The sequence below is a fragment of the Staurois parvus genome, unplaced genomic scaffold (genome assembly GCF_062004578.1).
Source record: "Staurois parvus isolate SC_StPar_1 unplaced genomic scaffold, SC_StPar_1.0 ptg000818l, whole genome shotgun sequence".
Taxonomy (NCBI): Eukaryota; Metazoa; Chordata; class Amphibia; order Anura; family Ranidae; genus Staurois; species Staurois parvus.
In genome coordinates, this window is record NW_028318614.1 from 10,492,198 (window position 1) to 10,564,286 (window position 72,089).

The window sequence follows — 72,089 nt, forward strand, 5'->3', positions numbered from 1 at the left end:
ATTTGTCCTCCCAATGGACCCACGGTCCCTCCTACTGGTCTGGGGGTGGCGATTGCAAGTCTGCAGGGGTAGCGGTTCTTATCAGGGGAGGACGTTTCACTGTTGACTCCGTCCATGAGCTCGTCTGTGGCCGCCTTTTGGTCATAGACGGCTCGTGGGCGGGGGAGCCCGTTAGGCTCATCAATGTGTACGCCTCCCCGGAGAAGAACGTGCGGCTGGAGCTTTTCCAAACCCTGCGGACGCAACTCGTCACAACGAGAACAGTAGTGATCGGCGGTGATTTTAATTGTCCGATAGAGGAGGACGGGCGCAGCTCCAGCATGTACGCAAAACTCGACACCACCTCGAAAGCTGCTCCGGGAGGTGATTGCGGAGGCTTCCCTGCAGGACGCCGTGGGATCCGTGGGGCGCGGCTCCGTGAACTACTCATGGAGCTGTCCCGACGGATCTGTGCGTTCCAGGATTGACTTTGTGCTCACCTCCAGGGCAGTCAGGCACCGCGGGTTCTCCATGGTTCCCTGCTTTTTCTCTGACCACAGGGCCATTCAGTTTCGGGGTGACCTGGGAGAGGGCTTTGCCCCAGGCCCAGGCTCCTGGAAGCTGAATTGCACCCTGCTGGACGATAAGGAGATGCTAGAGGAGCTCAGGGAAACCTACGGTGCCTGGAAGGAGGAGAAGTCTTTCTTTCCCATGGGAAGCGACTGGTGGGAGTTCGTGAAAGTCAAGCTGCGCAGCTTCTTTCAGGCCAGGGGACGCCAGCAAGTGTGTGCCAGGAGGAGGGAACTCAGGAGACTGCAGCGTCAGCTGCAGTCCCTGCAGGACCTTTATCTCTGTGGCTGGGACATGAGGCAAGACCTGGAGGACACCAAGAAGAGCTTGAAAAAGCACTTTGAGGAAGAATCCAGGCACATTGTCTTCCGTGCCAAGGTGGAGCATCTAGAGAAAGGTGAGAAGTGTAACTCTTTCTTTTTCAGGAAACTCCACTCAGGACACACACCCCTGTCGGAGCTGCGCGACAAGACTGGAACACTCCAGAAGGGGAAGGAGGCCGTGATGGAAGTGGTCAGCGACTACTACACAGACCTCTACTCCCCCAAAGAAACAAACACGGCAGCAGCCGACAGATTCTTGTCAGGTATCTCTAACGCTATCGATCCTGCAGGTTTGTCGGCCACCAACGCCCCCTTGACATTGGAGGAGCTGCACTCTGCCGCTAAATCCTTTAGGCGAGGCAGGACCCCGGGCTGCGACGGTCTCCCAGCGGAGCTCTATGTAGCGCTGTGGGACCTCGTGGGCCCGGACCTGCTCGAGCTGTACGAGGTGATGGTGGTGGAGGGCAAGATGCCTCCTTCGTTGAGGGAGGGGATGATCACGATCCTGTACAAGCGTAAGGGGGAGAGATGTGACTTGAAAAATTGGCGTCCCATCTCTCTCCTGAACGTGGACTACAAGATCCTCGCCAAAGTCATGGCGAACAGGCTGAAGGCTGTCATCGGACAGATCATCCACCCGGATCAGACTTGTGGCATTCCTGGCCGCAGGATTGCGGACAGCCTAGCGCTTGTCCGGGACACGGTCCAATACATCAAGGACCGCCGTGTGCACGCGGCCCTGGTCAGTCTTGATCAGGTAAAGGCCTTTGACCGTGTCTCCCATGGGTTTATGTGCAGAGCCCTGCGCAGGTTTGGTTGGATCCATTTATGGAAACAAATACATACAATGTTTCAACCGCTGTATGGAAGGACAGTCCCAGAACTGTCATAAATAGTCTATTTCTGACAGTTCTATGACATTCCCTCCATACAGCGGTTGAAACAGCTGTATGGAGTGAATGTCCCAGAACTGTCAGAAATAGACTATTTCTGACAGTTCTGGGACATTCACTCCATACAGCGGTTGAAACATTGTATCTATTTTTTTCCATAAATGACATTCTGCAGATACACTTAGAGGAGCGCTGCAGATACACTTTTTGCCGGCTTGGAATTATTCTTATTTTCATCCTACTTCTTCTTTTTCTTCTTATGAGGATGAGGATGAAGAAGAAGAAGTAGGATGAAAATAAGATTAATTCCAAGCCGGCAAAAAGTGTATCTGCAGCGCTCCTCTAAGTGTATCTGCAGAATGTCATTTATGGAAAAAAATAGATACAATGTTTCAACCGCTGTATGGAGTGAATGTCCCAGAACTGTCATAAATAGTCTATTTCTGACAGTTCTGGGACATTCACTCCATACAGCTGTTTCAACCGCTGTATGGAGGGAATGTCATAGAACTGTCAGAAATAGACTATTAATGACAGTTCTGGGACTGTCCTTCCATACAGCGGTTGAAACATTGTATGTATTTGTTTCCATAAATGGATCCATTTATGGAAACAAATACATACAATGTTTCAACCGCTGCATGGAAGGACAGTCCCAGAACTGTCATTAATAGTCTATTTCTGACAGTTCCATGACATTCCCTCCATACAGCGGTTGAAACAGCTGTATGGAGTGAATGTCCCAGAACTGTCAGAAATAGACAGAAACTGTCACAGAACTGTCCTTCTTCTCATCCTTCTTCTTCTCATCCTTCTTCTCATCCTTCTCCTTCTTCTCATCCTTCTCCTTCTTCTCATCCTTCTCCTTCTCCTTCTTCTCATCCTTCTTCTCCTTCTTCTCATCCTTCTCCTTCTTCTCATCCTTCTCCTTCTCCTTCTTCTCATCCTTCTCCTTCTCCTTCTTCTCATCCTTCTCCTTCTCCTTCTTCTCATCCTTCTCCTTCTCCTCATCCTTCTCCTTCTCCTTCTCCTCATCCTTCTCCTTCTCCTTCTTCTCATCCTTCTCCTTCTCCTTCTTCTCATCCTTCTCCTTCTCCATCTTCTCATCCTTCTCCTTTTCCTTCTTCTCATCCTTCTCCTTCTCCTTCTCCTTCTTCTCATCCTTCTCCTTCTTCTCATCCTTCTCCTTCTTCTCATCCTTCTCCTTCTTCTCATCCTTCTCCTTCTCCTTCTTCTCATCCTTCTCCTTCTTCTCATCCTTCTCCTTCTTCTCATCCTTCTTCTTCTCATCCTTCTCCTTCTCCTCATCCTTCTCCTTCTCCTCATCCTTCTCCTTCTTCTCATCCTTCTCCTTCTCCTTCTTCTCATCCTTCTCCTTCTCCTTCTTCTCATCCTTCTCCTTCTCCATCTTCTCATCCTTCTCCTTCTTCTCATCCTTCTCCTTCTTCTCATCCTTCTCCTTCTCCTTCTTCTCATCCTTCTCCTTCTTCTCATCCTTCTCCTTCTCCTTCTTCTCATCCTTCTCCTTCTTCTCATCCTTCTCCTTCTTCTCATCCTTCTCCTTCTCCTTCTCTTTCCTCATCTCCAAGGGCATTTAAATTAAAGGTACAGTGTTCTGCACTAATTTAAAGGCTCTCTGAAGCCTAGAAACCCTTTTTATAAGTCATCTTCGTAGCGAAGAAATTCGCATCGAATCGAATTTCACACTGGAATTCGCCGAATCAGCCGAATCGAATTTTTGAGAAATTCGCTCATCTCTAATTCTCACCAACAGGCACAAAGACCTGGCATGGATGGCAATCCAAGGGGGGTTGCCTCTCAGGACATTTATGCATGCCAGGAACCTGAGCAGATACAGACACTGCCCCTTCTGCATCATCCATGAGGAAACGTCTCACCACGTTTTCTGGGAGTGCTCTTTTGCTCAGGCCCTGTTGGGGGCCCTGGAACCTGAACTCAAGGACTTTGTACCACAGACAGCCATCACTAACTTTGGGGTGTTGAATGGACTATTCTGTGGGACTTTTTCTCTGGAGGACATTGACGGCGCCTGGCGGGTGCTGTGTTGTTTTAAGGACGCTTTATGGTGCGCCAGGAAGCGCCTCATCCACCAGCGGGAGAGGATGTCCATTGAGGACTGCCGCAGACTGATCCTCAGTCTGCTCAGAGACTATACCTCGATGGACTTTAAGGAGGAAGAGGACGTCTGAAGATCTCCCCTTCCCCCTACTCCCCCTTGCGTGTCTTTGTCGCTTCAATAAAGCTTCGGGTCTGTGTTTTCCCCCTTCCCCCCCCCCCACACTCCCGATGCCTATTGTAGATTGTAATATTCGGCTTTTGTTTTTTTTTTGCATGACTTAGTGATATTAGGAAATGTACTGTGTATTAGGATGCTATGGTTTCGGGGTAAGCGACGTTAAGCATGACGTGTTGGTCTGGGGGATCCATCCTCCACGCACATCACGTCAGGCATCATACCGCTGAGCGAATGTATTTATTTCTGAATGTATTTATAGTATGCTTGGAACTATATTGCAATGTGGTGCGCTGCGTCGCAGTATAGGGTGAGATGTACCCCGATTACAAGTATCATGTTGTTTTTTATACTTCTGTAATAAAAGTATCTTTTCAATCAAAAAAAATAAAAAATAGTGGAGTTTGGAGTGTGACTGTTTGAGGTTGTGGACATGTGTCTTTTATACTGATAACAAGTTCAAACAGTTGCCATTGATACAGGTAATGAGTGCAGGACAGAGGAGCCTCTTAAAGAAGAAGGTACAGATCTGTGAGAGCCAGAAATCTTGCTTGTTTGTAGGTAACCAAATACTTATTTTCCACCATAATTTGCAAATAAATTCTTTCCAAATCAGCCAATGTGATTGTCTGGATTTTTTTTCTCATTTTGTCTCTCATAGTTGAGGTCTACCTATGATGCCAATTGCAGGCCTCTCTCATCTTTTTAAGTGGGAGAACTTGCACAATTGGTGGCTGACTAAATACTTTTTTGCTCCACTGTGTGTGTGTATATATATATATATATATATATATATATATATATATATTGTTTGTAAAAACTTTGTATAATGAGTTGTTATATAGTTTCACAACTATATCATTATTTGTTTTTTTCCACACAGTTTTTGGCTGTTAATGATAAATTGCTAGCACATATTTTGGCACTCCCAAGTTAATGTGGATTTAAACTCAAAAGAAAACATCTAATATATTACAGCTTACCAGTTCTTACATGTGGTGGCTGCATTAGTTCCCTTTTTTAAGCTTTCTTTCCTTTTGACCTGGAGATCCAAGCAGTAAGTCTGTTGTTTTTCAAGCTGTCCTGCAGATGTAGCAGTAGTGTTGAGACAGATGTGCTTATAATGATCAGCTTTTATTTATGTAAAACCTTTTTCCTAAAGGGAAAAAAAACTGTTGCTATAGTTTCTTATAAAGTGTTAGCTAGAGTTTGGCTTCAATTTGTTAGTATATCTAAATCTGCTACCAATTAGTATTCTTTTTCCTGATTTAAAGTGATATTAATTGATAGTTTTTTAAACATTTTTAAATAAATGTTATACTTACCTGCTCTGTGCAATGCTTTAGCACAGAGCAACCCCAATCCTCCTCTTCTGGGGTCTCCCGCCAGCGCTGCAAGCCCTTCCTTTTCGGCGGTTTCCATGGGGGCACCCATGTGGGCTCACTCCCAAGCTGCCCTGTTTGCATCAATTGACACAGAGTGGGTGGCTCGGGCCTGCCCCCTGCTCCCTTGTCACAGTATTTGATTGAAAGCAGCGGGAGACAAAGGAGCCATCTTCCTGCTATCAATTTGCCCAATGAGGAGGGAGACAGTGTCTTGAGCCGCTGCTCTTATGCACATCGCTGGATCAGGTCGGGCTCGGGTAAGAAAAGGAGGGGGAGCTGAAGCACAGAAGGTTTTTCACATTACTTCATAGAGTGTATTAAGGTAAAGAAAACCTAAAGTGATTCATAGAATGCATGAAGGTAAAAAACCTTGAGCCTTTACAACCACTTTAAGGATTTAGAACCACTTTGACTTTTTGTTAATTCATATCTTCTAAATATTGTTCATGGTTCAAAGATCATTTCTGTTCCTCTTTGGTTTGATATGGCACATAACAGTACTTGGCAAAAAATGTTTATATTTTGGGATAATCTCCCAATTTTTATTTTTTAAGCATGCTTGTCTTGAAAATATTACAAAATTACAGTCATAAAAGAAAGCAGTTTTAACAAATAAAGTGTTGCCAGAGAAAACAAATTGCACACAACTGTTACAATGGGATATAAAAAAAACAACTTTTTCCATATTGAATCAAAGACCAAAGCTAGAATTACAGAGAAAAAAGGGCAGTGGCATACCAACCAACCAGAACAAACAGATTTCTGATTGTCATGATTTACTATACACAGCAGCCTTCTTACTGAATAAGCAATATTACAAGAGTGGACATTGTGTGCAAAATACAATAGCATTTGTATCAAAAATTAAACTTAGACAAGCTACAAAATCTAAATAAAAGTATAATGCATCTGTGATGCCCCCTTCTCACTTTGCAATTTGGAATAGCGGGCAGAATCGTTTCCAAATCACATGGCAACCGCAGGAAAATATAGGATACACGTTTTGGTACCAATTTCCTTCAATGACACCCCATTCAATGAGATTCTGTTGTGATTGCCGCATAGCAGGATCACATGGCAATTGCAGCACATCGTGTCTTTAAAAATTGTGAAAAGCTTGTAGCCTGAAAAGGAGCAGAAGCTTCTCTTGAGGTGACAAACACACATAGGACAGACCATTCAAGTTGGCTGGTCCTATGTGACACGCAGACGTACTTGATAACTGCACTTTGAAAATCGCTATGCAACATGTGAACGGGGCCTGAAACAAATAGCACTATCAAGGTACAAGGGGATTAAAAACAGTTTCATAATTAAGTAAATAGAAAAACGTGGTACATTGAGCTCTTTATGTATTGAAACAGTGATGACTAACAGCCATTATACTTTGGTTAATAAGAAAGATAAAATAATGCAAAAACCTTTTTACAAAAAGCTTGATTAGAACATTTTTTTAGGCGAGTGGGTATCTATATTTTTCAACCTTAACAGAACAATTGTACCAATTGTTACTCTTTAAAACATCTTAAAGTGGAACTTTAGTCAGAAAATTAAGTCTTGCTAGATGACTTCAGGCTGGCCCCTTTTGCAGGTATAGCTATGTAAAACATAAGACGCAATAAGTGGCTATACTGTTTAAAATCCAGTAATATACTCTCACCCTGCTCTGCACATGTTAAGTTGCTCTCTATTCTCAACACTGTAATAATCAGTGAGTTACTAGAGACTAATCTGTTGACAGCCTAAAAATTTACTGCTGCTGAGGTGGAAGCAACTTTATGTCTTGGCTCAGCCTTCCCCTCTAGCTGAGCCAAGACATAAAATCAAGACTGGAAATGCACACGTTTTAACTGCAGAAAGTGACAAATAGTTTTTGAGACTAAGGAGAAGGGGAGCATATTTAATAATGGCATGACTGTTCCTGGCTTCAACAAAATGGCGGCCTCTGGCAAGAAAAGACAGGAGCACTGCTAGAGACAATTTACAGCATGCACTTATTTTGGGAGCAAAATTATTAAAGATGAATGTATGTTCCTTGCTAAAGATCATCTTGTTTTATCAAGTTGTTTTGGGTATTGTTCTGCTTTAAAGTGTATCTATAGCTAATTTGTTTAGTTTTGAGTGTTGAAATATTACAACTCCTGTCAGGTTTTACCACAGTTGAAGGCTCCATTAGAGAGAATTCTTCATTTCCTATCTGGTAAAGAGGTTGTCCCCATGACAGGAAGAGAGGTTAAATCTCCCCAATAGCAACAAAGACAGAATGTAAATCAGCAGTGAATTTCAATGCAATAAGTAAGCATTTTACTGAATAAAATCTATTCATTCATTCATTTTGTTTTGTTGTGATTTGCTGTGATTGGCCACAGCTAATCACATGGTACGGATGGGCTGTTATTGGCCCTGTCTGTACCATGTAACCACTGTGACCAATCACAGCTAACAACACAATTGTAACAATGAATTGTCGGATCAAAGCCATTCCTTGTTTACATTTGTTATGTGATCTGCTGTGATTGGTCACAGCGATCACATGGTACAGTCAGCGGGCCGGGAAACTGATCAGTCATCGGATGTGTCCGGTGAACACGGCCGGTGTCAGATATCGGCCCCAAGGAACCCGGAATGACAAAAGTCTTGCCTGGCTGTCAAATTGCTATAGGTCGGGTGTGAAGTGGTTCAATTAATCCCTAATGTGCCTGAATGATTTCTCCAGTCAGTCACAGAAATGAATGAAAACTCTCACAGCTGCTTTGAAGCTTGTTCAACTGCATGTTCAGACCACCTCATGTGAATGGACCCTAAGGAGCCAAGAAGAGAGAACAACCTATTCATTGTTATCACATTTGTCACCTGTTCCTTGATAAAGTGAAGGCCGGACTACCTTTACACCTTTTTACAAATTGGGAACCTAGCAGTCAGTGTAGTAACATTTTAGTCCAAAATTCTGAGATTTAAAAAGAGGAGTTAAAATTGAAAGGAATGAGAAGGCAAAAGACACTCAAGAATTACAGCCCTGGAGCTGCTATCACTTTCCATATCCGTTTCCGTATCCATGTCCAAAATTAAATTCATTTTGTTGTTTATTCGTCATATCTTTATGGAACGCTTCCATTATGGTTTTCATCTGCACAATAAAGGTGGCCAATATGATGATAGTAAACACAACAGAGAGCGCAGTGGCGGCAATGTTTAAAGAACGGGCTGTGGAACTATAGCTGGTTGCACCATGCTTGTCTTTCAGCAGCTTCCTGTCCCGGGACTACAAGACAAAAAAAAAGTTCTAGTTATAATAAAGCAGGAGTCAAGTTAATGTCATATTAGAATAATCCGCAGTAGGGATCTTCCTTGAAAATGCACACAAAAGTGAGAAGTAATATAAAAATGCAACACTGGCAACAGGCACTGCCGTCTACAGGGAATTGTTCAATATGTTGTAATAAAGTTTTGACAAATACATACAAAGTAAGTAATGTAGATAAATATATACTGTATACTGGACATAGTCAATACAAGAAAACAATATCAATAAAAGATCCACATATAATTAAGGAAGCATCAAAATAATTCTTGACCTTTTTCTAATGACAGAGAATGGAGTAAGGGCTCATGTACACTGCAGCTCCTAAACTGACGTTCAGGAGCTGTTCAGCATTTTTTCAGCAGCCGCTGAACTCTCCCTAATGTTTTCCTATGTGTCCATGTACACTGTGTCGTTTATAGTCGTTTACAGGCAGTTGAGTTTACAGTCGTTTTTTTGAACGCACCAAACTTGTATTCAGAAGTAGATTTTACCGGCGTTTCAAACGCAAAACGTTTGTAAACACGTGTAAACGCGGCTAACCGCGTTTATAAGCGTTTGCGTTTGGAATTTTTTTTTAACTCTTCCATTTCCAGATGATGTCCAGAAACTTTTTTCATCATGAAAAATGTATGCAAAGCGTTTTCCCATTAAGGAAATGGAGCTGGTACACTGCTGCCAGCCTGATAGCTTCCTCTGCATCCAGAGAGCTTGAGAAGTTTCTAGGTGACAGGTGTGGAGCTATGCAGATGGCACCATGAATATTAATACAGTCCTGGCCGATCCCAGAGATGCAGACTCTGATGGCATCCTGGGATACTGTATATATTCAGTGAGCACACTGAGTTCTGGGTCTTCCCTGTATAGGATTGCTCCAGCCTGGAGGGGGCATGCTGCCCTCCCAGGTAATGCTGCTGCATCTGCTCTTCTGGGCCTCAGGTGGGTGACCTGAGGCCTGAATGCTGAGACCCAGGTTCTGCTAGAATGGACTGAGCGGCCATCTACTGAAGATCTCATCTGGTATAACGGAGGAAGGCAACCAGCAGTCTTTTGGTTCTCTTAGGCTCCATGTACACTGCAGCTGATAAACTCATGTTTAGGAGCTTTTCTGTGTTTTTTTCAGCAGCCCCTGAACTCTCCTTAATGTTTTCCTATGTGTCCATGTACACATAGTCATTTACAGTCATTTACAGGCAGTTGAGTTTACAATCATTTTTTGAACACACCAAACTTGCGTTCAGGAGTAGATTTTACCGGCGTTTCAAATGCCCAATGCTTGTAAACGTGGTTTATAAGCGTTTGCATTTAGAAGTGTTTTTTAACTGTTCCATCTCCAGATGCTGTCCAGAGCCTTTTTTCCTCATCAGAATGCATGGAAAGCGTTTTCCATGTATTCAAATGGATCTAGTACACCAGCGCACTCAGTTCCGGGTTTCGCATGAAGGAAAAAATGGTAGAACGTGCCGCATTATGCTCATGATGGGATCCATAGTGAATACAACCAGAAAAGACAGGCAATCTCAACACATACTGTTGTCTCTACTTCTGTTCTCTCTATTCCTCTCAAAATGTGTGAAATAGTTAATGTTTTCCTATTTTTTCAGTGCATTCTGGGCATTTGGGAAAGTCTCCTGAGGTTATCTTTTAAAAACGCTTCTAAACGCACATGAATACGCCTAAATGTGGTATGCAAATGCAGGTAAACTGACATTTTTTAACCTACGTTTTCCAGCAGTCAGTTTAGATCATTCAGAAGAGTTTTCCAAATGCCCCGTGTACTTGAATCCTTGGGGGAGATATCCAGTGGGGTTTCACTTATGAAAGCTATAACATATGCTGGCCTTATATACTTCTTTACAAATTTAGCACGGTAGGACTTGGGGTAACCTTAAAAAAAGCTTTGAGTATCATTGGTAAGATAATTTTTTGTATCTGTATTTCCTGCAAAAAGTAAAAGGAAAGAACAAAGCAGAAGAGGAATATAGAAGTGTAGCTAGGTTTGCTAGTGGTTGCAAACAATTTTCACTTGTTTGGAAGATTTGCGTCCCACCTGTGACACAAGGAGGGTTTAATGAATTGCCTGCAAAGTTGAGGTGCAGTGACCAATTTAGGGAAGATCGTGAACAATGCTTGGCTATGGAGTGTCTTCAAAACTGGGGGCAGCCATTTTGGGTGAGCCAATATGTATGCAGGACTGTATGCATCCACAGAGAGAACTGGAGGAAAGCCCCAACCATCACCTGAGGAAAACAGAAGCTGAGCTGCTGAGGATTCTGGAAATAACAAAGCCTGCTGTAAGGGGATATGACTTGTGGGGAATGAAGTCCTGAGAGAGACTGAGCCTGTACTACAGGTTCGTCCTGGAACTACAGATCCCAGTATTATAAGGAATCCAGAGAGAGAAAAAGTAAGAAATGTTCCAGGGCTAGAAGCAGTCTCAGGAGGATGTGGTGGGACACACACATGATGCAGTAGGCTGCTGTTGCGCCATTTGCCACAGTGTCAGGGATGCAGAGAGACTGAGCAACGGACATCTCCTGGTTTGTAAGGATGTCATTGTGAAGGCTGGTGTCACTTATTGATTGTGGAGTGGACATCACTGATCTTGCATACCATACATAAATCTTTCTTAAAATACAATTCCTCCCTCCATGCTGCCAAACAAGCCTACTTTGTTACTCTTGTTAATACCTTGTCATCCAGTCCTCATCGTCTCTTCTCTACTTTTAACTCTCTACTATCTCCACCTCCACCCAGTAACTCAAAAACAAGAGTGATGCAATTTGTAGGGGCATCTCCACTGCACAGACATCTATCCCACTTAGCATACCTTATACTAAACAAACCTCAACACTTTCTTGTTTTGACCTTGCTACTACTGAAGAGGTCACTAAAGTCTTCTCAGAAGCCAATCTCACCACCTGCCCCCTGAATCCTGTTCCCTCACAACTACTACGGTCACCTTCTTCTTCTATCCTTTGGTCCCTCACTCACATCTTCAATCTCTCCCTCTCTACTGGCACCTTCCCCTCCCCTCTAAAGCATGCACAGATCACTTCCATACTTAAAAAGCCCTCACTGGACCCCACGAACTTGAACAACTTAAAACCCATCCCCCTGCTCCCGTTTACCTCTAAACTCTTAGAACGCTTAGTCTACAATCGTCTGAGCTCCTACCTCACTGACAACAACCTTCTTGACCTTGTACAGTCTGGCTTTCGCTCACTCCGCTCCACTGAAACTGCCCTACTAAAACTCACTAATGATTTACTAACTGCTAAAACCAATGGCCACTACTCCATACTCTTACTACTTGATCTCTCTGCAGCTTTTGATACTGTTGATCATCCCCTCCTCCTCAAAAAATTCCACTCTCTTGGCTTCCGAGACTCTGCCCTATCCTGGTTCTCCTCCTACCTATCGCAGCGCTCCTTCGGTGTTACCTATAACTCTGTCTCCTCCTCTCCACTTCCTCTTTCTGTAGGGGTCCCTCAAGGTTCTGTCCTTGGACCCCTTCTCTTTTCCATCTACACCTCCTCCCTTGGTCACTTGATAAACTCCCATGGCTTCAAGTACCAGCTGTATGCTGATGACACACAAATCTATCTTTCTACTCTTCACCTCACCCCTTCCGTCTCCTCACGCATTACTATTCCACTAAGTGACATATCAGCATGGATGTCACTCCACTTCCTCAAACGAAATCTCTCTAAAACGGAGCTCATAATATTCCCTCCAGCCCGTGCCCCCTCCCCTGACTTCTCCATCAAGATCAATAAAACCATCAGTCCCTCCTCTCATGCTAGGGTACTAGTGTAATCCTTTACTGCCAACTGTCCTTTCAGCCCCAAATCCAATCACTGTCCAAATCTTGTAGACTTAACCTCTGCAACATCTCCAAGATATGCCCGTTTTTAACCACTGAAACCACAAAGCAACTTATTCATTCCCTTGTTATCTCTCGCCTTGACTATTGTAATTCCCTCCTCAGTGGCCTACCTAATCGCAGGTTAACCCCTCTTCAGTCTATCATGAATACTGCTGCCAGACTCATCCACATTATCAACTGTTCCATATCTGCCATCTGTCTCTGCCAATCCCTCCACTGGCTTCCCATTGCCCAACGAATAAAATTCAAAACATTAACAATAACATATAAAGCCATTTATAACTCCGCCCCAAATTACATCACCAATCCTATCTCCAAATATCACCCAAATAGTCCTCTCTGCTTCTCCCACGACCTCCTGCTCTCTAGCTTCCTTGTCTCCTCCCATGCTCAGGAACTCTACCCCAATTTATCCGACTATTGCCTACTCTGCCCACTTTTAGGTGATCTCTGAAAACCTATCTCTTCAGGGAAGCCTATCCTGCCTTCAGCTAATAATGGAATCTTCTATTTCTCCTATCAGTTCATCCCCTACAGTTATTACCTTTTGTACCACCAGCCCCTCCCTCTCAGATTGTAAACTCCAAGGAGCAGTGCCCTCCTAACCCTCTTGTATTGAACTCTATCGTTGCTGTATTGTCTCCCTTTATATTGTAAAGCGCTGAGCAAACTGTTTTTGCGCAATATAAATCCTGTATAATAATAATAATAGTGAATTATATCAGAAAAGTGCCAAACCAAATAAATACCAAAATAAGCAGCAAACCTAAAACCCCTAAAAAAAGGTATGAATAATATAAATGAATATAGGAATGCGCTAAATCACAAACAGTGTAAAAAATCAATCAACTTAATCGTGCTAAATAATTAAAAAAGTGTCCATATATAAAGTCCAAACACCATATGATTCTGAAAAATATTGTGGAAATAATAACGCCGTGATCAAACTCCACCACCAGATGAAATAAATAAGCTCACCAGAGCTAAATGCTGATCAAATTATAAATCAGCATAAGCGCTGTTGCTCTGGGAGCGATGATTGTAGGGAATATCCAGACTTTAGAAGCAATACTCTGCAGTACACCAGCCAGCATACATGGAAATCTTTTATATGATCGTCGTTTTCACCATGGCTCACCCAAGATGGAAAGTGGCAGGAGACAGGTCATCACCCTGGGAGTTGGTGAGAGACTAATGGCCATACCCTACCACGCTCTCAGGGTCCTGTTCACGGCAGAAGTTCTGAAAGATCTGGCATTTCTGCCAGTACTCTGCATGGCTGCAGAAGGACACATCAGCCTCAGTTTGGTGCCAGACGGTCTTTATAAGGAGGCTCATCACTTTCTTAAGTTGCTGGATGATCTCTAGCTCCCCTTGCCCTGTTCCTGTTTCCTGTGACTTTGACCCGTGATTTCCTGTTACCGACTCGGCTTGCTCTTGGACCTGTCTACTCTGCTTTACCCCTGATCTGACCTCGGCCGGGCTTATGGATACTCTCTCTCTCTTGCTCCCCTGTACATGACCTCGGCTATCCCATCTGACTACGTCTGCTCTGATTCCCACCTGGTACCTGACCTTGGCTTGAACCGACTACCCAGTAAACATCTAAATCCTGGAAGGGCTTGCATACCACGCACAGGCGCCTCCTGTCTGCAGACCTATCTCCGTGCACCAGCTGTGTTTCTGAGTGGACCTCCAACCAACACTCCTACAGGCGACCTGTGCAACTTTGGGCCTGACTCCCGCTGTCCCACTCTCAGGGGAGTCCGGGACTTAGCCGCAAGGGAAGCCCTCTCTCCATTGGCCTCCGTCACCAGGTACATGATACACGCCTTACCTAAATAAACAGTATTGCCTACTGGGGACACAATTCAAGCATATATCCAGGTTTGTACTAACCTAATTTTGAGAGCTGCAATGCTGGATTTTGGCCGCAACACACTGGTCAGTAGAGGAGAGCTTGCCAAAGACCATTGCCCTAGCATTTCCTTTTAAACAGGGCCGCTCATAGTATAGGGATAAGGGTCACTCACTAGTCTGCTTGTTTATACCATCATGTTATTTTGCAACTGTTTCACATACTTGTTGAAGTGTTTCCATTTTCAGATTGTTTCTGCAATAAATGTCCACCCTTCAGCCCTGATGTATTGGAGAGCATGGTGTTGCATGAAGAGTCATGGGCACTGGGAACAGGAGACCCGAGAAAACAGTGGTTCCTTTGGGGGTAAGTACTACAGAAAAATGATGGAAAAAAACTATGGAAAATCCAAAAAGGCTACAGGGTGCAGGGAAAGGGGAGGTAGGAGGGGGCACATTTTGGGGGATAAGAGGAGGAATCCCCTAGCCCTGAGGGCTAGCCTGCCCTCTGGTCATTCTTATAATAAGCCAAATTGAAGATCACATTTTTAGGAATTTCTCATGCATATCTACTGAGATAGCTGCTGAATTTTTGTTGATCATTGTTCTATTTAGTCATGTTTTAACCATTTGGTAACTCGGGTGATTTACATGGTTGGGCTATGGTTTGTTTTGTGGCACTGAATGTAAATCTGTTTATTTTTGCAGTGTTATGTTAGATATCCTGGATTGGTTTATTTAATAGGGCTTTGATAGGGCCTTTGCTCAAGTTACAATTTATACTGTTTATTAAGGGATAAACCCTAATCCAGAGGTTTTGGGACATGACCATCTACTATGAATTATCTCAGCATGAACTGAACAAAATAGTTGCACACCACTGGCGTAACAACAAAGGTCACAGAAGTTGCAGTTGCGACCTAGCCTCTGCTCCAGGGGGCCCTGGGGACTGTCTGTCAACTCCAGTTCTTATGCGCCATTGGCGGCTACAGATGTCGATCACCGGGTCCCGGTTGGAGATTACACTCCAGCACTAGGCGATCAGCGAGTATCACTGACAGGGAAGAGACCTGTGTGTAAACGATATAGGTCTCTCTCCTGCCAGCAGTAACATGCTGCTATGTATTTTTCTGCACAGCAGAGAAATACACAGCAGTATCTTTCCCTAGTAAAACAGCACACAGTTAACCCTTTGATCGCCCCAGATGTTAACCCCTTCCAGTCCAGTGTCAGTAGTACAGTGTCAGTGCTTTTTATTAGCATTGATCACTGTATTAGTGTCATTGGGATGTCAGTGGTAGCTAGTCTGTTCCCCCCAGTGTCAGAATGCCCACCGCAGTCCCGCTATAAGTCGCTGATCGCCGCCATTACTAATATTTAAAAAATGTAAAAAAAAATTCCAGTATATATACCAGCCATTTATAGATGCTATAACTTTCATGTAAACCAAATAATTTACATGTAGTGTGATTTTTTTTTAGCAAAGACATGTAGCAGAAAACATTTTGGGCTAAATTTATGATGAAATTTGATTTTTAAAATTTTTTACTGGATGTGTTTTATAACAAAAAGTCAAATATTGTTTTTTTTTCAAAATCATTGGTATTTTTTTGTTTATAGCACAAAAAAAACAACAACGCACAGGCGATCAAATACCACCAAAAGAAAGCTCTATTTGTGGGGAAAAATGACATAAATTTCATTATTATTATTATCATACAGTATTTATATAGCGCCAACAGTTCGCTCAGCGCTGTACATTACAATGGGGGACAATACATGAGACCAGGGGCGGACTGACCATTTGGAAACTCGGGCACTGCCCGAGGGCCCTGGATCAGTAGGGGGCCCTATGAGATGCCCCTGGTACCTTTTTCATAGGCTTTTTTGAGTTTGGGCAAGGACACAGGGGCCCCATGATGCCCTATTGCCCGGGGGCCCCATGAGTTGTCAGTCCGCCCCTGCGTGAGACAGTACAATAACAATACAGTGCGATACACGAGGGGTTCGAGGGCCCTGCTCCTTGGAGTTTACAATCTATGTACAGTGTTGCATGATCGCGCAATTGTTAAGGTATCGCAAAAGATGGCCTGGTCAGGAAGTTGGGTAAATCCTCAGGAGGGCAAGATTCCTCACGTATATCACAATGTGATATTTTCCTTCTACTTTGCTGAAAGAGTTAACATTAACCCATTAGTCATCATGTCAAGAAGCCTTGTTCTATTAAAGATATTATCTCCCTCTGCCCAGCCTCCTCACATGCCCTGTGATCTCTTATCTGGAACTGGATACAAGATGAAAAGAGAACAGGACAAGTAGCAGCTGTTTGGAGGCTGAGAGCCTGTTTCCCTGTATTAGCTCAGTGTAGGGCAGACAATTTCACATTAGGGATACTACAGTTTTGCCTGCAAAGTGCTCTAGGAATGGTTAGGACATGGACTGCCTGTATTATTTCAGCATGTGTGATGTCCTTCAGCCTGGGTTCACACTGATGCGGTGCGACATATTGCATGTGATTCGCACAGAAACCGCACTGCATTCATGTGCAAATCACATGCAAATTCTGTGCGGTGTGATTTGAGCCATACATTTTGTATGGCTCAAATCGCACCACATCCGCAATAAAAAGGTGCAGGACACTTTTTTTTAGTCCGCACTAGAATCGGATTGCATGGGTATTCACACCCATGCGATCTGATTCTGCACATCGTGCTGCATTTTGTAAACTGATTTCAGGGTGTTGTTAACATACAGAATCGCAGCAATTTGCATGAACAGGATGCGATTGTGATGTGGTGCGGAAGTCGAACCCAGGCTCAGTGTGTAGTAAGCCAAACTTTTATTTATTTTTTTTTGCATACAGACAAAAGAGAGATGAACACCTAAAGAAACCAGGGCTGGTTCACATCATGCCTGCAAAGGAATCGCACAAGAACGTTCTTGTGCAATTCACACTGCATGCAAAACACACTCCATTTACGATCTGCAGTGGGTGTCAGTTAGACGTTAGTGACACCCCAAACACAGGTCACAAGCGCAGTGTGTTTGCCCACACCAGATCACATAGTATTTTTGTTACAGTGCATTTTAAAAAGTAGTGCATGCAATACTTGTGGTGCGGTGCAATTTCTGTCCATCCAAAAAGAATGGGCTGAGATTGTACTGCGCAGAGCTGCATGTGAATTGCACAGGAACTGCAGAATGTCGCTGTGCATATTACATGCGGTTTCTGGTGTGAACGGACACTGAACTAATGGATTGAGATAAAATGAAGATGAAAAAGAGGGAAAGAGAAAAGGGGAGAGAGAAAGTAATGGAAAGAGAAAAAGAGAGAGACGGAAAGACAGAAAGGTAGGCACGGAGAAAAAAAAATTAAAATATAAGCTCAGGGACGACATGACGTGGTGAATAGTGGGACAACCTAGTATGGAAAGTGTAGGAAGTTGGGATAGTTTTGAGCTTACCTGATTGGAGGGTTGTTTGCTGGGAGGGGTCACAGGAAGGTAGGGGAGAGTCTGATCCGCAGAAGTCTGGAATTTTTTGAAGAAGGAAAAGCTTCCCACCCTCCCGCACCCTTCGTTTTTGGGCTTGAATTGTCAAGGCAGCCTTGGCGGTGGTTGGTCTTTGGAGGAGGAAAGAATTCTGTATGTAGAATGGTTTGGGACCCATCGGTGGTATGAGGACCTCGGTACATTCCTGTTAATAAGGGGTTAACTCGGAATAGGTAAAATGGTGGTCACTGCGGATAAGTAGGGTTATCTCCAAGCCGAAGTGTTGTGGCTGGGGGCCTAAGTTTAAGAAAAGCAAAAGATAAGTTGGGTTTGTTGCCCTCAAAAGACCACCACATTTTTCCTCTGTTTCTATTTTAGGAATGTTATGTTATTTATTATGAAATAATTTATTGGTTAATAAATAGCTGCTATGGCCATGTGACTCCAAAACCTGGTTTGTGTTATTTGTGAATATATGGGTTGGTGGAGGGTATGTCCTAGCAGGCCAGGTTTTAGGTTGGAAGGCATATATTCTACCCTTGTCATGATATAGCAGTAAAGTTTGAGAATTTAAGAGACAGAGACAGCAAGAGAGAAGAATGAGAGAGCAATACGGAAAGAGAGAGAGGGGAAAAATACGAGAGAGCAGGAAAGAGAATAGTAGAGGAGAATAGGAAAGGTTGTAATATATTCTTGCAAGCGATTTTACATTCTACACTGGGGTCGGCTTACAAGTATTCAAAATACTTGAGAGAGATATCTAAATGTGGACAGCTTCTCTAAAATCTTTTGATTTACCCTCTTAATATGTAAATAAAGATCTAAAATGACTTTGAGTATGTTGGCGCGCAGTGGAAGCGGTGGGTGGTAGTTGGTGGGGAGAGGAGGCCCTGGTCAAATTTTGCAACAGGACCCAGAAGCTTCAACTTACGCCTCTGAGGGCAAAAAGGTGTTTCTAAGGGTCTAGCCTTTGTTATAAGGTTCCTGTATCCCAGGTTTAATTCAATTATACTAAATCACCTATTTGGCTCTTGGATTTTGGGGAACTCCACTGACAAGATTACCCTTTTGGAACTGCGCTTCCTTTCCCTCCAGGCAATGAAGTTTCTCTCATCCCGTTTGACTAATGCTAAATATACCATGGCCATACCATGATTACACCAAAATGACCTTGGTAGGCGGGAAGCGCTGGGAACAATCTTTTAGGAGAAAATGTTCTAAGAATCAAGTGGGTAATTTATCTTTCTGGTATTTACACAAAAATGAATGTCAGCTAACCTTTTAAAGCTTTAGACTGTTTTCCATTGTTTAATTTCAACTTGTCTGTTGCCAAAGCCCATCTAAAAGCTTGTTTAACCCTTTCATTGCCAAAGCTGTTTTTTTTTTTGCTCACATGTTAAAATGCACATTTTAGACCTAAATAATAGTTAAAACCCCCAAACATTACAGAAAGTTCCCTATATATGAACATTCAAGTTACAAACTTTCAAAGATGAGAGCATGTGCTCGCATGTCCAAAGCTGGGTACACACACTCATTCTTTTTTGTTCAACCCAGCCGGCTGAATGAAAAAAACTAACAGATCGCTGTACCAAGACAAGCAATGTTGCTGCTGTGATCAGGGGCGTATTTACCACAAGGCAAACAAGGCATTTGTCTAGGGCGGCAGTTTTCAGGGGGGGCAGCAGCATTTTTCAGGGGGGCAGCGCTGGCCCCCGAAAGAAAAGATACACACAGCATGGGGACCAAGTGGGATCTGAGAGAGGCTGTGGGCTGCTTGATGGAGTGTGCAGAGCCTGACTCTTGTTCCTGGGGATGTCCAGAGCTGTGAAGGTGAGTGCCTTCTCTCTCACTGGGGTGGAGGGGTTGTCAGTGTATAGGGCAGTGGTAGTGGAAGGCTCTCTTAGCTGGGGGTGGGGAGAGGGCTGGGGTGTTGTTGGTCAATGTCAGGCTCTCTTCATGGGGAGGGGGGTGTTGGTTGGTGGCAGAATCTCTCCATGGGGGGGGGGGCTGGTTTTTGTGTTGCCTGGGGCAGCACAAAACCTAAACACACCACTGGCTGCGATCTCCCCTGCTGTGCCTTTGTGTTCTGACAGGGGGACTCCCTGTTGTTTGGACTTAAATACAACTTGGACTTATGAACATGCTTCCAGAACCGAACTTGTTCATAAGTAGGGGACTTAGCCTGGGTTCACACTGGTGTGGAACAGAATTTGCAGCAGTTTCTGTGCGAATTCCGCACCACATCAGAATGTGACGCTGTTCATGCGAACCGCTGCGGGTGTGTATGAATACCCACGCGTTCAGATTCTAGTGCAGACCAAAAAAAGGGTCCTACATCTTTTTTGTGCAAATGCGGTGTGATTTGAGCCATACAAAATGTATGGCTCAAATAGCACCTCACAAAATTTGCATGTGATTTGCACAGGAATGCAGTGCAGTTCCTGTTCGAATCACATGCGATATGCCGCACCACACAAGTGTGAACCCAGGCTCACTGTATATATTTTCTGAAAGCAGGAACCATGGAGAAAAAATGGTGGTAGCTACAATGTTTTATGTCACATGATATTAGCGCAATGGTTTATCAAATGCATTTTGGCCCTGGTATGTATATGTATGAATGTAAGTTAGGGACCTTATATTGTAAGCTCCTTGGGGGAAGGAACTGTGAATATATAATACATATGTAAATTGATGGCCCTATATAAGTACCTGTAATAAATAAATAATAGACTTCAGTATGTTATAATGTAGCTCTACCCCCGCAGGAGCCGCTGAGTTTTGTTTGGGTCCCCCTAAGCTTTGCGTGACCAGGTAACACACATTTTCCACATCTTCACACAGAGTCAGTAAATAGTCCTTGAGCTGTTTTTTGTTGTTTTATTAAAGTGGTATTAATCTCGTTTTTTAAAATTCTCCTAAACGTGCACTGTTTAGGAGATATTCTCCCTTTTCTAAAGCTGGCGCATGCGCTCTGAAGGAACGGCATATCTGTGCCATTCCTTCAGAGCTGTGTGCCGTGGCCCAGGACTCCCGTGCACATGCGAGGGAGTGACATCATCGCGGCCCGGCCTGCCAAGACGACTGGAGCTTGTGAACCCGGATGGAAGATCAGGTGAAGATGGAAGCCTCTGCAGTGGTGACAGCACGCCACTGAATTGTTTTAAGGTAAGTTTACTATGCATACTAGCACATTATAGCATTACCTTGCTGGGGACTTTTTATTCTTTCCTGTAGTCTACTACCGCTTTAAGGGGTTAATAACTTGGATGGGGTTTAGGGGTATATGGGATGTCCAAGGAACTGTAAAACGCAAGGTCAACTTCTTAGCAAACTGTACATTGTAGCACTGAAGTCCCCCTGATGTATCTCCTCAGACCCCAGATGAATCCTTCCTCTTCACCAAGCTGCATTGATGGTATTCTTGGGCAAGGGATTCCAAGATCTGCTAATTAAATAGTCCCGGATGAGAACTAGTTGGGTCTTGCACCTCACTGCCCTCTCCCTTTATCTGGCCCAGGGTTGTAGAAGTACTCACACTGTCCTGTCCTGTTAGCTTGAAGGGTTGTAGCTGCCTTCAGGCCTTAGACTGGGCTGACTCATTCCCTACTGACAGGATTTTCCGCCCTGGGAGACTTGGCACAGTGGAGAGCCTGCTGTCCAGCAACCAGCCTGTAGGTAGGCTCCTCTCCCTGGGGCCCCCTCCCAGGCTCCACTCTTCAGCACCTTCCTTCAGTCTATCTTCCACCTGACTCTCCTGTTGTACAGGCTCTGTGACATTTTAGGGTTGCCCTTAGCCACCATGCCTGGCTTCTGCTTGGGGATTGGTCAAGTTCCCCTAAACATGCTAATCTGAGCCTCCTCCCCTCCTCCACCCCTCTTCCAGAAAGTTCCAGAAGTTTCTGGAAGGGTGGGAGGGCTCCAGAAGCCCTGACTTGTAGAGCCTCCCTGCTTGTCCTGAGGTGAACTCACTCCCTCACTCCCAGGCTTACTCATCCCAGGCTTCTAACAAGTCTCTAGCTCACAAAAATAGCAAAGCCTACCACTAGTGGGTGCTACAATAATGTTCATCGGCAACCCTTTAAAAGCTCTTACAGGTCATCCGTTTAGAATTTACTGTAAATAATAACCCTAGAATACTTGCTCTCACTCTGGTGTGGACGGCAATATAGAACATGTTATATACAGATCAAGCTCCATTAGTTGCTTACCCGGCCAGTGCTGCCAGGGAATGACAGCCCTGAAGCAAGAAGGAGCATAATACATGTTGCTTCCAGGTTCATTCACTGGAGGGAGATCAGCAAATGGTCAGTCGTTGAGCTGCCATGCCAATCTTGGGACAACTTAGTCTGGAGTACATGGTGGGGGCCTTACATCCACCCAGTGAGAAGGATGACAGTTGGGAGCAGACGCTAGATGTGTATGTAAAAGGGGCAAAGCCTTAAATTGGTGTCAACCTAAAGATTAAAGAGGCACTGCCACCATAATATTAATATCAGCAACAATCTTCTGTAGGATTATATGTCATATTACCTTGTTTTGTGCATTCAATCTCCCTGTGATTATTGATGATATTATATTGAACAGGCCTGAGATTGCTGCTGGTCACCATCTTGAAGGCAACATCACCCTCATAACCACCTTCCGCCCGCCCTATAGTACAATGACAGGTGCAAGGTGGTTCTCTCGTTCTGATAGGACGTCATGTGACGTCCTACCATTCTCACTGCGCATGCGCGGCTCAGGGAGCGTGCAGCGCGGCGATCGCCGGTGCGCTGTGTCCCTCGCTGACAGCTCGAGAGGAGAGGAGAGACGGTAATCGGCTTTCCGCGGAGGGGACATGTGCACTGATCATCAGGGCACTGATGATCAGTGTGCCCTGATGATCAGTGTGGCCCCAGAAGTGCCACCTGTCAGTGCTCATCAGTGCCACGTGCCAGTGCCCATCAGTGCCACGTGCCAGTGCCCATCAGTACCACATCAATGCCACATATCAGTGCATACCAGTGCACATCAATGCCACATATCAGTGCCCATCTGAGCTGCCTTTCAATGTCACCCATCAGTGCCAGTCAGTGCCACCTATCAATGCCAATCAGTGCCACCTATCAGTGCCAGTCAGTGTCACCTATCAGTGCGCATCAGTGCCGACTATGAGTGCCAGTCGGTGTTGACTATGAGTGCCAGTCAGTGCCGCCTAACAGTGCCAGTAAGTGCCGCCTAACAGTGCCATATATCAGAGTCATGTATCAGTGTCATTTATCAGTGCTGCCTTTCAGTGCCCATCAGTGATGCCTGTCAATGCCCATCAGTGCAACCTACCAGTGCCTCCTCATCAGTGCCCATCAGTGCCACCTATCAGTGTCCATCAGTGCAGCCTATCAGTGCCCATCACTGCAGCCTCATTAGCGCACATCAGTGAAGGAGAAAAATCACTTATTTACAAAATTGTATAACAAAAACTAAGAAAAAACATTTTTTTTTCAAAATTTTCAGTGGTTTTTTGTTTGTTTAAGAAAAAATAAAAAACCCAGAGGTGATTAAATACCACCAAAAGAAAGCTCTATCTGTCTCCAAAAAATGCTAAAAATGTCATATGGGTACAGTGTTGCATGACCACGCAATTGTCATTCAAAATGTGACAGCGCTGAAAGCTGGAAATTGGCCTGGGCAGGAAGGGGGTAGAAGTGCCCTGCAGGCTAGTGGATCAAGGCTGTCACTCAAGTGACACTCCCTAATATTCCCATGGTATCATTTATTTATGTTTGAGGCTCTCATTTAGCAGGTGACAGGGCAGAGAGGCTAATATTAGCGGAGAAATCTCAGAATCTGGCCATATACGGTTAGGTTGGATTCAGCCAGCGAGCCGGGGAGGACAAGCACTGAATGAAATGTGGCTGCCCATCTAATCCTCTACATATAATACAATCATGTCCTGCCTCTCACACATTTTGGGCACTACTGACTCTGCACTAACTAGCATTTATGTTTCATTATCTAGGGAGTGCACAGATAACAAAGCTTGCCTGAAATCCTAACATTTGCTAACAAGTAGCTGTGCAGATTGCTATCTGTCTATGTAGCAACAGGTGGAGGGGGGAGGGGCAGGGGTCCGCAGAGACAGGAACTGACACTTGGATCAATAGGATTTAATTTGCAAATTTTCATTTTAAAAGCATTTATTACATTTTCTAATGGTTAGCAGGATCAAATTAATGTGGTGTTTTGACTGTAGTGACAAGAATATTCAAAAGAGCAGGATGCAAAATAACTTTTGAACCAGCAAAATTCTAATTGTAAATGCACAGTGGGTAAGTGGTTAGCACTTCCCCCTGGCAGTACTAGGGTCGTTGGTTCAAATCTCAACCACAGCACCACCTGCCTGGAGTTTGCATGTTCTCCCTGTCCCTGTGTGGGTTTCCTGTGGGTGCTCCAGTTTCCTCCCACCCTCCAAAGATATGCAGGTAGGTTAATTGGCCCTAGTATGTGTATGTATGAATGTGAGGTAGGGACCTTAGATTGTATGCCACTTGAGTGTTAGGGACTGATGTGAATGTACAATATATGTATGTAAAGTGCTGCGTAAATTGATGGTGCTATATAAGTACCTGAAATAAATGTGGTTTTCTTTTGAGAAAATGTGTACACATTATAATGCATCCTGTTTATTTACAACACATCTGAGATTCCATTCAAATAGCAGGTCTGGATGAAATTTTAGGGGTTTCAACTGGAATTAGTTGAATAAATGGTGGCAAGAAAGAATGTGCTTATTATATTCTTCTGCTACAAGGTTCTATTTTTAAAAAAATGACGTCTGGTGACAGGTTCTCTTCAAAGCTACATTCAGTGCTCCCAATAAAGTGTGTATTGAGCAACTATTGAGCAAGGATCCTCCAAACAAGCATGTTTAACCACTTGACTACCGGACACTTTCACCCCTTTCCTGCCCAGGTCCCCATGCTGTGTGTATCTCTTCTTTCAGAGCTGTCGCGCTTTGAATGACAACTGAGCAGTCATGCAACACTGTACCCATATGAAATGACATATAGAGCTTTCTTTTGGGTTTTTTTATTTTTTGCTAAACAAACCAAAAACTGAAAATTTTGAAAAAAAGTTTTTTTCTTAGTTCCTGTTATAAAAGTTTGTAAATGAGTACTTTTTCTCCTTCACTGATGTGCGCTAATGAGGCTGCAGTGATGGGCACTGATAGGCTGCACTTATATCCACTGATAGGCGGCACTGATGGGTATTGACAGGCATCACTGGTGGGCATTGACAGACATCACTGATGGGCACTGAAAGGCAGTACTCATATATGGCACTAATAGGCAGCACTGACAGGCAGCACTGACTGGCACTGATAGGTGGCACTGATTGGCAGCACTCATAGGCAGTACTGACTGGCATTGATAAGTAACACTGACTGGCACTGATAGTTGGCACTGAAAGGCAGCTGAGATGGGCACTGAGATGTGGCATTGATGTGCACTGGTAGGCACTGATATGTGGCAAAGATGGGCACTGGCAGGTGGCATTGATGGGCACTGGCAGGTGGCATTGATGGACACTGGCAGGTGGCATTGATGGACACTGGCAGGTGGCACTGTTGGGGCTACACTGATCATCACGGCACGGATCATCAGTGGCCTGATGATCAGAGGCATTCCTCAGAGGTGTTTCCTCTGAGGAATGCTGATTACCGTCTCTCCTCTCCTCACAAGCTGTCAGCGTGACAACTCTTAAGGAGAGAAATGCCAATAACTGGCATTTCCGTATTTACATGCGATCAGCTGTGATTGGACACAGCTGATCACATGACAGAGCCGAAGTCATCGGCTCTTTCCGCTATGACGTCCTCCCAGAACGAGAGAACCACCGCCTGTCAGTCATTTCCTTATTAGGCGGGCAGGTGGCGGTTAAAGCTTTAGGGTCTATGCACATTGGGCTTCCAGAAAACGACAATTTCCTAGGCAGAAAAAAAATTGGCACATAGAGCGTTTTTGTTTGTACATGTGTTTAGCGTTTTTTTTTTCTGCAAGAAAACTTCTCTCAAAAACGCAATCCAGAGGGGTTTTTTTTTCTGCCTCTAAACGCTGAACTTAAATAATGCCTTTTAACGTCCTAATGTGCATGGAAACATAGGGCAACATTGAGCTGCTTCTATAGGCAAAACTCCTGTAGAAACAGCCTTTTTTAAGCCCAGTGTGAATGGACCCTTATAGAATATAGGAAAATACATTACTCATGTGTAAGGTTTGCTACAGAGGGTCAAATATCTCCAATGAGTGGGGAGGTATCTGCCTATCCTTGATCCAGTTGCTTCGACATCTGGGGCCAGCATGATTTTTGCAGTTTAGTGCGCACATGTAATACATGCAGTTCCCTTCCCAACCAAGAGTAAAGAATCAAGCGTGATCAGACAAAATGTTTCAAAAAGTTGGAAACTCTTTGTTCAATAAGTGTCTCCACCTAATGGAAACCTGGGAAATCACATTTATCAGAGTCATGTGCAAAAATGATTGTTCTCATCAAGCCAGTTGTAGCCAGCCTAACACTAGTTACTGTTGTGTGACTAACATGGATGAGTGTAAGTTCAGTGGAACAGATTTTACATCAAAGATGATTTGTCCACTGAAAACAATTATTAAGTAGGAATGATCATCCACATTAATGATGAATTGCTAAGTCTCAAAGGTGCTCAATGGCAAACCAAATCTGTTTCAACATGAAATGAGCAGAACAACAACTTTTATATTCCTGGCATGAAGCCCAAAAACTCCATCTTACCTTGACAGAAAATATAAGGGCGATGAATCCAAGGCAGCAGAAGTTTATATACATGGCATTGAAGAGCGACCAGATAATGTGATCTCGGACAGCGGGAACCTCCGGGGTTATTGTCACCACAGTGGATTGGATCTGCTGACTTGGGATATTCTGAAACTCTATTCCTCCTTTCACCTGCTCATAACCACGGCTGTTGTATGTGGGTGGAGAGCGCAGCTCATCGGTGTAATTGCTGGTCTCCATCACTCCTGGGTGGCAGAGGACAGAATAGAAGACTTTCTGCTGAGCTCTGTTGAGAAATGTGTTTGTGGAACACTGGAGACGATATGGTAATATTAGCTGGTGGGAGGGAAAGGAGGAGTCTGATGGGAAAGTTGCATTTCTCTCTTGCATATTACCAATGAAAGACAAAACAAATGTAACTGGAGATGGAAAAGTAATACAAAATATGCTGTAAACTAATAAAGAGATGTCCTGCTGCATGAGATCAACTGAAATACTAGAATTGTGAAAATCTTAGGATGGGTTACACTGATGGGGTGCAAAATTTGCAGCGTTTTCGGTGCGAATTCTGCACCGCATCACAGTTGCACCCTGTTCATGTGAACACATAATGTATGGCTCAAATCGCACCGCACAGAATTCGCATGTGATTTGTACAGGAATGTGGTGCGGTTTCCATGCAAATCACATGCGATATACCGCACCGCACAAGTGTGAACCTAGCCTTAATGAAAAGATATAGGCTGTGGACATTCTGTTCAACCCTGAATACAGGATGGCATTACTGTGATAGCTATATACTCACAATGCTGTGATCATCATGTAACACCCTCTTAGATAGGTGCTAGGTTTAGATAGACATAGTATGTGTTTTGATAGGTACATTTTGTTGCCGTACTGTACTTAGTGTGGATGTGATTTGTTGTTAGGTAAAAGAATAGTTTGCACACTATAAAGAGTGTTGCAATATTCTGCTAGTCAGGTCTGCTCAGTATGTTCAGCTGCTGCCAGCCTGATAGCTTCCTCTGCATCCAGAGAGCTTGGGAAGTTTCTAGATGACAGGTGTGGAGCTATGCAGATGGCACCATGAATATTAATACAGCCCTGGCCGATCCCAGAGATGCAGACTCTGATGGCATCCTGGGATACTGTATATATCTCCTAGATTGTAAGCTCGAAAGAGCAGGGCCCTTGATCCCCTCATGTTTTGCATTGTATTGGTATTCTTCTGTCACATGTTCTGTCTCCCTTTGTAATGTACAGCGCTGAGCGAACTATTGGCGCTTTATAAATACTGTATAATAATAATAATAATAATAATATTCAGTGAGCACACTGAGTTCTGGGTCTTCCCTGTATAGGATTGCTCCAGCCTGGAGGGGGCATGCTGCCCTCCCAGGTAATGCTGCTGCATCTGCTCTTCTGGGCCTCAGGTGGGTGACCTGAGACCTGAATGCTGAGACCCAGGTTCTGGTAGAACGGACTGAACAGACATCTACTGAAGATCTCGTCTGGTATTACGGAAGAAGGCAACCAGCAGTCTTTTGGCTCTCTTAGGCTCCATGTACACTGCAGCTGATAAACTCACGTTCAGAAGCTGTTCAGCATTTTTTTCAGCAGCCCCTGAACTCTCCCTAATGTTTTCCTATGTGTCCATGTACACATAGTCGTTTACAGTCGTTTATAGGCAGCTGAGTTCACAGTCATTTTTTTGAACGCACCAAACTTGCGTTCAGGAGTAGATTTTATCAGCGTCAAACGCCAAACACTTGTAAACGCACGTAAACACGGCTAACCGCATTTATAAGCGTTTGGTTTGTAAAATTTGTTTAACTCTTCCATTTTCAGATGCTGTCCAGAACCTTTTTTCATCATGAAAAATGTATGCAAAGCGTTTTCCCATTACTCAAATGGACCTGGTACATCATACGTTGAGGTTTCGCATGAAAGAAAATAAGTTAGACACTGCTGCAATAATTTCTGAACAGAAATGAGCTGGAACACATCCAAACAATACAAAAAAAAGACAGCTAATCTCAACAAATACTGTTCTCTCTGCTTCTGCTCTCTCTATTTCTCTCAAAATGTCTGAAATAGTTAATTTTTTACTGATTTCCAGTGCATTCTGGGCATTAGTTAATTTTTTACTGTTTTTCAGTGCATTCTGGGCATTTTGAAAGGTCTCCTGAGGTTATCTTTAAAAACACTTCTAAACGTAAACGCTCATAAACGCACATAAACGCAGTATGCAAACATGGCTAAACAGACGGTTTTTAATCTACGTTTTCCAGCAGTCAGTTTCCATCATTCAGAAGTGTCCCGTGTACATGGAGCCTTATAGACTTTGTGCTACTAAAATCCCTCTGGTGCCAGGGAGTAAGCTGGGGGTGCTACTGAAGGGGACACTGGCTGGTGTACCAAAGAGCTTTGTCCATTTATTCTCCTACTTAAAAAAGGGACTCTGCTCTTGTGGCTCTAACCCTTTGAGGACCGTAAGATTTTGGAACGCCAAAAGAATCAATTTTTTTGTTTTTAAAGTTCGTACACTTCAGTTGCTGTAACTAAGCCATTTCATGAAATAATTGGCAAAAAGCTAGATCCATTTGTTGCTTGTCGATAAGAACTTATATTTTGACTCAAACCAAAAAAAAAAAGTTTTAAGTTCTTAATCAGATGATACACGCAATTAAAAACATGGGACAAATACGTCCCTTGGTCCTCAAAGGGCTAAGAAAGAGGTACTCAGTTAAAGGAGAAGGACAGCTTTTCTGTACTTCTCCTGTGGATCACAGGAGTGCAGTTCGTTCTGCACTCCTGTGACCCATTTTCAGCTGACAGCGGACTGAGGTCCTCTGCTGACTGGTGTCACTCAGCCGGTCCAGGCTGGGGAAAGATGCTGACTTCACAGTCGGTATCCACCCCAGAGTCTGGCTCAGCCTCTCAGCAAAGCGCTGAGAGCCTGAGCCAACCGCTCTCACCCCCTCAGCAGCCCAGCACTCCAGTGAGCGCTGGGGGGCTGAGCAGACAGCGGTGAATGGCAGTCTTGCTCTCTGCTCAGAGCAGAGAGGAGAACTCAATGATCAGCGGTCATGTGATTGCTGAGTTCTCACCCATAGAGGAACTGGGGGACAGATAAAGCATGGGACGGATACTTCATCCACCTGGGTAATTATAACGGGGAAAACAACAACTTCATACTTCTCTTTTAAACTACTATTGCTGTTACTCAATGTGACAAACGCCTGCGCTCCTACCTAAGAACTAATACCTACCAACAAAGGTAAAGCTGCTACATACGTGCCCTGATGAAGTCACGAGTTAAGCGTGTCGATACGCGTTGGCGGTGACGCACTTCCGGTCGGACGCCTTCTTTATTTACATTGGACACCCATGCAAGTACATCTGATCTGAAATTTGATTTACATGTGATGTACAAGATGATTTTAAATGTGAGCATATTTGATATGTGATACTTTGGTGAATAAATAGTTTTACACTATGCAAGCATTCACTTCTATTTTCTGAGGGATCAAATGGCTGCAGCCACCTTATGTGCCTGAAGAGGAGATCTGCTGCCCTGTGAGCCTGTGCTTGAATCTGTACATGAGGGGAGGTCAGTGTGGAGAGCTGTGGAGGATTACCTACTATTAAGGGTCCATGTGTTAGTGATCCTGAAGGCCTTTTGACCCTGTGCGGGTCGCAAGAGGGAGGTGAGCGGGAAATTCAGCCATTTTTTGATATCTCTGCACATTTATTAGCATTTTTTTTTTTTCTTTAAGAATTGCTGTGGACTTTATATATGGTTTTTTGTATATTGTCAGGTGTTTTACACCTCACGGGACTTTATATATTCATTTTTTCATGTTTGTTTGCATGATCAGTTCTTTGTTTATGTGTTTATGGGGATGCACGTGTGTTTTGTGTTATATGGTGGGAACTGATTTTTAGTTCCGGTTTGAGGTTTTTTAGCACATTGAGTCCTGTTGTGACTTACTTGTTTGATTTGGAGCACTATTGGATCCCATTGGATTACTTGGGGCACCATTCATGTTATTTGGTCCTTTTAGGACCTCGTATTGACACTTGTCACACGTGATTATTTATGAGTTTTTTGGCACTATTTAATATTGTGTGTTTATGTTATTTGTGTCACTAATTTTGCACTGTTTCACTTATTCATTTATGTGTGAAGAATTTGTATGGTAGTAGCGCTGCGTCATTTGTGTTTCATTTGCTATTGCTATTACTGCTGTCTTAAAGCTAAAGTCCACTGTTTGTTACAAGCACGGAATTTGTCATAGCTTATCCTGAAGAATATACTCAAGTGTACATAGTTCTTGTTTTTGGAGTATCTCAACTAAATCCATCAACCCCATCCAAGTTCTCTAAAAACAAAAACACCAAAAACAACACCCCTAGCTTGGTTAATAAAGACACGTGTGAATGAGCCTGGCTGGGGGCAAAGTTTTTGGGGAAGATCTTGACCGTATTCTTGCAGCTCCTACGGGAGCAACGCTACAATGTCTGTATATATTTCTACAGCAGAAATCTGCACACATATTCCAGAGGATATTATATTCTTTGATGACCGGGGTAATTGCTCCTCCTTGTGCTTAGTGTGGTTATGCCAATAGCAGCTATAAAATGTTATCTAGCATTTATTCATTTCAAGAATATGAAAGCCCACCTATGACAAACTTGATATTTTAGTGCAGGAAAATCTGCCCTGCAGGCAATTTTTTTTTTTAAATGAAACGATCTCTAATATTTGCATCAGATATTGAAGTATTCAGAAATCAGACAGGGTTGTACATGTGCACTTCCATGATTCAGCATTCAGCAGTTTAGTTTAAATTGTATCTAAAGCTATTTTATTTTTAGTTTGGAATAGAATTTCACAAAGTTAGAGCTTTTTGTCCACGCTCTTGCTGGGGAGGTTCGTTATCTCTATATTTCTTGGTATGCATTGTCACTGAGAGTGAAAGTGAGAAAAAATCACAGTGGCTAAATGGTTAGCACTTCTGCCTGGCAGTACTAGGGTCGTTGGTTTGAATCCCAACCATGGCACCACCTGCCTGGAGTTGGTATGTTCAGTACAGGAGATGACCAGAGACTGCGGGCGTAGTACAGGAGATGACCAGAGACTGCAGACGTAGTACAGGAGATGACCAGAGACTGCGGGCGTAGTACAGGAGATGACCAGAGACTGCAGACGTAGTACAGGAGATGACCAAAGACTGCAGACGTACTACAGGAGATGACCAGAGACTGCAGACATAGTACAGGAGATGACCAGAGACTGCGGACACAGTATAGGAGATGACCAGAGACTGCAGACACAATACAGGAGATGACCAGAGACTGCAGACACAATACAGGAGATGACCAGAGACTGCGGGCGTAGTACAGGAGATGACCAGAGACTGCGGGCGTAGTACAGGAGATGACCAGAGACTGCGGGCATATTCCAGGAGATGACCAGAGACTGCGGGCGTAGTACAGGAGATGACCAGAGACTGCGGGCGTAGTACAGCAGATGACCAGAGACTGCGGGCGTAGTACAGGAGATGACCAGAGACTGCGGGCGTAGTACAGGAGATGACCAAAGACTGCAGATGTACTACAGCAGATGACCAGAGACTGCGGACATAGTACAGGAATGACCAGAGACTGCAGACATAGTACAGGAGATGAGCAGAGACTGCGGACACAGTATAGGAGATGACCAGAGACTGCAGACACAATACAGGAGATGACCAGAGACTGCGGGCGTAGTACAGGAGATGACCAGAGACTGCGGGCGTAGTACAGGAGATGACCAGAGACTGCGGGCGTAGTACAGGAGATGACCAGAGACTGCGGGCGTAGTACAGGAGATGACCAAAGACTGCAGACGTAGTACAGGAGATGACCAGAGACTGCGGACATAGTACAGGAGATGACCAGAGACTGCAGACGTAGTACAGGAGATGACCAAAGACTGCAGACATACTACAGAAAATGACCAGAGACTGCAGACGTAGTACAGGAGATGACCAGAGACTGCGGACATAGTACAGGAGATGACCAGAGACTGCAGACATAGTACAGGAGATGACCAGAGACTGCGGACATACCACAGGAGATGACCAGAGACTGCAGACGTAGTACAGGAGATGACCAGAGACTGGCGGACGTAGTACAGGAGATGACCAGAGACTGCGGACATACCACAGGGGATGACCAGAGACTGCGGACATAGTACAGGAGATGACCAGAGACTGCGGACATAGTACAGGAATGACTAGAGACTGCGGACGTAGTACAGGAATGACCAGAGACTGCGGACATAGTACAGGAGATGACCAGAGACTGCGGACGTAGTACAGGAATGACCAGAGACTGCGGACATAGTACAGGAGATGACCAGAGACTGCGGACATACCACAGGAGATGACCAGAGACTGCGGACCTTTGGGGAGCAGAGGGGGGGCGGGTACCCGAATTTGACAGTCTTCCTGTCTTCTGGGACACGTGACAGGTCCCATAGGACTGCCAGATCATTCACAAAGTGCAGCGTTTCTCGCACATGCGCAGTGGGCACCCGGCTGTGAAGTCGCAAGCTGTCACAGCCGGGTGCCCACACTAAAGATGCCGGTGCCAGGGAGAGAAGGTGGTGAGGACAGTGCTGGACCAAGGAACAGGTAGGACCAAGGAGCACAGAAGAGCTGAGCGGCCGGCCCGGTACTCTTATACGGCGGCAGCAGGAATACCGGGCCGGCCGCTCCATATTCGCCCCATAAGATGCACAGACATTTTCCCCCATTTTTTAGGGATAAGAAAATGCATCTTATGGAGCAATAAATACGGTACACATCCATGCTAATAGTAGCCCATATAGTCCTTGTAAATTTCCATAGTTGTGCTAAGTCTTTAGTATTGCCAAAAAACTGCTCAGTGTTCTTGCTGCTTCCTCAATGACACCAGGTAGTGACAGAACTTGCAAAGACAAAAGGAGAGAGAAAGAGCATTGATCAAGCGCAGAAAGTCACTATTAAAAACAAACACTGTAAAACAAAAAGTAATCCAATCACATTTGTAAGGTTATAGGGTCACTTTATATTCTGAGCCTGAACACAGCAATGAGCTGTTATTGGGTCTAGTGGTGCCCTCCGTAAGGTCTGGAGTATTATCCAGCAGGGTAAGATGACGCATCCTGCACCTGTCAGTTTATTCTTCACTTGCTGAGGTTCTTCTAATCTTGGAAGTGGCTGCAGCAGCAGAGAGCTGTGTGTGACAGCTCATTCACCACTGTGCTTTGGAGCACTCCGATTACCTAGTAATGGTTAGCATGGCAACGCATTTCGGGACGGGTCCTTGTTTGTCAAGACTATGGATTTGGGCTGAAATGGGGTATGGAGAATGGGAGAGAAGGAATATGTCAGGTAAAGCATTTCCTACCTACCATCCATGAAATAAGGCAAGAAGAGAAAACACAGCGCTTCTAAGTGTAGACTTTCAGGTTTAATGAGTATAATATCCCTTTGAGGACCAAGGGACGTATTTGTCCCATGTTTTTAATTGCCTGTATCATCTGATTAAGAACTTAAAATACTTTCTTTTTTTTTTTTGGTTTGAGTCAAAATATTAGGTCTTATCAACAAACGGATCTAGCTTTTTGCCAATTATTTCATGAAATGGCTTAGTTACAGCAACTGAAGTGTACGAACTTTAAAAACAAAAAATTGATTCTTTTGGCGTTCCGTAATCTTATGGTCCTCAAAGGGATAAACAGAGATTTAAAACACTCATATTTCCAAAGTGAGATTAGGCACATTGACAAGATGGGTGATGAGTGTCTGTTTGTCCAGCTTAGCGCTGATGCGATGGGCGTGCTGGCAGCATGGAACAGTGAAGCTGACAGGCACCTCTATTCCAGGAAGCTGAGATGGAGAGCACAGTGGAGCGCAGGCGTCATCTGGCATACGGCGTCATGATGTCACCAGGAGAGAGAGAGGTACAGCGATGCATTTCTGAGCATGCGCGAGGTCTCTAGTGGACCTGCACGCTAGTTTGTCAAGCTGGAGTGGGGGCAGTAAGGCAAATTATTTATGTTGAGGGTGGGCAGACCTGGGGGGGCAGTACATGTGACTACAGGGCTCAGCTGACGCAGTGATATGAATATAGGCAAGGACGTAAGACCAAGAATAGGACTGGGGACAGAATGTAGAAGAACTGGTATGGGGATACACCAAACTGTATACAAAGATATATAATATTTAAACAGGAAATGCAAAATAAAAAATAATAAAATATAGAGATACCTCATCTGGAATATGCAGTTAAATTTTGGGCACCAATTCACAAAAAGAACATTGGGGAACTGGAGAAAGTACAGAGAAGAACAACCAAACTGATAAGAGGCATGGAGGAGCTCAGCTATGAGGAAAGATTAGAGGAACTGAATTTATTCTCTCTTGAGAAGAGGAGATTAAGGGGGGATATGATCAACATGTATAAATACATCAGTGGTTCATATAGTGAACTCGATGTAGGACAGAGGACAAGGGGGCACTCTTTACATCTGGAGGAAAATAAAATTTAATATCCAAACACTGAAAGGTTTCTTCACAGTAAGAGCTGTGAAAATGTGGAATAGACTCCCTCAAGAGTTGGTTCTGGCCAGCTCAGTGGATTGCTTTAAAAAAGTCCTGGATTCTTTCTTAGATACACAGAATTTAACTGGATACTAACATTTATAGGTAAAGTTGATCCAGGGAATATCCAATTTGCCTCTCAGATCATGAAGAAATTTTTCCCCTGCAGGAGCAAATTAGATCATGCTTTGCTGGGTTTTTTTTTTGCCTTCCTCTGAATCAACTCTGGGTATAGGATTATAACTTTTTTTTTTTGTTTGAACTGGATGGGTTTTTGTCTTTTTTCAGCCAGACTAACTATGTAACTATAATAAAATTATGGAATAAAAGATGATAAAAAATGATGGATAATGATATAAAAATATATGTAAAAAAATATATACATTGAAAATCTATGGTGGAAATTAAAGAAAATGGTCCAACCTGCAAAGCTGATCTGGTAACTGCAATAAGAGAAATTTGGAGCCGGAATAATGAAGATCACCATTTGTAGGTAAATAGGTAAATCTATGAGTCAGAGAATTCACGCTGTTATAAAAGCCAGGGGTGGTGCAACAAAGTACTAGTAGTGTACTGTAGTGGGCTTTTTTATGGTTCCATAATATTTTCCTCAGAATTGCATGATTCCATATTTTTTTTGCTGCTTGATCTGCAAAACAGTTGCAATTGACTACATTTTTTTTTCTTTTTTATTTTTTTAAGAGTTTCTTAAAGCCAGAAGGTTGGAATGTTAAATGAAAAAAGTTTTGAGGCATGTTTGTGATTAGTTTTTTTTTCTACACAATTAAACAAATGAATGAACATTTTCCAAGAGTGGTGGTTCCATACTTTTTGTCAGGGGGTTGTATGCAGTAACTGTTAATTTGAAAGGAGATGGTACACTGGACGCCTCTTAACCCTACCCCCTGCATGGGGGAGGGAGAGGAAAGCTGGGCACTGGGCCAAACAGAGGGGCGAAAGAGGCGAAGGCCACCAACAACTGCCAGTGTTCTGCTGTAATGTATTACAAAGGTAACCATAGTTAGCATAGTATCATTAAATCTAAGGGATCGCATGGGGAAATACAAATTTGTCACTTTAAAGGATAAGTGCACTTTAAAACAAAATACTCTAATGCTTTTTACCCCTTTCCTTGAACTAACCTAACCCCCCTCCCACCCCTCCACTGATGCATACTTAAAGTGTTACTAAACCCACAACAGTAAAATCAGTTTGTAAATGCAGTAAAGCATGCTTGTTATACTCACTGAGGAGCCTAAAGGGTTCATCCTCTGCATTGTGTAAAAACGCTGTTTGATCCTGACTCCTCTGATCCTCCCCTTCTTCCAGTGTTCCCTTTTATTTCCTGATAAGACATATCGTGTGGAGACACTCTGCACATGCTCAGTTTGGTGTATATTGCTAGAGAGGTTTTTTTTTCTTGGGAGCATGCATGTGATCAGCACAAGGCCAATCAGCGCTGTCCAGACAGACGTCAGGGGTTCTGCATCCTCCTAGAGCAGAATGAAAACTCCTCCTACAAGCTTTAACCAGTGCTTGGCTGAACACTGATAGAAGCCACAAGACTGCTCTAACTGCTGATGAGAAAAGGTATTTAGCAGTTTATATTTACTAAAATAAATACACTTCCAAGTTCTATGTACTGTGGGAGACCAGATAGAGTGAATGCAGGGTCCTTGGTTTAGTAACACTTTGAGCTAAATTGGATTTCAGACAGTTACTGATGAACTGCCTGAAATTCGAGCTGTGGGTGGTTCTGTAGGCACCCTTCAATCTGAAAAATCGAAAAAACCAGGTGGAATATTGTCAATCGAATAATGGCTGCATCCAATCAGATTCAGCCAGTGTTAAGGTACTCTGACAGCTGAAGATTCTGGCTGTCAGAATACAACAGCTGACAGTTGAGATTCCTCTGTTCCTCCATCCATGCTTTTTAATGTGCATGGTCAAATTGATAGATTGCTTATGTTCAGCCTGAGGGGCCAAACTAAAAAAAATCTCAAAGCATTTAGCCAGCTTATCCGCAGTCCAATGACCACAGCCTGCACTGTTTGTGTACAGCCAGTGACATACGTTTTCACTGTCCTATCTCTGTCTGCACATTACAGCCCCATTCGCCCCTTTGGAGCTGTGTCCCCAGGCCAAAGATTGACTCATAGACATCTATTGGCCTGTAATACATAGGGGTGACTAGTACAACAAAAGACGTGTGTGTTGTTCAATAACAAGCAGAGGAGGCTGTGGTTGTCAAATTAGAGCAGTATTAAACCCAAAAGGAAGCATTTATTATATTGCAGCTTACCAATTCTTAGACTTGATGCCTTAGTTTCCTTTGTTTAGATTTTTTTTCTTCTATTTTCATCTGGTGAACAAGTCTGTTGTTTTTCAAAAGCACAAGTTCTCCAGCTCTCCAGCAGAATGTATAAGTTTACATAAATGAGACATACCACTTACCTCCGGCAGGGGTGATTAAAATGATCAGCATTTATTTATTCATGCAATACCTTTATCCCAAAAGGAAAAAAAAAATGTTTGCTGTAGCTGATTGTAAAGTGTCAGCTGGAGTTTGGCTTCCATTTGTTTGTGTATCTAAATTTACTAATACGTTTAACACTACCCTTTCCCCCCCAAACTGACAATGCTGCTGTCTGCTGTGCCTCCTATCTCATTCCTCCAGTGTTGTGTCTCACTAGTACAAGACGCATGTTACTGGCCAGATTGCCAAGTAAAAAGAGAGGGAAAAAAGCCAAGGAAAAGAAAACTGATGCAGCCACCACATCTAATAATTGCTAAGCTGCAATTTATTACATTTTTGATTTTGATTTTAATACCACTTTTTAAGATACGCATGGAATCGTGTAGGGGGGAAATGGGCAAAAAAGACAAATGTACTTTGTTTAACCCTTTCCGGACCACCTACTGTGGTTTTACTACTGGTGGCCTATCTGTGCTGGATCACGTACTGTACATATACATGATCCAGCATTTCCAGGCCCAACCTCCTGCAGCATTTTTTACTGACAAAAACATGGAAAATGTACTGAAACAGCATATTTTTTTACTGCCAACCTGAAAAATGACATTAAAAACAACAATGAAATTGGTTTTAAAGGCTCAAGGTTTTTTACCTTCATGCATTCTATGCATGAAGGTAAAAAACCTTCTGTGTGCAGCACAGGGGCGGACTGGCAACTCATGGGGCCCCTGGGCAATAGGGGATCATGGAGCCCATGTCCTTGCCCAAACTCCAAAAAACCTATGAAAAAGGTACCAGGTGCATCTCAAGGGGCCCCCTACTGACCACGGTCCCTCGGGCAGTGCCCAAGTTTCCAAATGGCCAGTCCGCCCCTAGTGCAGCATCCCCCCCCCCAATACTCACCTAAACTCCCTCTCGATCTCAGCTATCTCGGGACTTCCTCTCCTCTTTGCTGAGACAGAAGCGGGAGCCATTGACTCCCACTGCTGTCAATCACAGCCAGTGAGCCAATGAGAAGAGAGTAGGGGCGGGGCTGAGCAGCGGCTCCGTGTGTAAATGGACATATGGAGCAGCGGGTGCCCCCATAGTAAGCTGTTTGCTGTGGGGGCACCCGACAGGAGGGAGGGGCCAGGAGAACCTGCGGGGGACCCGAGAAGACTAAGATCCAGGCTGCTCTGTGCAAAAGTACAAAAAAAGCATAGACATGTTTATTATTTTTAGAATAAAAAAGCTAAGCCTTCACTATCACTTTAATATTAAAACAGTATAAAGACATTATGGAAACACTAACAATACCCAGTTACCCAGTGGAAACACTGACAGTAATTTGACTGGTTTACACTTACAAAAGTCAACACAGCATGACATTCTGTTATAAAATGTTGTGAATAAGTAATTTTTTTCCTTCACTGATGTGTGCTGATGAGACTGCACTGATAGACGGCACTGATGGGCACCGATAGGCAGCACTGATAGATGGCACTGATAGGTGACACTGATGGGTACTGGCAGGCATCATTGATGGGCACTGAAAAGCAGCACCGATGGGCACTGATATGTGACATTGATAGATGGCACTGATAGGCAGCACTGATGGGCACTGATAGGCAGCACTGACTGGCACTGATATGTGGCACTGATTGGCACTGATAGGTGGCACTGATGGACACTGACAGGCAGCACTGATTGACACTGATAGGTGGCACTTATTAGCACTGATTGGTACTGATAGACTGCACTGATGAGGAGGCACTAATAGGGAGCACTGATGAGTATTGACAGTCATCCCTGATGAGTATTGACAGGCATACCTGATGGGCACGGAAAGGCAGCACTGATGGGCACTGATATGTGGTACTGATAGGTGGCACTAATGGGCAGTGATAGGTGCCACTGATTGGCACTGATAGGTGGCATTCATGGGTACTGATAGACTGCACTGATGAGGAGGCACTGATAGGCGGCACAGATGGGCATTGACAGGCATCACTAATGGACGCTGAAAGGCAGCACTGGTGGGCACCGATATGTGGCATTGGTGGGCACTGATATGTGGCATTGATGTGCACTGATCGGCGTCAATGATGGGCACTGCAAGGCAGCACTGATGGGACTGCACTGATCATCAGGGCACTGATGATCAGTGCCCTGATTATTAGTGTACATATCCCCTCTGCGGAATGCTGATTACCAGTTCTCCTCTCCCAGAGCAAAAGAGCTACCGCCTGTCCATCATTTCCTTATACAGCGGGTGGGAAGCGGCTAAGGTGTGCTAACAAAAAAAGACTGTTGAGGTTCTGCTACAGGAAGCTCTGTTGAGGTAGGTGTCTGGATCAATGCCAATAATGTAAAAGTTGAATGGAGAAAAATATAGGAAGTTGTTTTTCCCTTTTTTTTTTTCAAATTCTAACCAAGAAATGTAAATGTATGTATTCAGTTTTCTTACAAAAGTAAAACTATAGATGTCCATAAAAGATTAACTAGAATGGAATGAACTGACTTGATCCTCTAAAAGAAAATCTATAAATCAGATTCTATTTCCAAAATACACATATCCACTTATGTTGTGGTGATTGTAAGTCATACAGCATAAAACTGTAACTAAACACATATACAGTAGGTCCTGAATGTGCTACAGATGAGAATTCCAGTGCTAGCAATATATCATAATGCAGTAGTTTAACTTCTTACCTTAGTTGAGCCTCTCTGTGCAGAGCAAGAACAGCAACTGTTTAATATGTAAGCTATTATGTTAACAGTTATGAGCAAGCATCCTCCTGAAATGTACCAACATCCCTATTGATCAATGTATACAGAGGCTCCATTTAGATGGGACTTTTCAGGTACATTCATTAATTAATATTATATTTTTTTTACATCACATAAAATTCAATCTAAATTTAAAAATGAAAGCTAGTACCATATGAAAGGTTCTTGCCAAACCAGTCTTTTAACATACTATGAGTAAGTGAGCTGCCATCTAGATAAGGTAAGGCCTGTGGATGTGGTGTATCTGGATTTTGCAAAAGCATTTGATACAGTCCCCCATAAACACCTAATTTACAAACTGAGGTGTGCAGGCATGGACCATAGGGTTTGATCATGGATAGAAACTGGTTACAGGGTCGTGTCCAAAGGGTGGTAATAAATAGCATGTACTCAGACTGGTCTGGAGTGGTAAGTGGAGTACCCCAGGGCTCTGTCCTGGGTCCAATTATGTTTAATTTATTCTTAAACGATATAGAGCAGGGCTTGAAATTTCCACACGCCTGCTCGCATTTGGCGAGTAGAAATAACATGGGGGGGCGTGTGTCCCAGGTGCCGCATCGGAGAGTGGGGAGGCGGGTGCTACCAGCAGCATCAACTTGCCCCAAGCACTGTGTTGAGGGGGGGGGGGCGCACTGCTGGTACCGCTCCTCAGTGACCGGAGTGATTGCAGTTTCATTCATGTCACAGGGAGCAGCTGCTGACACTTGCTGGAGGAAGGACTATGCTTTCTCCTCCCTCCTGCCTGCAGGGGGCGATAGACAGCCGACACTAAGGAGTGAAGGCAGAGTGTCCTTCCTCTCTCCCCTTGTCATTTGACCGAAGGAGGGAAGGAAGGAGAAACTGCATTCACAAGAAGATCTGTGAGTACAAGGGGGAAGGATGAGGTTACTCTTGTGGGGACACCTGATGTAAAGGAGGACTATGATGGGAACACCTGATATAAAGGGGGACACTGATGGGGACACCTGATGTGCAGGGGGGCTCTGATTGGGACACCTGATGTAAAGGTGGACACCTAATGTAAAGGAGGACTCTGATGGGGACACTTATTTTCTTTTTATGTCTACATTGTTTTATGTTAATATTGTAAATTTGTTGTTAATATTTATTTTTGTAACTTTATTCTGCATAAAACATTTAACAGCGTTATTTCATGAGATAATTTATGAGGATGTGTGTAGGAGCGGAATTAGGGGCAGGGCAGGGTAAGGGATGGGTGGGGAAACTGGTGGAGAGTAACTCTTAAAGCCTGGCTAGTAGCTCAGGCAGAGCCATCTTTAAAGAGGGACAAAAGGGGCAGCTGCCCTGGGCCCAGTCCATGGTGTTGGGCCCCAAGGCAGCTACCCCATACTTGCCAACTTTCCCGGTTTATATTCCCTTGTCCTTTGAAGCCTTCATCCTGTGCTGTCTCCTGATATCTCAGTATGAGGTGCTGTTACTTATGCTGCCCATTTCTGCCCTATTGCCATGTAGAGATGACTCACGTGCAGATGGTGTCAGCATTCACCTGTAAATAACCAGCATTGACATGTAAATAGTGACGGGGCGGCAGAATTCAAATGTATATTATGTCCCCCTGAGGTTCTAACCACCATCACCTCTGCTGAAGGCTGCTCACTGGGAAGGTAAATGGGTATGCTTATCCTGCCTGCAACTGTGGTCACTTAGCCTAACATCAGCCTGCTCTGCAAAGATAAGCAAAGGAGAAAAGGGGTGCAGAGGCAGGCAGAAAAGTAATAAAAGTTTGGGGTGCACAGGTGAGCAAGAAGGGGATGTACAGAGGTAAGGAAAGTGAGCGAGAAGATGAGCAGAGGAGGCATGTAGAGTGAGCGCAGAGAGAGAGCACATGGAGGCCGATTACACGAAACCCACATGCAGGCATTTATTGGGGAAACAGGATCCAGACAATAGAAAAACTAGCCCACAGAACAACACAAGACACAGCAATGAAGAACGTTCCTCAAGGTGACAATATGGGGCAGCAGAGAGTAGGTAGTCCACAGAGAAAACAGGGCAGAGCAGCAAGAGCACAGCTGGGTGGTAAGTCCTCAGCGCAGGCAGGGTGCAGGGGTTTAAGCCCTTGTGCAAAAGTTTTAGGCAGAGCAGGGTGCAGTCCAGCACACAGGGCAAAGGGTCCAGGCAGAGCACGGGGAAGTCCAGCCCACAAGGCAAAGGGTTCTGGGCAGTGCAAGGTTACTCCAGCACACAGGGCAAGTCCACCTCAGGGCAAAGATCCAGGGAGGAGAGGGTTAAATCCAGCACACAGGGCATGGCCAGAGGTATGGTCTCTAGGATGGGGTTGTGGGGTCTGGCTGCAGCTTCAAGACCACACAGGCAACAGTTGACGGAAGAGCAGAAGGTAGAATAAAGTCCCAGTGTCTGGAAACAGGGCCGTCTTTAAGGAAGGGAAAAAGGGGCAGCTGCCTGGGCTCAGTCATTGTTGGTGGGGCCCAAAGCAGCCCGCCCATACTTGCCAACTGTCCCGGTTTACATTTCCTTGTCCCTTGAAGTCTTCATCCCGTGCTTTGTCCTGATATCTCAGTGTGAAGTGCTGTCACTTATTCTGTCCAGCTCTGCCCTATTGCCATGTACAGATGACTCACATGTGCAGACTGTGCAAGCATTCACATGCAAATAAATTGCATACATATGCAAATAGCAGCAACATTCATATGTAAATAGTGGTGGCATTTCTGTGTTGATATTCTCGGCATTCATATTTATATTATGCCCCCTTCCTGAAGGTTCCAGTCCCCACTACCCCATTACCTAAATGGACAGGGACATGCTTGAAAGTCCTGCCTTCAACTGTGGTCACCGAGTCTACTATCAGCCTGTTCTGCAAATGTAAGCAAACTGGGGGGGGATGCGCAGAAGTAGGCAGAATAAACAGAAAAGGAATTACAGTTTGGGGTGCACAGGTGAGCAAGGAAGGGATGTGTGCAAAGAAAAAAACAGAGGGTGCACGGGCCTAGTGCATTACCTTCTAAAAATGAGATTTATTGAATAAAAAGTAGTATACCCCCAAATAATAAAATCAAAGGCACACCACAAAAAAGACAGCATGGTCCAATCTCACTAGATGGTTGCTGTTGGGGGACTGTAGGCCTCCTAAATTACTGACATGTTTCGAGGCAGAACCTCTTCCTCAGAGCCAAGAGGAAGAGGTTCTGCCTCGAAACGTGTCAGTAATTTGGAGGCCTACAGTCCCCCAACAGCAACCATCTAGGGAGATTGGAGTATACTACTTTTTATTCAATAAATCTCATTGTTAGAAGGTAATGCACTAGGCCCTTGTGCCCTCTGTTTGTTTCTTTGCACACAGCTCCTTTGGATCTCCTTGGTCCATTGAGGGCAGCATGGCTTGCATTTCCAAAAAGTACTCCATGTGGGGTTACTAACATTTTGGAGCTCATCGTCCAGCGCAGGATTTGCAGCATTCGTTTACTCATTGTTTTTTTTATCAAGCAAGGAGGGGATGTACAGAGGTAAGGAAGGTTGGTGCAAAGATGAGCAGAGGAGGCATGTAGAGCTAAGTTGGGGGAAAAGGTTGGAGTGGAAAGGATGGGGAGGTTTGGGGTGCAGAGGTTAGCAGAGAAAGTTAGGATGCAAAGGTGTACTGGCAGGGTGGATAAAGTTGTACGTCATGCGTAGGGCAGCCCAATAATTTCAATGGGCTGCTCTATGCACTAGAAATGTGGAAAAAAAGTCCCTGACCCTTTTTCAAAATAACATCAAGCCACACAGTGCCACAGCACCGTACATTTTGGTGCATGTGAAAACATGCATGTCAGCAGATATGTGAGGGTGCCATTAACAATTAATGGCAGAGCTGTGTATCTGCTAAAGGGCAGCATGTTTCTGTAGTGTCAGGAAAGCGATTTTGCATGCGTTCCCAACACGCACAAATGTGGACATAAGCTAAATGTCTCAATTACATTGGTTGTCTGTATATTTTCTCATTATATTGGGGCATGGTGTAGAATCCTTTCATTCACACTAGTGGTCAGTGTGAATGTCCCCCTTACATTGATGGTGAGTTTAAATCCCTGCTTACATTGGTGTTCACTGTGAATGGTTCTATTACCTTAGTGGTCAGTGTAAATCACCTTTACATTGGTGGCCAGTGTAGAAACTCCTGTTTATATTGGTAGCCTGTGATTTGTGGTCAGTGTCAAATTCTCCCTTACATTAGTGGTCAACGTAGAAGCCCCCCGTAAATTTGTGATCAGTGTAAACTCCCCCATACATTAGTGGCCAGTATAGAAATGTATTGGTTTTTGGTGTAAAATTTACCATTACATTGATTGTCAGTGTAAATTTCTCTTTACATTAGTGGTAGGTGCAGAATTGCCCTTACACTGGTGGTCAGTGTAAATCCCCGCTTACGCTGGTCATTACTGTGAATCCTCCCTAACATTGGTGGTCAGTGAAGAAAAGCCACCTCCCTTCCCCATCCACAAATGCCACTGATCCCATCCACCCCAAGCGCTGCCACTGTTCTCATCCCCCAACCACTGCCACTGATCACACCCTCCCCCTCAGCACTGCCACTGATATTAGGAGACCTAGGATCCCTAGGAGTTTTCTGTTTATTGGTGGGTCCCCTCACCTTCTCCGTCCATGGTGTGCAGGCAGTGAGGAGATGATAAACAAACTAAAAAAATCCCAGCGCCAATCAAAGAAAGTGTACAATTATGCAGCTGTGCACCAGTGAAAACCACCAATAATAAATAACACAAAAAACAGCGCAAAAATTAAATAAATAAAAATAATCACAAATAAATAAATGTCCGTGCAAAAATATATATATAATATTTCAAACATAAGTCCTTATTTTCCCAAAAGGATTTTCAAAACAATGTTCCAAAATGTGCTTCCACCTAATCACCACGTGAAAAATAATATTGACCGCACTCACCAGATGGAGGTGCGTAATAAGCCTCATAGGATATAAGGGATCCTATAGCCCCTCAGGAGGAACTCAAATCGCCTTCACCCTGCTTAGATACAGCAATCGACTCCACTCTACTTCTCCATGGAATCCTCAATAGTGTGCAAGGAAAGAAAGGCTACATAGTGTAATACTGCCACTCAATACCATATAAATCGATAGAATAAGGACACTCACATGTTTCAATAAAATAACAGGCCTTGTTTAATAGCCTCAAAGGCTTCAAAGGAACAAGTTTCCAAATTGTAAATATAGGGATCTCACGCTTTTGGGATCACTGTAGAGGATGACCAGCTTTCCACCTCAAAAATGGCTGCTTGAACCGCAAAAGTCAGCGTGCGTTCCAAATACCGGAAGTGACGTAGGCCAAGAAGTGCGTCAGCGCGTTTCACCCCACCCACAGGGCGTTTTCAAGACCAATGGTGAGGAGATGATGCTGTAACCTTCAGCAACCAATCAATGAGATGCAATTAAGTCCTGTAACCTCTAGCAACCTATCTGTGAGCTGTAATGATGTGCTGTAACCTCTAGCAATCAAAAAGTAAGTGGTAATGATGCACAGTAACCAATATCAACCAATCAGTGAGCAGTAATATTGTATAGTAATCTCTGGCAACCAATCAGTAGCGGTAATAATGTGCAGTAACCTCTAGCAACCAATATATGAACAGTAGTGATCTGCTGTAATCTCTAGCAACCAATCAGTGAGCAATATTGATGTTCTGTAACCTCTAGTAACCAGTTAGCAGTAATGATGTTCAGTAACCTCTTGCAGCCAATCAGAGAGTGGTAACAATGTGCAGTGACCTCTAGAAACCAATGGGTGAGCGGTAATGATGTGCAGGAACCCTAGCAACCAATCAGTGAGTGGTAATGATGTATTGTATCCTCTAGCAACCAATCAGCAAACAAAAATCATGCGCTGTAACCTCTAGCAACTAATCAGTGAGCCATGATGATATGCTGTAACCTCCAGCAACCAATCGCAATTGCTGCCTGATCTGCTGCACTAAACTGATTATGAGTCTAAAATAGTTGCTATATATTGTGTGTCATAGAGCAGGTAGAGAGCAGCCCTGTCCAGGAAGCCACACAGACAATGCAGAAGTCCAAGCAGTGCAAAAAGCAAAGCACAGTTCAATGAATCTCCTAGCAAGGCCTACAGCCATGAGCTGCTCTCTCCATTCTGACTTAAGCTCTGAACGTTCTAAGAGTTTTCTCCCAACATAGGGACATTATATTGTCCTTTCAATTTGACCAAACCTCAAGTCCCCCAGTGCCGACACGTCTGGCTTTTCCCTGCCGCAGGACACCATTCTGTCTGTGCCTGACATCAACCTCATCTCCCATTCCCCCCCACAGGAACTCATGGATTTAATTAAGCAGACAATCCGACTGCTTGACACACTTGTTGATTTCAACAAAACTACACAAAAATACAATAATATTTCTGATCTCTGTCACATAGAGTTAAGGAGTGCAGAGGTTAGCAGGGAAATTTAGGATGCAAAGGTGTACTGACAGGGTGATAAAGAGGTATTTAACGTGCAGGGCAGCCCATTCATTTCAATGGGCTGCTCTGTGTGCTAGATATGCAGGTAAAACAGTACCTGACCCTTTTATAAAATCACACCGAACCACACTGTGCCACATCACTGTGAATTTTGGTGTGAAAACACGCACATCATCACATGCGTGAGGGTGTCATTAACAGCTATGCATGCGTTCCCTACATGCACAAATGTGAACATAGGCTAAATTTCTCACTTACATTGGTGGTCAGTGTATATCACTGACCTCTCATTATATAATGGTCAGTGTGAATGTCCACCTTGCATTGGTGGTCAGTGTAAATCCCCTTTACATTGGTGGCCAGTGTAGAATTGTATTGGTTGTTGGCGCAAAATCCCCCATTACATTGGTGCTAAGTGCACAATTGCCCTTACACTGGTGGTAAGTGTAAATCCACCTTACTCTGGTCATCAGTGTAAATCCCCTCTTATATTGGAGGTCAGTGTAGAAATGTCACCTCCCATCCCCATCCAGCACTTCCACTGATCCCATCCAGCCCAAGCACTGCCACTGATCCCATCCACCCCCAGCACTGACACTGATCCCAGGAGTCCTAGGATCCCTAGGTGCTTTCTGGCTGTTGGTGGGTCCTCTCACCTTCCCAGTCCATGGTGTGCAGGCAGTGAGGAGATGGTGTGCTGTAACCTTCAACAACCAATCAGTGAAATGTAATGAAGTGCTGTAACCTCTAGAATCCCATCAATGAGCTGTAATGACTGTAACCTCTTGCAATCAATAAATAAGTGGCAATTATGCTTAGTAACCAAGAGCAACCAATTAATGAGCAGTAATAATGTGCAGTAACCTCTAGCAACCAATCAGTAAACAGTAGTGATCTGCTATAATCTCTAACAACCAATCAGTGAGCAATTATGATGTGCAGTAACCTCTAGCAACCATTCAGTTAGCAGTAATGATATGCAGTGACCTCTAGCAACCAATCAGTGAGCAGTACTCTCTAGTAGTCAATCAGTGAGTGGTAATAATGTGCAGTAACCTCTAGCAATCAATCAATGACTTGTAATGATGAGCAGTAACCTCTAGCAACCAATCAGTGAGTGGTAAGGATGTGCAGTAACCTCTAGCAAAAAATCAGTCAGCAGTAATGATGTGCAATAACCTCTAGCGACCAATCAGCAAGCAGAAATGATGTGCTGTAATATCTAGCAACTAATTGCTGCCTGATCAGTTGAAGTAAACTGGTTTTGAGTTTAGTTGCTATTTATTGTATGTCTCAGAGCAGGTGGAAATCGAAATTGCATGGGGGGGGCAAGAAAATGTTTGCCCAAGGTCCAATCAATATTAAAGATGGCCCTGAGTTCAGGACTTGAAATTTTGAGAACTGATATAGAGGTTGGTATAAATATCTCAATCTCAGTGTTTGCTGATGATACAAAGCTAAGTAGGGCAATTGACTTCAGAGAAAGTTATATAAACCTTACAAGAAGACCTCAATAAAATAAATGAGTGGGCAGCTACATGGCAATTGAGGTTAAATGTTGAAAAATGTAAAGAATTGCACTTGGGAGGGCTAAAAATGTAAATGCAAGGTGCAGGGGCAGAACCTTGGGGGGATCTAGGATGGAAGATGACAGACGCAGCAAAGGGATGCAATGCCAAGCTGCAGCAAGCAAAGCTAGCAGAATATTAGCATGCAAAAAAAGGGAATTTACTCAAGAGATAAAATGATATTCCCGCCAATTTATAAAACTCTGGTTCGGCAACATTTGGAGTTTGTTATCCACTTCTGGTCACCGGTCCTCAGGATGGATCTGCTGGAACTGGAGAGGGACCAGAGAAGAGCAGCACAGTTAATAAGGGGACTGGAGGACTTTAGTTATGAGGAATGACTACAAGCATTAAACTTATTCTCCCTGGAGAAGAGATGCTTGGGAGGAGATATGATAGCAATATACAAAGATCTTAATGGTATTTCTAGCATAGGGAATAAACTGCTCAGTATCAGAGAGTGTAAGAAGACACGGGGCCACTCAATGAAATTGGAGGAGAAGTGGTTTAACCTTAAACTGTATAAGGGGTTTTTCACTGTCAGGGCGGTAAGGCTGTGGAACTCCCTTCCACAATTGGTGTCAGCGGGAAGTATTGATAGTTTAAAAAAAATTCTTAGATGGGCATCTTAACAAACACAATATACAGGGATATAGGATATGATTTTTTTACATGAACGCACACACAGATTGAACTGGATGGACTGGTGTCTTAATTCAGCCTTACTAACTATGTAACTATGTACCTCTATCCATATTCATTCAGTTGTTTACTTCATTAACCACCTTTGGTTATTGCAGATTACAAATTATTAGATGTGATGGCTGCACTGGTTTTCTTTTTTAGGCTTTCTTTCTTTGATTTTCACCAGGTGATCAGCCAGAAAGTCTGTTGTTATTCAAAAGAACAGACTGTCCTGCAGATGTATGAGTTAGACTGTTGAGACAAACCATTTACCGCTGACAGGGGTGCTTACAAGTATCAGCTTGTTTTTATTTATGTAAAACCTTTATCCAATAAGGAAAAAACAAACTGTTACTGTAACTGATTATAAAGTATTAGCTGGAATGTGGCTTCAATTTGTAAGTGTATCTAAATATGTTTGTACATCTAACACTTTTTTCCCTCCAGACTGACCATGATGCTGTCCAAAGGTGCCCCCCATGCTCCTTTATCCAGAGTGGGGGCACTCTAATACAGGGAGGTGTGTTACTGGCCAGATCAACAGGTGAAAACAGAGGGGAAAAAGGAAAAAGAAAACGAATGCAACAACTACATCTAATGATAGACGCTGCAATATATCACATTTTTGGTTTGGGTTTAAAAGAGAAGTGGGGGAATACAAAAAAATAAAAATTTATACTCATCTAGACTACTGCAGCACTGACCCTAGCTGTCCCCCGCCCACCGCTGATCGTGGAATGCTTTTTAAACTGCATCCAATTCGCATGACATGTGAAATAACATTGGTTTCTATTGTGCCTGTTCACATATATGTGGTGCAACCAGAGTGCAGATTCAGGGTGAATTGAAAAAGAGTCCTGTCAGTTTCCTGAACAGTGCGGTTTGGCTCAGGTGCAAATTCAAGCTCATTGACTTCTATGGGGACACTTCTGAATCGCACATGTCATCAGTTGTGAACCGGATAAAACCCTGACCTGATCCTGTCCTGAACCTGGTGTAAACCTGACCTGAACCTCTGAACGACTACTTTTACTGTCAATTGTCTGTGAAAATGGAGCTCCAATTCGCACTACACATGTGAATCAACGCTTCTCCGGGTATTTGCTCTGCCCCTTCAGTTCTTACTGGAACACCGGGCTGTGAAAGGGGCAGGAGGGGCTGGCTCAGACTCTCAGTGGCATGCTGAGAGGCTAAGTTAGTTGCCGGTTCAGGCATCTTGGTGGATCCTGACTGTAAAGTTGGGATCTTTCCCGAGCTTGATCCACCTGAGTGATGTCAGCCGACATCGGGCTGAAGACAAGTCACAGGAGTGCAGAATACACTGCACTCCTGTAATCCATAGAAGAAGTACGGCTAAATGAGCTTTGGCTATATAGTGCTTCCCCTTTAACCACTTGCCCTCCTAAGGATTTACCCCCCCCTTTCCTGACCAGGCGCTGCGTTAATTTATCTGACAATTGTGTGGTCATGCAACACTGCACCCAAATGAAATTTACGTTTTTTCTTTCCCCACAAATAGAGCTTTCTTTTGGTGGTATTTGATCACCCGTGCGGTCTTTATTTGTTGCGCTATAGAAAAAAAAATGACTGACAATTTTGAGAAAAAACAATATTTCTAACTTTGTCCTATTAAGCATGTCCAGTAAAAAAAAAAAATCTAATTTCATCATAAATTTAGGCCAAAATGTATTCTGCGACATGTCTTTGCTACAAAAAATCCCAATATGTGTAAATGAATTGGTTTACGTGAAAGTTATAGTGTTTTCAAATGGCGGTATATATACTGGGATTTTTTATTTTATTTGTTATTTTTACTAGCAGTGGCGGCAATCAGCGACTTATGGGCAGGACTACGGTGGGCATTCTGACACTGGGGGGAACTGACTTGGTGTCACTGACAACCCCAGTGACACCAATACAATGATCAGTGCTAATAAAAAGCACTGGCAGTGTACTAATGGCACTGGGCAGGAAGGGGTTAACATCGGGGGCGATCAAAGGGTTAACTGTGTGCTGTTTTACTGTGGGGCTGTGTGTGTGTGTTTCAATGTAAGCACACTGCTTTGCATGGCTCTGCTATGCAAAGCCATGCATAGCAGTGTGCAGGAGCTGACAGGGGAGAAAACTGTATTGTTTACTTACAGTTCTCTCCCTCCATTGGTAATGCTCCTCCATCACCAGGTGACGACAAGCAATCACCTGCCAGGACCCGGTGATTGACAGCCGAGGCCACGAATAGCGGCGCAGGTAGGGCATGTGTACGGCTCGTAAGCACCCCCTACCCAGAAATGCAAAATTACGTATATACATGTGATTTTACGCACCCATGACGCCCTGTAGCTGTATTATTGCCATAGGGTGGACGGGAAGCAGTTAATAAAGCTTTAAAGGACCAACAGAGAAAATAGCCTAATATTATAGGACAAGAACATTTGACCAGCAGGGGAAATAATAGTAGGGAAACATCAGCACGGCACTGAGTAAACGGAGGTATAGCTGAGTGAACCTCTAAGTCCGGAGTTAAAGAAAAACTAAACATTGTAAAACTTACCTTTCTTCCAATTATCTCCATCCCTGGCCAGCGTCAACATCTTCTGCATGCCAGTCTTCATTGGCCGGTCTTTGCGCAGGAGCCAGTCATCGCAGCACACAGGGATTGGGCCAGTACTCTAAGCTAGGCTGCACATGCACAGCTCAGTTTTCATGCTGGAGAGCGCTACCAGCAGGCGGGTAGGTGCATTTTATTGCAGAAGACACACTGTATGAAAAAAGGAAATTAATAAAAGCTGATCATTGTAAGCACCCCTGAGGGTAATAAATGGTTTATCTCATCCCTGTGATACATCTGAAGTAGAGCTTGTTCTTTTGAAAAACAGACGCACTGGCTAAATCTCCTGGTGAAAATATGTAACAGAAAGAAAACCTAACAAAGAAAACTAATGCAGCCATCACATCTAACAATTGGTAAGCTGCAATATAATAAATGTTTAATTGTAGTTGATACCGCTTTAATGATGATGGAAGGTCAGTGAAGCTTATTTCCCTGTGCTATTTCTAGATATGATGTATAGATCCCTACCTAACCCCACTTACCTCTTGGAGATAGCTGAATATTGGGGACACTAGTATTGAAGGTAATAAAATAGCATTCCTGGAGGAGCATTCAATTCGTACGTATTCATGATGTTTTTTTCTCATTTTCATGCAGGGTACAGAGTGAAGATGTCAAACTATGCCTTGGTTAATTATGCATTAGGTAGTATCAGAGGAAGCAGAAAAGTGGTTTCAATAGAACACAAAACAATTATAGAGTGAAAATTATAGAATTCCTCAAGTGTGGCCCCAGACATTCCCAGAGGGCCGCACAAAAATATGTTTTCATGCATTAAGATCTTTTGCATTGAGTTAGGCAGTCCATTCAAAAGTAATGGGCTGTAACACACCATCAATTTTGGTTCTGCTGCACTTTTTGAAATATACAGCAACGAAAGCAGAAGAGAAAGTGACAATAAAATAAGCCCTATCATTAGTGTTGTCAGATGCATTAATAACCCCCTACACTAGTGTCTGTGGCTGCTGTAGTAACCCCCAGCATTGGTTACAGTGGGTGCAACATTAACAGCTGGTATCACTGGCCTCATAACCCCCCCAGCATTAGTGTCAGAAACCACAATAATAAGTCTGAGGATGTGTTAGTGTGCACAAAAGTTATTCCCAGCATTGATGTCAGTGATTGCAATATTACCCTTCAGCATTGGTGTAAGGGATCACAGTAATAACCCCAGCATCAGTTTCAAAAACCACAACAATTCTCAGCTTGTGTTACTAAATGAAATAATAGCCCCAGAATTGGCTTTAGGGACAAAAACATTAAACCCCAGCACTGCTGTCAGTGGGCATGCCAATAACCCCTCAGCATTGGTGGCAACAGCCATAATAATAACCCCCAGTATTAGTGTAAGAGGCTGCAGTAATATCCCCCAGCATTGTAGACTGAAAGGTATATTTAATATTAAGTGGGATTTTTGAGGCAAAACACTTCTGTTTTTAAATACATACTGTACTTGCCCTTTTATTCTATTACTTCTATCACATTAAAAAGAGTGTTAAATCATTTATATTTTACAAAACATTGACAGCAAAAAAACAATAAAATAGAATGAAACAATACACCCAGGGTTGGTTATAGACTATTTTGCGCCCTAGGCAAGACCAGCTACTCGCAACCCCCCCCCAAAATAAAACTGTACACACTGCTCCCCTTCCTGCACATAATGCCCCCCCTTTACCCCTACACCCCCCTTCCTGTATACTTTGCCCCCTTTCCTGCACACACTGTGCCCTTTAATGCTACACCCCCTTCCTGCACATACTTTCTCCATTTAATGCTAAAACCCACTTTAACCCTACACCCCCTTCCTGCACACACTGTCCCCTTTCAACGCTACGCCCCCCCTTCCTGTACACACTGGTCCCCTACCTGCACACACAACCCCCCTTTAACGCTACACTACCCCCTTCCTGCACACACTGTCCCCTTTTAACCCTACACCCTCTTCCTGTACACACAACCCCCCTTTAACGCTAAACCCCCCCCTTCCTGCACACACAACCCCCCTTTAACGCTACACCGCCCCTTCCTGCACACACTGTCCCCTTTTAACCCTACACCCCCTTCCTGTACACACTGGTCCCCTTCCTGCACACACAACCCCCCTTTAATGCTACACCCCCCCTTCCTGCACACACTGTCCCCTTTTAACGCTACACTAACCTTCCTGCACACACTGTCCCCTTTTAACGCTACACCCCCCTTCCTGCACACACTGTCCCCTTTTAACCCTACACCCCCTTCCTGTACACACTGTCCCCTTTTAACGCTACACCCCCCTACCTGCACACACTGGCCCCCTTTAACCCTACACCCCATTTCCTGCACACACTGCTCTCCTTCCTGCACACACTGTCCCCCTCTAATGCTAAACCCCTTTTAACCCTACACCCCCTTCCTGCACACACTGCTCCCCTTCCTGCACACACTGTCCACCTCTAATGTTAAACCCCTGCACACACTGGTCCCCATTAACTCTACACCCCCCTTCCTACACGCACTGCTTCCCTTTCTGCACACACTGCCCGTCTTTAATGCTACACGCCTCCTTTATGTACACAGTGCACCCCTTTAACCCTACACCCCCATCCTGCACACACTGCTCCTTTTCCTGCACACACTTCCCCTCAAAACGCTACACCTCCCCCTTCCTACACACACACTGCCACCCTTTAATGCTACATCCCCCCTTCCTGCTCACACTGCCCCCCTTAATCCTATGTCTTCCTTCCTGCACACACTGGCCCCCTTTAACCCTACACCCTCCTTCCTGCACACACTGCTCTCCTTCCTGTACACACTGCCCCCCCCCCCTTAACCCTACACCCTCCTTCCTGCACACACTGCTCCCCTTCCTGCACACACTGCCCCCCTTTAACCCTACACCCCCTTCCTGCACACACTGCTTCCCTTCCTGCACACACTGCCTCCCTTTAATACTACACGCCTCCTTTATGTACACACTGCCCTCCTTAACCCTATGTCTTCCTTTCTGCACACACTGGCCCCCTTTAACCCTACACCCTCCTTCCTGCACACTCTGCCCCCCTATAACCCTACACCCCCCTTCCTGCACACACTGCTTCCCTTCCTGCACACACTGCCCCCCTTTAACCCTACACCCCCCTTCCTGAACACAGTGCTCCCCTTCCTGCACACACTGCCCCCCTTTAACCCTACACACCCTTCCTGCACACACTGCTTCCCTTCCTGCACACACTGCCCCCCTTTAAATCTACACCCCCTTCCTGCACACACTGCTTCCCTTCCTGCACACACTGCTTCCCTTTAACCCTACACCCCCCTTCCTGCACACACTGCTTCCCTTCCTGCACACACTGCCTCCCATTAACCCTACACCCCCTTCCTGCACACACTGCCCCCCTTTAACCCTACACCCCCCTTCCTGAACACACTGCTCCCCTTCCTGCACACACTGCCCCCCTATAACCCTACACACCCTTCCTGCACACACTGCTTCCCTTCCTGCACACACTGCTTCCCTTTAACCCTACACCCCCCTTCCTGCACACACTGCTTCCCTTCCTGCACACACTGCTTCCCTTCCTGCACACACTGCCTCCCATTAACCCTACACCCCCTTCCTGCACACACTGCCCCCCTTTAATGCTACATGCCTTCTTTATGTACACACTGCCCCCTTCAACCCTATACCCGCTTCCAGCACACACTTCTTCTTTTCCTGCACACACTTCCCCCGATAACGCTATCCTCCCCCTTCCTGCACATGCTGCCCCCTTAACTCCACACCCTCCCTTCCTGCACACATTGCCCCCCTTAACCCTACGTCCTCCTTCCTGCACACACTGTCCCCCTTTAACCCTACGTCCTCCTTCCTGCACACACTGTCCCCCTTTAACCCTAGGGTTAAAGAGGGGTTTAGCATTAAAGGGGGGCAGTATGTGGAAGAAGGGGGTGTAGTGTTAAAGGGCACAGTGTGTGTAGGAAGGTAAGGAATCTAAAACAAAAGTCTACCTATCAAGCATACTATAATGGTAAGCAGCATACAGCTTGTTCAGAAAGCGCATATAATGCAATCCCTGCTAATTACCTTAATAGATGTATGCCACAGAAAAAAAGGCCTCCTACCGTCTTAAAAAGTCTAGATGATCCAAACACCAGATCTCCAAAAATTCCTTTACTGTGGTAGAAAAATCACCTTAGAGCACAAAACTCTAAAATAAAAAAAGGATGGCACAGAATAAAAAAGGCGCCCACTGATAAAGATTTACTTCCAGCCCAGCTAGTATAGTACTCTGGTACTCATCTGAGGTAACACGTGCAGGAACTTCACCAAATACTGCATGTATAGGGATAACATTACCACCTGCACTGGAGGAAAGGGTTGTCAGTAGGCGCAACAATAATAATAATAATACTCGGCACAATATAATCTTTAACCACTTCCCGACCGGCCGTTGTATATAAACGGCCGGACGGTGGCAGTGCAGGGTCGGGTGGCCGTTTATAAACGGCCGCCCGCATCCGAGGCTCGTGCGCGGCTCCTAGAGCGCGCACCCGCGAGCCCGGTGATCGCCGTGTCCCTCGGATACCGGCGATCACCTGACATGGTACAGGACCGTCCTGTACCATGTGACCAACTGTGTCCAATAAGGACACAGTCTAAATGTAAATAGAAGCCGCATGGTGCTGCTTCCGCCCCCCTGACCGCGCACGCGCGTGCCCAGAGATCGCCGGGTCCCTCAGATACAGGGGATCAGGTAACATGGTACAGGACCAATGAAATCGTCCTGTACCATGTGACCAATTAACTGTAAACAGAAGCCGCATGGTGCGGCTTCCGGCTCCTTCTCCTCACACGGAGTTCTGTCTGTGAGAGAAGGAGCCGGATAGCCTGAGCAAGAGCAAGCCTGACCGCAAGTGTCCCTAATTGTCCCTGATCACAGTGTCCCTGATCACAGTGTCCCTGATCACGTGTCCCTGACTGTCTGTCCCTGATCACAAGTGTCCCTGACTGTCTGTCCCTGACCACAAGTGTCCCTGATTGTCTGTCCCTGATCACAAGTGTCCTTGACTGTCTGTCCCTGACCACAAGTGTCCCTGATTGTCAGTGTCCCTGATCAAAAGTGTCCCTGATTGTCAGTGACCAGTGTCCCTAATTGTCAGTGTCCCTGATCGTCAGTGTCCCTGATCACAAGTGTCCCTGATCACAAGTGTCCCTGATTGTCAGTGACCAGTGTCCCTGATTGTCAGTGACCAGTGTCCCTGATTGTCAGTGACCAGTGTCCCTGATCGTCAGTGTCCCTGATCGTCAGTGTCCCTGATCGTCAGTGTCCCTGATCACAAGTGTCCCTGATCGTCAGTGTCCCTGATCACAAGTGTCCCTGATCGTCAGTGTCCCTGATCGTCAGTGTCCCTGATCACTAGTGTCCCTGATCACAAGTGTCCCTGATCACAAGTGTCCCTGATCGTCAGTGTCTCTGATCACCAGTGTCCCTGATCGTCAGTGTCCCTGATCGTCAGTGTCTCTGATCACCAGTGTCCCTGATCGTCAGTGTCCCTGATCACAAGTGTCCTTGATCGTCAGTGTCCCTGATCGTCAGTGTCTCTGATCACCAGTGTCCCTGATCGTCAGTGTCCCTGATCACAAGTGTCCTTGATCGTCAGTGTCCCTGATCGCCAGTGTCCCTGATCGCCAGTGTCCCTGATCGCCACACAGCGGCCCAGCTGTGTCCCTGATCACTGCATAGCGTCCCAGTGTCCCTGATCTCCACACCAGCAGGTCTTGATCACCTCCACACTACCAGGTCCTGATCATCATACCACCAAGTCTTGATCTCCGCCACACCTGCAGGTCCCAATCACAGCTATACCAGCGGGTCCTGATCGCCGCCACACTAGCAGATCCTGATCACAGCCATACCAGCAGGTCCTGATCACCACCCCAGCAGATCCTGATCACCACCAAACTAGTGGGTCCTGATCCCCACCATACCAGCGGGTTCTGATCGCCGCCACATCATTGAATCCTGATTGCTGCCAAACCCACGGGTCCTGATCACCACCATACCAGTCCTGATCACCTGAGATCCATTACAGCAAACTGTGAGTACTTTTTAGTCTTTGCACACAGTTTACACACACACTCACAAAACATTGCCTGCCAGCTCACGGTATCTCTGATCTTTGCCCAACAGCATCTTGTGTAAACCAACCGCAGACAGCCATCTGTCCCTCACTACAGTAACATCAGATATTCTGACTCAGATTGTTGTGATAGCAATTTATCCCTTGTGAGACCTCTCTGCCTAGCCTGTATAAGCAGATATAATCACTGTGGACAATCCTTATCAGAAAGCTTGAACTCACCAATACAGTGTTCATCCAGAAGTTGCTTTATTCTGTACATGTGAAACAGGATACAGCAGAATGAATGGTTTCCAGTATTATGCGGTCAAAAGATGATACTTTCTGTAGCGTACTATGCAGAATACATGTGTCCCTGTTACATGTGGTCTGTTAGCTGCCTCCATGACACAGGAAGTGCTGAACTCAAGAAGAAGGGAGGAGCTTCATATACAAAGGAATTGTGTCATAGATCTCAGGGAGGCAACATGAAAAACAAATGCATTACCAAATAAGACCACTGGATGGCAGCATAACTAACTATAGAAATGTCCATAGGAAATGGTACAAAAAATAAACTATATGAATTCTTATGTACATTAACATAAATATTAACTGTGTAACAGCATATCAGACCACTGTACACCAGCACCATCATCCTGATCACTGCCATTCCAGTAGTTCCTGATCACAGTGCCAAAAATATGGCCAAAAGATTATATTCAAGCGAGGAGGCATTTCAAATTCTGAGTATGACAGATGAGAGTGACGGAGAGCTCTCACTGTCAGACTCAGATTCTGTATATGAACCAGTACACAGCAGCGGTTCACTCTCTGAATCAGAAGAAGGTGTTCCAACAAAAAGAATGAGGAGCTCCAAGGACCAGCAAGCAACCACCAGCAGCTCAATACCTTCCTCTGACATGGCTAGTACCAGCAGTGTAAGTGCAAGTCCTAGTACTCGGGTGTCGCGTCAACGACCAAGGGTCCATACTGCTGTCCCAGATGCACTTTTAAACCCTGTGTGGCTACCTACAGGATCACGAGCACCTATAATTCCCCCATTCATAGCCCAGTCAGGCATTCAGGTAGAAACTCTAAATTTTACAGCCATTGATTTTTTCCATTTATTTTTCACTGAAGATTTTTTGAATTCATTTGTGCACCAATGCAATCTTTTTGCCCAGCAATTTATCATCCAAAATCCCAACTCCTTTTATGCCCGTCCATTTGAGTGGAAATGCCTCACAGTTGAAGAATTTAAAGTGTTTCTCGGCTTTGCATTTAATATGGGACTAACAAAAAAAATGAATTACATGCTTATTGGTCAACAAATCCCATTCATCACATGCCGGTCTTTTCTGCCACTATGTCCAGGACCCGCTATAAAACAATAATGCACTTTCTACATTTCAACGATAATTCCATGTGCCCCCCCAGAGATCACCCCGAGTATGACAAACTTTATAAAATTCGGCCACTGATCAATTATTTCAACCAAAGATTTTCAGAAATATATTGTCCTGAAAAAAACATCTGTGTCGATGAATCCCTAATCCATTTCACTGGGAGGCTGATCATAAAACAGTACATTCCAAGCAAACGGGCCAGATATGGTGTGAAAATGAACAAACTCTGCGAAAGGTCCACAGGATACGTGCACAAGTTCCGTATCTACCTAGGAAAGGACAGTCAGCTAGAGCCCCCTGAATGCCCAGCTTATATGGGGATTAGTGGAAAAATTGTCTGGGACCTGGTATACCCCCTCTTCAACCAGGGGTACCACCTTTACGTGGACAATTTCTACACAAGTCTGCTCCTTTTCCTCCACCTTTATCTCAAGGACATTGTAGCCTGTGGCACAGCTCGACCCAATCGGAAGGGCTTTCCACAACAATTGGTTGCCACCAGGCTAAACAGGGGCGAGTCAGCTAGCTTGCAAAATGAAGAGATCCTGGCCCTTAAGTGGCGAGACAAACGGGATGTTTATGTCCTTTCATCTATCCATAACAGCAGCTCATTGGAAATTCAAGGAAGACGCGGTACCATCCGAAAACCTCAATGCATACACGAATACAACCTGTTCATGGGGGGAGTAGATTTAAATGATCAAATGCTACAGCCCTACATACCCAACAGAAGATCAATCTACTGGTATAAAAAAGTATCCTTCTACCTTTTACATATGGCCCTGTACAATTCCTACATCGTTTACCAGAAGTCCACACAAAGACCTGTCACCTTCTTACAATATCAGGAAGAGATTATCACATCCCTCATCTATCAAGGAAGACCCGTACCTGAACAAATTCGCTCTGATGCAGTGAGCCGATTGCATGAAAGACATTTCCCCAATATCATCCCTACTACCCAAGCAGACCGCCATCCTCAAAAAAAATGTTGTGTATGCTCCAAAAATAGAATTCGACGTGACACCCGATACTATTGTCCCCAGTGTCCCTCAAAGCCTGGTCTCTGTATAGGAGATTGCTTCTGTATCTACCATACCGCACTACATTATTAGTGAAGTATGGTGAAGATATTTCTGTTTGTCCTCCTACCTGCTATTTCCCTGCCACGTTTCTGCCTGTATTCATTTTCCTGCTTTCCATCTGAATTGACCTCGGCCTGTTAATTGACCATGCCTCTGCCTTCTGCCTGAATTGACCTCGGCCTGTTAATTGACCATGCCTCTGCCTGCTACCTGAACTGACCTCAGCCTGTTAATCGATTTGCCTCTGCCTGAACTGACCTCAGCCTGTTAATCAATTCTGCCTCTGCCTGCTGCCTGAACTGACCTCAGCCTGTTAAATCGACCATGCCTCTGCCTGCTGCCTGAACTGACCTCGGCCTGTTAATCGACCATGCCTCTGCCTGCTGCCTGAACTGACCTCAGCCTGTTAATCGATTCTGCCTCTGCTTGCTGCCTAAACTGACTGTCAGGGCCTGGACTTGAACCTGGGACTTCTACTGTGTCAGGCAGTAACTCTACTCACTGAGCTACCTGGGATGCTGGACAACACTTTGCCTCATCTATTGGATAATCCTGCCTTGTGCCTTGTTTGCTCTTGAACCTTGAACTCCTTGCTCCTCCCATGAACTTCCTATATAAGCCATGTCCTTGGACTTCCTCCTTGCCAGATTACTGTGCCTTTCCAGCCAATATCCTGCTACTGTTCCTGCTGCTGTCTACACCTCCGCTACTGACCTTTGGCTTGTTCCTGACCACGATTGATCTGCTACCATTTGTGACCGACCCTTGGCTTGTGACCGACTCTGCTTTCGTCTGATCCCTAACCTGTTGATCCGCTATTGGTTCCCAGTCTGCTCATTCATTGGTGGGGTGATCCTGAGATCTGCGACCTGGTATTAACACGCAGCCCAATCCATCTCCACCATTAGGAGCTCTGGTGAATACCGGTTAATACTTAGACCCCGCACCTCAGGTGAGCCTGCGTCATTCCCAGGGGGATCCGCTGGTGTACCTATCCTGCTGGTTCCAGGTAAGCCTTTTACTGCTATAGCAACTGGTCTCTGAACCTGACCTTACACCGTGACAGAATAATCTGGCCCACACATGGAGGCCGCTATAGCAAATGCCATGGCTCCTGTCAGGCAGCAAATTTCAGAGCTACAAGAGTTTGGTGTTACCTACCAAAAGAAATTTGCTGAACTGCAAAGTGTAGTAGAGGGGCAACAGGAAGAGATCCATGCTCTGCAGACACGATTGCTGGACATGTGCTCCCGCGATGTTGCTAATACACGCATGCCTCTGCCACTCAAGTTCAATGGAGACCGCCGCCACTACAGGGGTTTCCTTAACCAATGCCACATTTACTTCCAGATGCAACCTGCTGCATTTAATACTGAGAGGCAGAAGGTATTGTTTGTTATAAACCTCCTGACTGAGGAAGCCCTAGCTTGGGCCTCTCCCTATATAGAGCAAAACAATGCAATGTTAAACAGTTTTGCGACTTTTGTGACTGCAATGAACCAGGTCTTTGATGATCCCAACCGCTGCGCTACCGCTGAAGCAAAGCTGCATAGTTTGAGGCAGGGTAGACGCCCTGTTGCGGAGTATACAACTGAATTTCGACGCTGGATCTCAGACACCACCTGGAACCCAGCAGCGCAAAAGAGTCAGTTCCGGCAGGGGCTCTCTGAACAGGTGAAGGATGAGCTCTCCAGAGGAGAGACTCCTAACGATCTTGAGGAGTTCATCCAATTATGCATTCGGATTGACCAAAGACTGACAGAAAGAAGAAAGGAGAGATTGGGAAGTAATGGTGGCATGCGTTTTTCTGCTAATCAGTTCAGTCAGAAGGATTTAAACATTTCTTCAGATTATAACACACCTGAACCTATGCAAGTAGATACTGTTAAAAGATCAATTTCTACTCAAGAGAAGGAGAGAAGACGTTTGGAGAATTTATGTTTATACTGTGGGGACTCTGGGCATTACGCAGTCAATTGTCCTAATAAAGCCAAAAGAACAATTGCTGCGACTGATGTTATCCTGCCTGAACGCATAAATTCAATTACCCAGTCTATCTCCCCATTGATCGATGAAGAAAATAAAGTTGGTCCTAAACAGTCTCATTTTGTTGTCCCTATCAAACTTTTTACTGAGGGCCATGAAATTCCTTGTTCTGCTATGCTGGACTCTGGGGCTGGGGGAAACTTTATGGACATAGAGTTTGCCCACAATAATAATATTCTCAGGAGAAACAAATCTGCCCCTATTGATATGGAGACAGTTGATGGTTCACCAGTTACTCATGAAACAGTTCCTCTAGTACTCCAATTTCAGGCTGACCATTTTGAGACCATCAGCTTTCAGCTGATTACATCACCTAAATTTCCTGTCATCCTGGGCATCCCTTGGTTTACTACCCATAATCCATTCATCAACTGGGGAGCACGGACCATAAATTTTACATCCCCCCATTGTGAGGAACATTGTAGGAAACCATGTGCTACAAGTTGTCTACCAATCAGGAAATCACAGGCTGATATGGTAACTACACAGTCATATGACAATCTGCCTCCACAATACCATGAGTTTCGAGACGTCTGTGATAAGAAAAATGCGGATCAACTACCTCCTCATCGTCCATATGATTGTCCCATTGAACTGCTTCCAGGAGCAGAAATACCATTCAGCCGCATTTTCAATTTATCAGAACCTGAGTTAAAGGTGCTAAGGGAGTGGCTTGATGAGAATTTGGAGAAGGGCTTTATCAGACCCTCAACATCTCCTGCAGGAGCAGCCCTGTTCTTTGTTGAGAAAAAGGACTCCACCTTGCGTCCATGCATTGATTTTAGGGGCTTGAATAAAATCACTGTTAAAAACCGTTACCCACTCCCTTTAATCGCAGAGATGTTGGAAAGACTCCGTCCTGCCAAAGTCTTCACAAAACTTGACTTACGGGGGGCATATAACCTGGTACGCATGCGTCAAGGCGACGAATGGAAGACTGCCTTTAGAACCAGATATGGACACTTTGAGTCCCTAGTTATGCCTTTTGGCCTATGTAATGCTCCCGCGACTTTTCAGCACTTCATAAATGATGTGTTTCGAGATTTGTTGGACCAGTTTGTTATTGCTTATCTGGACGATATCCTCATCTTTTCGGACAACCTGGTGGAGCATCGCAAGCATGTCTGCACTGTATTCAAAAGGTTAAGGATGAACCGACTCTACATCAAACTGGAGAAGTGTGAGTTTGAACAAGCCCAGATCCAGTTCTTGGGATATATCGTTTCTTCAGAAGGAGTGAGCATGGATCCTGAAAAGATCAAGGCAGTGGTGGATTGGACTGCCCCTGGAAACGTTAAGGAAATACAACGATTTATTGGATTTGCAAACTTTTACAGGAAATTCATAAGAAACTTCTCTAAGGTAATAGCACCAATTACACAGCTGACAAAGAAAGGAGTGCCCTTTGCATGGTCAACTGAGGCACAAACTGCTTTTAGTAAGCTAAAGACTCTCTTCACATCTGCACCAATATTGGTACATCCTGATCCTGAGCTACTTTTTATTGTGGAAGTGGATGCCTCAGACTCCGCCGTGGGAGCTATCATTTCTCAGCGACGAGGAGAAAAAATGCAGCTTCATCCCTGTGCTTATTTTTCTCGTTTGATGTCATCTGCTGAAAGGAATTATGACATTGGGAATAAGGAGTTGCTGGCAATTAGGGAAGCCTTTTCTGAATGGAGGCATCTGTTGGAAGGGGCTAAGCATCCTGTGACTGTCTTCACGGATCATAAAAATCTAGAATTCATCCGTTCTGCCAAGAGATTGTCTTCTAGACAAGCACGTTGGTCACTGTTCTTTTCCAGGTTCAATTTTATTATCTCATATCGACCTGGGTCCAGAAACGGAAAGGCTGATGCCTTATCACGAATGTCGTCTGGGCCTCTCCAGGAGAACACTTCTGAATGCACAATCCTGCCTCAAAAGAACTTTCTAGGGGCCACAAGTCCTAAGGCATTCTTGAATCTTCTTAAAGAGGGGTATGAGAATGACCCACTTCTCAATCATCCACCTACGGACATTAACCTGACTTATAAGAATGGCTTTTGGATTCAAGGACATCATCTTTATGTACCTGAATCTGTTCGGGTGGAAGCTCTCAAGTTGGTTCATGATTCCAAACTTGCTGGGCATTTTGGAGTCGCTAAGACCGAAGAACTATTATCACGTTCCTTTTGGTGGCCGGGGTACAAGAAAGATGTCAAACGCTATGTGACCTCATGCTTGACCTGTGCACGCAATAAGATTCCCCGAGCCTCCCCTTTGGGGTTGCTTCAGCCACTCCCTGTTCCATCAAGACCATGGGGGTCTATTTCTATGGATTTTGTGGTGGATTTACCTCCCTCAAATGGAATGACCACCATTTTGGTAGTGGTTGACCGTCTCACTAAAATGGCCCATTTTGTTCCAGTTAAGGGGGTGCCCACTGCTGAACAGACTGCTGAATTGATGGTTCGAGAAATTTTTAAACTACATGGAATCCCTGATGATGTGGTGTCTGACAGAGGTGTGCAGTTTACTTCGAAATTCTGGAGAAGTTTTTGCTCAGCCTTAGGTGTTACAATTAATCTGTCCTCTGCTTTTCATCCCCAGTCTAATGGTCAGACTGAGAGAACTAATCAAACAATGGAACAGTATCTTCGATGCTTTGTCACTTATCTTCAGGATGACTGGGTGGACTGTCTTCCCACTGCAGAGTTTGCATACAACAATTCTAAACATAGTTCCACCTCTCAAAGTCCTTTTTACTTAAACGCCGGTTACCATCCAGTTTTTATTCCTGATCTCCCTATCACAACTCCAATCCCTGCTGTTACCGATAGACTAACTACATTGCAGGAGATTCAAGAGAAATTGATTGAGACTTTGAGGGAAGCTCAGGAGTATTACAAAAAGTCTGCAGGCAGACACCGGAGAACACTTCCTACGTTTCATGTGGGTATAAAAGTTTGGTTATCAACAAAGAATTTGAAGGTCCAGGTGCCATCTGCTAAGTTGGGTCAAAAGTTTGTGGGTCCTTTTCAGATTTCTGCCCAAATCAACCCAGTCACCTTTCGCTTACAGCTTCCGGATAGTATGAGGATTCACCCTGTTTTTCATATATCACTACTCAAACCGTTTCAGGAAAATCCTTTCCCTGGAAGAATTTTTTCACCTCCTCCACCTGTTGAGGTACAGGGTGAAGAAGAATTTGTGGTGGAGAAAATCCTTGATTCCAGGATATTTAGGAATAAGTTACAGTATCTGGTTCAATGGGAAGGATATGGACCAGAAGAAAATTCTTGGGAGCCTGAGGAGAATGTTCATGCTCCTAGACTAACAAGAGAATTCCACCAGAGAATTCCACGCAAGCCTAGTCCTAAGACGTCCAGAGGACGTCCTGGGAGGAGGGGAGTACTGTCAGGGCCTGGACTTGAACCTGGGACTTCTACTGTGTCAGGCAGTAACTCTACTCACTGAGCTACCTGGGATGCTGGACAACACTTTGCCTCATCTATTGGATAATCCTGCCTTGTGCCTTGTTTGCTCTTGAACCTTGAACTCCTTGCTCCTCCCATGAACTTCCTATATAAGCCATGTCATTGGACTTCCTCCTTGCCAGATTACTGTGCCTTTCCAGCCAATATCCTGCTACTGTTCCTGCTGCTGTCTACACCTCCGCTACTGACCTTTGGCTTGTTCCTGACCACGATTGATCTGCTACCATTTGTGACCGACCCTTGGCTTGTGACCGACTCTGCTTTCGTCTGATCCCTAACCTGTTGATCCGCTATTGGTTCCCAGTCTGCTCATTCCCTGGTGGGGTGATCCTGAGATCTGCGACCTGGTATTAACACGCAGCCCAATCCATCTCCACCATTAGGAGCTCTGGTGAATACCGGTTAATACTTAGACCCCGCACCTCAGGTGAGCCTGCGTCATTCCCAGGGGGATCCGCTGGTGTACCTATCCTGCTGGTTCCAGGTAAGCCTTTTACTGCTATAGCAACTGGTCTCTGAACCTGACTTTACACCGTGACACTGACCTTGGCCTGTTAAATCGACCATGCCTCTGCCTGCTGCCTGAACTGACCTCGGCCTGTTAATCAACCATGTTTTCTGCCTGCCTCCTGGACTGATCTTTTTCCCTCCCACTTTAGTAATGGGATTCAAGACAACACAGGGGTCTCACTTATGTGAGGGGATCCAGAGTAGTGTTTCCAAGCAGAGAAAACTTTTTTGTTTTCTTTGGGTTTTGTAATTCCCGGATCAGGGTCTGGAGACCAGAGGCTTCGAAGAGATTTGGGTGGGACGAAGCCTCTACCCCTTTGTTCGGTCTTACCTAACCAAGGCCCTAAGCTTTATGTTTCTGCCTGGACCAATCCTTTGATCACGTCTCTGCTTGCTGTCTGTATCGACTGTGGCCTTTTTATGGACCATGTTCCTGTCCTCTTCCTGGACCACTGCTTTGCCTGTTTGCTCACCACATCTATGCATGACATCGGTACTGACCCATCTGCACATCCCACTGGCTACCTTCCTGCGAGACACTGGTGCCCCCATCCTATATAGACAACTGCACTGAAACCACAGGTACTCTTTGGTTTATCTTTTGTTCAACTTCTTGGTGAGTGAACATAGTGCTATGTGGGCAGCCACGTACCAGTAGATTGAGCTTTTAGGAACAGGCTGTAGGTGAAGCTACACTATGCTTTATGCTATGTTTATTTGCAAAATTTAGTAACATTGCGTTAAAAAAAATAAATTTCCACATTTTCTGAAAATTTGTGTAAAAAATTAAGTCTTCAGAAGACTCGGCTGCTCCAGGACCTCCAAAATTGTGATAGGTAGTCAAGAAATTTGATGTGTATTTTTTGCCCTTAGTATGCCTAAAGGTGCTTATTGTATGTGGGGCCCCTCTATGTGGCTAGGCTGTGAAAAAGTCTTGCATGTTTGGTATCGTTATATTCAGGAAGAGTTATAGAATGTGTTTTGGGGTGTCATTTTAAGTATGTCTATGCAGTGTATTAGAAATATTTTATAGATTGACAACTTTGTGTAAAAAAAAAATTAATTTTCATTTTCTTTTTACATTTTCCTTGTGGCAAAAAATTACGTCTTCAGAAGACTCCACATGCCTCTTAAAACATACCTTGGGGTGTTTGCTTTCCAAAATGGGGTCATTTTGTGGGTAATTCCATTGTCCTGATGCTCCAGGACCTCCAAAATGGCATTAGGTAGTCAAGAAATTAGATGTGTCATTTTTTCCCCTAGAACTCCAAAAGGTGCTTATTGGATGTGTAGCCCCCCTATGTGGCCAGACTGTGAAAAAGTCTCACACATTTGGTATCGCCATATTCAGAAAGAGTTATAGAATGTGTTTTGGGGTGTAATTTTAAGTATGCCTATGCTGTGTAATAGATATATCTCATAGACTGGCAACTTTGCATAGAAAAAAAATACATTTTCATCTTCTTTTCACATTTTCCAAAAACGTTTGGCAAAAAATGAAGTCTTCAGAAGACTCCCCATGCCTCTTAAAACATACCTTGGGGTGTTTTCTTTCCAAAATGGGGTCATTTTGTGGGTAATTCCTTTGTCCTGGTGCTCCAGGACCTCCAAAACTGTGATAGACAGTCAAGAAATTAGATGTGTAATTTTTGCCCTTAGAACGCCTAAGGGTGCTTATTGGATGTGGGGCCCTTCTATGTGGCTAGACTGTGAAAAAGTTTCACACATTTGGTATCACCAGACTCAGGAAGAGTAGCAGAATGTGTTTTGGGGTGTAACTGCAAGTATGCCTATGCTGTGTGAGAGAAAGAACTTGTTAAAATGACAACTTTGTGAAAGAAAAATTAAAATTATTTACTTTCATCATTTCCCCTTAAAAAATTGGCAAAAACTTACAACTTCAAAAAACTCTCCTTGCCTCTCATTAAATACCTCAGACTGTCTACTTTCCAAAAAGGGGTCATTTGGGGGGTATTTGTATTGTCCTGGCATTTTAGGGCCCTGAGAAACTATATAGGTAGTCAGTACATCAGGATTGATAAATTTTCAAATATATCAAATATATATATACCGTGGTCTGTGGACTCTATAACTTTAATACAGACTAAATAATACACACTGATTTGGGTTATTTCTACCAAACAAAGGTAGCACAATGGATTTTGGCCTAAATTAATGAAGAAAGTATATTTATTTGCAAAATCTAGTAACAAAAACGAAGAAAAACATGTTTATTTTCAAAATTTTCAGTCTTTTTCCACTTTTCTAGAAAAAAATAAAACCCCCAGTGGTGATTAAATACCACAAAATGAAAGCTCTATTTGTGTGAAAAAAATGATAAAAATTTCATTTGGATACAGTGTCGTATGCCTGAGTAACTGGCATTCACAATCTGAGAGCACTGAAAGCTGAAAATTAGCCTGGTCAGGAAGGGGGTAAAAAGTGTCCGGTCTGGAAGTGGTTAATAGTTTACCAAAATTTGTTGTAATATATTGTGATTGTGTGCTCTAAAATGAATAATAGTGTATATTTTATTGAAAATTTTTGCTTAATAAACTGTTGCACAAAATATTGGACACAGATACTCCTGGCCAGAAGTCCTCCTTTCTGGAGGCCTGTTTACAGGAATAAAGAATGTCTATTCAAGATGCTTTTCCAACGCTTTACTGAAAACGACTTGCTTAACCGGCAACACAACATTTTTACCTCTGTACAGTGCAAGACACCACATTTTCATTAATCCTCATTGTAGGCTGAGGGCTTGATATGTTGCTCAGAAATTACCGTATTTTTCGCTCCATAACACGCACCTAGATTTTAGAGAAGGAAAACAAGAAAAAAAATATTCTGAACCAATGGACTGCAGACATAGTACAGGAAATGACCAGAGACTGTAGACATAGTACAGGAGATGACCAGAGACTGCGGACATAGTACAGGAGATGACCAGAGACTGCGGACATAGTACAGGAGATGACCAGAGACTGCGGACATAGTACAGGAGATGACAAAAGACTGCGGACATAGTACAGGAGATGACAAAAGACTGCGGACATAGTACAGGAGATGACAAAAGACTGCGGACATAGTACAGGAGATGACAAAAGACTGCGGACATAGTACAGGAAATGACCAGAGACTGCGGACACAGTACAGGAGATGACCAGAGACTGCGGACACAGTACAGGAGATGACCAGAGACTGCGGACACAGTACAGGAGATGACCAGAGACTGCGGACATAGTACAGGAGATGACCAGAGTACAGGAGATGACCAGAGACTTCGGACACACTACAGGAGATGACCAGAGACTTCAGACACAGTACAGGAGATGACCAGAGACTGCGGACACAGTACAGGAGATGACCAGAGACTGCAGACATAGTACAGGAGATGACCAGAGACTTCAGACATACTACAGGAGATGACCAAAGACTGCAGACACAGTACAGGAGATGACCAGAGACTGCAGACACCGTACAGGAGATGACCAGAGACTGCGGACACAGTACAGGAGATGACCAGAGACTGCGGACATAGTACAGGAGATGACCAGAGACTGCGGACATAGTACAGGAGATGACCAGAGACTGCAGACATAGTACAGGAGATGACCAGAGACTGCAGACATAGTACAGGAGATGACCAGAGACTGCAGACATAGTACAGGAGATGAGGAGTCCTCCTCCCTTCCCTCTCCATAGTCTTGTGGGACACGTGACAGGTCCCAGAAGACTACGGGGCCATTCACAAAGTGCAGCACTTCTCGCGCATGCGCAGTGGGCACCTGGCTGTGAGCTGTCACAGCCGGGTGCCCACACTGAAGATGCCGGCGCCAGGGAGAGAAGATGGCCAGTGAAAGCAGGACTGAGGAACAGGTAGGACCGAGGAGCAGGTTTTTCTGCACAGTAGAGCCGAGTGGCTGGCCCGGTATTCTAACATGTCGGCGGCTCCATATTCGCTCCATAAAACGTGCAGACATTTTCCCTCACTTTTTTTGCATCTTATGGAGCGAAAAATACGGTAGATGGTTTCTCAGTACAGCTTTTTTCTGTTGAAAAGCTGCTGCAGATATGTCTCTTAACAGTCAAGATGTTTCTGGACCTGTGGCTGAGCATTTCTTGTTTTATTAGAAACAGGAACAGGGAGAGAATAATTCACATCTAAAACATGTCATTCCACTAAAAAGAGCATTACATTATACAACTGTAAAACACAACATAGCCCCTAGTGGCATAACTACTAATCACAGTATAAGATATGAAAATGGTTGTTGCACCTATGTCTGTATAAACAGCTTGCTATCATTTTGGCTCCATCAAGGTATACTGTATATTCAGCTCACGGCTATGTGTCCCCTATGATTAGACAGATAATTAGATAGGTAGAGATGCTAACTTTAACAGCCCATCACACTGGCATATTTGGATTGGTCAAAACCTGGGCTTCTCCAAGCTCTATACACTTTAGGCAGTCAGACCCATTTTCATATATACAGTGGATAAAAAAAGTCTAACCAAACCCCTGTTAAAATGTCAGGTTTCTGTGATGTAAAAAAAGGAGACAAAGATAAATCTTTTAGAACTTTTTCCACCTGTAATGTGACCTCAAAACTGTACAACTCAATTGACAAACAAACTGAAATCTTTGGGGGGTAAACATAAAAACTGCAAAAAGTTCTGAAATTATTTATCTTTGTCTAATTCTTTTACATCACGGAAACCTGACATTTTAACAGGGATGTGTAGACTTTTTATATCCACTGTATGTGATGAATACACTAATTCTGACCATTCTCACTGTAAATCTACTAGTTTATTCATATTAGATGTAAATTGTAGTTTTGGACGAACCTAATTTTAAGTGCTGATACCACGTTTTCTGTCTCACCTAAGCTTAACCACTTCCGTGCCACCCTATAGCAGAAATATTAATATAGGGCGGCACGGGTGCGCAAAATCACGTATATATACATGATTTTGCAGTTCCGGGTAGGGGGCGCTCGTGTGCTGTGCACACGTCCTACCCATGCCACCATTCGCTGTCAATCACCAGATCCCAGCGATTTCCGAGGATTTCCGACAGGGGAGAGACCTGTATGTAAACTATACAGATCTCTCCCTTGTCAGCTCCTGCACACTGCTTTGTATGGCTCTGCATAGCAGAGCCATACAAAGCAGTGTGCTTACAGTGACACACACACAGCCCCCATAGTAAAACAGCACACAGTTTGATCGCCCCGGATGTTAACCCCTTCCTGCCCAGTGTCATTAGTACAGTGCCAGTGCTTTTTATTAGCACTGATCAATGTATTGGTGTCACTGGGGATGTCAGTGACACCAAGTCAGTTCCCCCCAGTGTCAGAATGCCCGCCACAGTGCCGCTATAAGTCGCTGATTGCCGGCATTACTAGTACAAAAAAAAACAAATTTCAGTATATATACCACCAGTTGTAAACCAATTAATTTACACATACTGTATTGGGATTTCTTTTAGCAAAGA

The 72,089-nt window shown here is 44.4% G+C and overlaps 1 protein-coding gene across 1 annotated transcript; it reads right to left on the minus strand.

The window, feature by feature from the left end:
- Positions 1–5,918: 5,918 nt before the first annotated feature.
- Positions 5,919–27,056, minus strand: LOC149444070 (interferon-induced transmembrane protein 1-like). The gene is made up of 2 exons (XM_089655053.1): positions 26,736–27,056; positions 5,919–8,666 (listed from the first exon to the last, which is right to left on the minus strand). Exons 1-2 carry the CDS (start codon positions 26,976–26,978, stop codon positions 8,433–8,435), a joined length of 477 nt encoding a protein of 158 aa, XP_089511179.1. The 5' UTR covers positions 26,979–27,056; the 3' UTR covers positions 5,919–8,432.
- Between the last annotated feature and the right edge of the window lie 45,033 nt (positions 27,057–72,089).

Coding starts and splice junctions, on each gene's coding strand:
- LOC149444070 (XM_089655053.1), bottom strand. CDS start 26,978: ATGGAGACCAGCAATTACACCGATGAGCTGCGCTCTCCACCCACATAC. Junction 8,667..26,735: donor CCCTTATATTTTCTGTCAAG/GTAAGATGGAGT, acceptor TTTGTCTTGTAG/TCCCGGGACAGGAAGCTGCT.